At 39.4% G+C, this 72,089-nt stretch overlaps 3 protein-coding genes and 4 pseudogenes across 3 annotated transcripts in view; 4 read left to right on the plus strand and 3 right to left on the minus strand.

Annotated features, from left to right (window-relative positions):
- The window catches only part of DEFB127 (defensin beta 127), a 1,891-nt gene extending 1,760 nt beyond the window's left edge, over window positions 1-131 (plus strand). The window contains exon 2 of the mRNA XM_021689236.1: window positions 1-131. This exon is cut by the window's left edge and continues 123 nt beyond it. Coding sequence (XP_021544911.1) covers window positions 1-131 — 131 coding nt within the window.
- A 9,246-nt stretch (window positions 132-9,377) lies between these two features.
- Window positions 9,378-10,133, minus strand: LOC110579552 (annotated as a pseudogene).
- Window positions 10,134-15,143: 5,010 nt separating this feature from the next.
- Window positions 15,144-17,150, minus strand: DEFB128 (defensin beta 128). Its single transcript, XM_021689250.1, has 2 exons — window positions 17,102-17,150; window positions 15,144-15,379 (listed from the first exon to the last, which is right to left on the minus strand). Exons 1-2 carry the CDS (start codon window positions 17,148-17,150, stop codon window positions 15,144-15,146), a joined length of 285 nt encoding a protein of 94 aa, XP_021544925.1.
- Window positions 17,151-21,678: 4,528 nt separating this feature from the next.
- LOC110579569 lies at window positions 21,679-23,683 on the minus strand (annotated as a pseudogene).
- A 21,382-nt stretch (window positions 23,684-45,065) lies between these two features.
- Window positions 45,066-47,495, plus strand: DEFB129 (defensin beta 129). The gene is made up of 2 exons (XM_021689245.1): window positions 45,066-45,123; window positions 47,050-47,495. Exons 1-2 carry the CDS (start codon window positions 45,066-45,068, stop codon window positions 47,493-47,495), a joined length of 504 nt encoding a protein of 167 aa, XP_021544920.1.
- A 3,528-nt stretch (window positions 47,496-51,023) lies between these two features.
- Window positions 51,024-54,341, plus strand: LOC110579658 (annotated as a pseudogene).
- A 14,498-nt stretch (window positions 54,342-68,839) lies between these two features.
- On the plus strand, window positions 68,840-69,436 carry LOC110579656 (annotated as a pseudogene).
- The last annotated feature ends 2,653 nt before the right edge of the window (window positions 69,437-72,089 follow it).

The following is a 72,089-nucleotide window of genomic DNA, read 5'->3' on the forward strand; positions in this document are numbered from 1 at the left end:
TGGAATTGGAAGCACGTAGAAAAATTACAAAGCCACCTCCTCCAAAGCCAAGGACATATGCAATGACTTTCCCTCAAGATGAGGATATACCTATAGAAAATTATTCAAGACCCAAGGCAAATTCTACATAAATCAAGTATAATTTTCTTTTCCTTTATTTCTCACCCTATTCCAATAAAGTAAGATGAAGAGGTCCACATCTTCTCCCTTCTGATTCCTTGACCTCCAGAATGACCTTACAGCAGATTTTAATAAAGCTCATTTCCAGTTTTCTGACTCGTTTGTTCTTTAAGAGATTGAACATTCAATACACCAAATGATGAATTGATTAAGGACAACTCAGAACCCTCCCCTTGGAAAGGGGATATAATCAGCACACTAAAAATCTATAACATGGAAGACTGGAACAAGAAACTCAGGAAAGTTGTCATGTAATTCAGGAGAGGGAAAGTTGAAACCAAGTATTCTGGGAAAATCACGAGTGAGTTTAAGATTATAGTGGTGCCTTCTGAAATGTGTTAGGATTTCAACCAGTGAGTGTTTGTGAGAAGGCAATCTGCATGAACAGAATAAAATCAACAAATGGAAAGAAACTGTAATAAACAGGACATTTCAGGAGAATATACATGAACTTTTTCTGGTTGATGAATAGGGTTCCCAAAGATGAGCTATGGGGAAATCTAATTTCTTTAGTTTCTGTGTTAAAGCAGTGAGCTGGAAAGATAGAATTCCACTATTTTGGAGCTCACTATGTAAGGTAGAGGTAGAAATAAACATGTAACTCCAAGACAGAAGTTTTTAGTTGTTCCTTTGTTGTTCATGTTTTATATGTCACCACTAGTAATGGATCCTTTGGGTGACTGGGGCTCTTTGGAGTTTGGAGGAAATGTAAAGGACTTAGGAATTGGTTTCTTTTCTTCTTTTTTTTAAATTTTATTATGTTATGTTAATCACCATACATTACATCATTAGTTTTTGATGTAGTGTTCCATGATTCATTGTTTGCGTATAACACCCAGAGCTCCATTCAATACATGCCCTCTTTAATACCCATCATCAGGCTAACCCATCCCCCCACGCTCCTCCTCTCTAGAACCCTCAATTTGCTTCTGTCCATAGTTTCTCATGGTTCGTCTCCCCCTGCGATATCCCTCCCTTCATTTTTCCCTTCCTGCTATCTTCTTTGTTTTTTTTTTTAACATATAATGTATTATTTGCTTCAGAGGTACAGATCTGGGATTCAACAGTCTTGCACACTTCACAGTGTTCACCATAGCACATATCCTCCCCATTGTCTATCACCCAGCCACCCCATCCCTCCCACCCCCCACCACTCCAGCAACCCTCAGTTTGTTTCCTGAGATTAAGAAATCCTCATATCAGTGAGATCATATGATACATGTCTTTCTCTGACTGACTTATTTCGCTTAGCATGATACCCTCTAGTTCCATCCATGTCATTGCAAATGGCAAGATTTCGGGTTTTTTGATGGCTGCATAATATTCCATTTTATATATATACCACATCTTCTTTATCCATTCATCTGTTGATGGACATCTAGGCCCTTTCCATAGCTTGGCTATTGTGGACATTGCTGCTATAAACATTGGGGTGCACATACCCCTTCGGATCCCTACATTTGTATCTTTGGGGTAAATACCCAGGAGTGCAATTGCTGGGTCATAGGGTAGCTCTATTTTCAACTTTTTGAGGGAACCTCCATACTGTGTTCCAGAGTGGCTGCACCAGCTTGCATTCCCACCAACAGTGTAGGAGGGTTCCCTTTTCTCTGCATCCTCGCCAACATCTGTCATTTCCTGACTTGTTAATTTTAGCCATTCTGACTGGTGTGAGGTGGTATCTCACTGAGGTTTTGATTTGTATTTCCCTGATGCCAAGTGATGTTGAGCACTTTTTCATGTGTCTGTTGGCCGTTTGGAAGACATTGTTTATTTATATCTCTTCTCTTTTTTTCTTGGTAAGTCTATTTACTTGTTACTTTGATTAATCTTTAAAAAAACAAATTTTCTTTGTTAATTTTTAGTCTAGTTTCCATTTCTTTAATATCTTCATTAATGCTTTTATTTCCACTTGTTTTTCAAACAACTTTACATGCCATAAAAGTCACTGTTTTAGGTGTATAATGTCTTATTTCTACTTTTTTGGTTTTTTTTTTTTTAAAGATTTTATTTATTTATTTGAGAGAGAGAGAGAATGAGAGACAGAGAGCACGAGAGGGAAGAGGGCAGAGGGGGAAGCAGACCCCCCGCCGAGCAGGGAGCCCGATGTGGGACTCGATCCCGGGACTCCAGGATCATGACCTGAGCCGAAGGCAGTCGCTTAACCAACTGAGCCACCCAGGCGCCCTACTTTTTTGGTTTTAATATGCTCTTCTTTTTCTAATGTTAGGTGATGTTTATCTCACTGTTTATGTTTTTAGCCTTTCTTCATTTCAAATATGAGTATTTTAAAGCTATAAATTTCCTTCTATACACAGCTTTAGCAGTGTTCCACAAATTTTTGGCATATAGTACGTTCATTATTATGTTATGAACCTTCTCACTTTTCTTAGATAAGTACATAAATAGAATCTCGATGATATGAAGACAATGAAGACAAATGGGTACCATGTAATTTTCTCAATTATAGTTACATATATAGTAAGATTACTTTGATGATATATAAATCAAATCAAACAACACAACTTGAAAACAAGCAAAAATATCCTACACAGAAACTTTTACACTCTTGTCCCTCATAGTTTGTTCTCAATACTATCCTCTGTCTTGCCATGAGATTTTTTTATGGCTTTAAACTGACATTTACTTTTCATTTATATTGACCTCTGTTATGTTCTTCTAGTCCTGGCTCTCTTAGATCAGTAAATTTTTAAAAAATATTTTTGATTTACAAAAGTTTGCCAATTATCATCATCATTTATTAATTTATCATTAAATATCACCATCATTCCAAAAGTTAAATTGTATCATCAAGTAATACATACATATGACATAGTAGGGGAAAAGGACAGATTTTTAACTAAATTCATTCAGATTTCTTAAAATCTCATTGCATTATTACAGTTTTTCCCATTTTATTACAGACTGGCTCAAACTATATTATGAACTACATTGGGACCCACCAATCCACTTAAGAATTCAATTCTCTAGTTTTTAAATTCTTAAAATCAAAATGTATATAATTACTGGTACTCAGTGGGCAGTAGGTCACCTGGGATGTATCCATTCCATTCCATCATGCTTTATCTTCTACAACCGCTCTGAATTTAAATGTCCTTTCAGTTATTTTTTGTTCTGTAGTTAGGTGGGGAAGGTGTCTGCTTACTTGCTCCTTAATAATGTATATTGCATTCTTAATGGTTAGTGGTTTTGTCATTTTTTATCTGCTTGTGACAGATGGACTCGTGGTCTTTTCTTGAACTCTGATAATAGTGATATCCAATACCCCATCTAAAGACCATAAAGTCAAATACACTCAACAGTTTTTGAATCACATTCATATTGTTATGAGGTCCATACTCCCCTAATTGTTTAATATCCAAAATATATAAGGAAATCATACAACTCAATAGGAGAAATTCAAACAACCCAATTTTAAAATGTGCAAAATACTTGGATGCACATTTTTCCAAAGATATACAAATGGCCAACATGTACAAGAAAAGGTGCTAAACATCACTCATTATCAGGGAAATGCAAAGCAAAACTATAATGAGATCTCATTTCACTCCTCTAAGAACGGCTACCATCAAAAAGATAAGAGACATCAAGTGCTAGCAAGGATATGGTGAAAAGAACCCTTGTGTAACTGTTGGTGGAGAGGCAAATTGGCATAGCCACTATGGAAAACAGTGTGGAAGGCTACTATTATGGAAGGTTCCTCAAAAAATTAAAAATAGGGACAGATGGTAGCTACACTTGTGGTGAACATAGTATAATGTATAAACTTGTCAAATCACTAAGCTGTACATCTGAAATTAATGTAACATTGTGTGTCAACTATACTCAAAAAAAGTTAGGTGAATAAACCTAATAAAATATTATATATTATTATAAAAATAATAAAATAAAATTTAAATTAAAATAAGAACTACCATACGATCTAGCAATCCCACTTCTGGGTATACATCCAAAGGAAATTATAAAACTATCTTAAAAAGACATCTGCACTCCCACATTCATTGAAGCATTATTTACAATAGCCAAGACATGGAAACAACCTAAGTATCTGTCAATGGATGAATGAATAAAGAAAATGTGATATAAATATAAATATAGATACACACACAAACACAATGGAATATTATTCTGCCTTAAAAAATAAGGAAATCCTGCCTTTTACAACAAAACAGAGGCCTCGAGGGAATTATGCTAAGTGAAATAATTCACAGAAAAAGACAAATACCATATGATCTTATTTATATGTAGAAACTGAAAAAGCCAAACTCAGTTACACTCACAGTTACAGAGAGGGGATGGTAGTTGCCAGGAGCTGGAGGGAATGGGGAGATGCTGGGTACAAACTTTCAGTTATAAGATGAATAAGCTCAGGGTGCCTGGGTGGCTCAGTCAGTTAAGCATCTGCCGTAGGCTCAGGTCATGATCTCAGGGTCCTGGAATCGAGCCCTGCATCGGGCTCTCTGCTCAGTGGCAAGGCTACTTCTCCCTCTCCCTCTGTGATCTCTCTTGCTTTCACTCTCTCTCAAATAAATAAATAAAATCTTTTAAAAAATGAATAAGCTCTGGGGATGTAATGTAACATACACCATGGTGACTATAGTCAATAATACTGTGTTACATATTTGCAAATTGCTAAGAGAGTAGATCATAAATGTTCTCACCACAAAAAATAATAATTATTATTATGTGAGGTGATAGATGTGTTAACTAACCTTATTGTGGTAATCCTTTTGTAATATATATTTCATATATATTACATATCATATCATCACACTGTACACCTCAAGCTTACACAATGTTACCTGTCAATTCTATCTTAATAACACTGAGGAAAAAGACACACTTGGCAGTAGGAGGTACCTGAAGAGCATCTCAAAGAACCACACATGTACCCCGTGAACAAGCTAGGATTTGAACACCTGCCACACAAAAGACAATTATCTCACAGAGCAAGAGCATGGTGCAGTGTTGCCCAGTCACATAAAGAGAGTTGTACTCTCTGCCTCTCCTCTCCCCAGTGACAGTAATCCATGGAAGATGGAGTAGAATAGGGTAGGGGGAGTCCCTGGCATAGTTGATATCCAGAGTGGGTCACTTTTTCTTGCCATACAACAAAATCTGTCTATAATAATTGTGTAAAATTAGTAATAATTTCCTTAATTTATTTTTTAATTTTAAAATAAGACCTAAGGGGCGCCTGGGTGGCTCAGTTGGTTAAGCGACTGCCTTCGGCTCAGGTCATGATCCTGGAGTCCCGGGATCGAGTCCCGCATCGGGCTCCCTGCTCAGCAGGGAGTCTGCCTCTCCCTCTGACCCCTCATGCTCTCTCTCATTCTCTCTCTCAAATAAATAAATAAAATCTTTAAAAAAAAATAATAAAATAAAATAAGACCTAAAAGAAGAATAAACTTCAATTTTAAAGATACAATTCAAATCCAGAAAAATATTTCATATATGTATTGAAATTGGTACTAACAAAAATATTACAACTTGCATTCTCTTTCACTGTTTGGATAGTTAAACACAAATTTGATCACAGAGAGTGACAGAACTGAATTAACTAACTCTAGTGCTATTCCTTCACCTTTACAATCACTCTGGTATCATTGTTGATTTCAAAGCCACTATTTAAACACAGAAATACATAGTACTTGAGGGTTTGGAAACATGAATGGGACCTGAAGCAAGCTGAATCATGATGAACTGATTTTTAAAATAAATACATGTATCTGAATCCACATACATCGATGCAGACTGTAAAACTTGGAATTCTTCATTTAACCTCCCTGTAGAATACAATGTATATTAAAGCATAAATAATAAAAAAGTGCCAATTTGGTGTGCACATATTATTGTTAAAACATATACGTTATTTAGAGAACAGTCTGAGGACTGACATTACCAGACATATAGATTTACTATAGAGCTACAGTAATCAAGACAGTGTGGTATTGTTAAAAAAAATAGACAAGTAGATCAATGGAACAGAATGGAGAGCCCAGAAACAGACCTACATAAATATAGTCAACTGATCTTTGACAAAGGAGGGAAATCAATTCAATGGAGAAAAGATAGTTTCTTCAACAAATAGTGCTGGAACAACTGGACATCCACACGCAAAGAAAGAAAAATGAAGAAACAGAGCTTGTGGATAGATAGCAGGACAAAGGATGATGTTGGAGACATGGGCAGAGACCAACAGACTAATAGGGCAGAGGCTAATAGATCCATTTTAATCTTTAACTGAAGAGGAATAGGAAGCCATTAAGTATTTTAAGCAGGGAATGATGTGGTCAGGTCTGCACTTTTTTAATAGCTCTGTACTGAGTACATAAAATGCACTGAAACTGGGAGTAGACAGGGAGAGAATAGATAAAAGGTATTACAATGGGCCAGGAGAGAGAGGTGGTTTGGACCAAAGTCAAGACAGCAAAGATGGCAAAGTGGATAGATTTGAGAGGTATTTAGTAGCTACAATTTATAGTAGTTGATTATTCATTGGACATGGTGGTAATGTCATTTCCTGAAGGATAATAGGTGTCCTTGTGTTGTCTCATTATCACAACAGCTGCCGATTTAAACCCCTTAAATGAATTCTGGAAGCCATGGATTGAACCAGTGGTATCGTCTTAACAATTATGGCACATAGAGTTGATAAGTGAAGCTCAGTGAGATCCTGACAATACACCAAGCTGACAGCAGGATCCTACATTCAATGTATACAGTAAGTGTTGAAATAATATACAAATCTTCCTCTATTTAAGTGACTATAGATGGTGCTGATCCTGCTTCCTTCAATACAGTCACCCAAGTCACCTATAGTCAACTGACCTTGTTACAATTGCATGCCCCAATTCACTCTCTCCCTCACTTAAGCCCACTCTTAGAGGGAAAGGAGACTTCTCTCCTGTCTTCTCTATGCCTGGGAATCAGGGTTGAGATGGCTCTGAACCTGAGACATTGCCGAAAAAATATAGATTATTTTCCTTGAACTGTAACCCAAGAGCAGCGTCTCCCTTGTTTCTTTGAAAAGCAAGCACTGTAGGTTTTAGTGCAGGGTCTCCTCACAATACACCTGTACCCTTTCTAGTGGCATCTCTAAGGCTAGGCCAATTACTCGGATTCTGTCCCTGAAAATCTACTCTAGCTCCAGCCACATTTAAGGAAGAGGTTCTCTGCTGAATCTCAAAACTGGTGCAATGGACAACTGTCAGATAATTGGCTTCTCAACACTGGTATTTTTTTTTAAGATTTTATTTATTTATTTGACAGAGAGAGAGACAGTGAGAGAGGGAACACAAGCAAGGGGAGTGGAAGAGGGAGAAGCAGGCTTCCCGCCAAGCAGGGAGCCCGATGTGGGGCTCGATCCCAGGACCCTGGGATCATGACCCAAGCTGAAGGCAGACGCTTAATTGACTGAGCCACCCAGGCGCCCCTCAACACTTTTTCAACACGATTCTTATTTTTGGTTGTAGGAATGAGTCTGGACAATCCAAAGTTGCTCCCAGGATGCAGGAATGTGACCTGGGCTATTTATTATCAATAATGGTGCTATGAACATTCATGTACAAGTCTTTGGAAGTATGTTTTCATTTCTCTTGCATATATACCTAGAAGTGCAACTGTCAGATCAAACTATAGTAAATCTATGTTTAACATTTGAGGAATTGCCAGACTGTTTTCCAATATAGCTGCACCATTTTTATATCCCCACTAGCAGGGTATGAGGGTTCCAAGTTCTCTACATCCAAGCTAAAACTTGTTATTATCTGCCCTTCTGATTATGGCTATCCTAATGAGGATGAAATGGTATTATCATTATGGTTTTGACTTGCATTTATCTGATGACTAGTGATGTTGCATGTTTTTCTCATGTGTTTACAGGTCATTTGTATATCTTCTTTGGAGAAATGTCTATCAGATTTTTTTTTTTTTTTTTTTTTTTTTTGCTTTTCATGTAGTATACATATTTTATTAGTTTGTACTAAAACATTCTCATATTATAAAAGTAATTTAGTGGAAGAATCTTTCTTTTGAGTCTTAAATCATCTAAAATAACACAAACAGAACCAAATGTTTTTTAAATCTTCATTTGGATAACAAAAAAAGACATATTAAACAACGAAAAAATTTTCCTTTCTTACAAGTGACACTGAAGGGGACCTAATTCAGTTTTCTTATTAAAAACCTCCAAAGACAAAAGCAACTTACAATCTAATTAAAATGAATATTACTCAGCCATCAGAAAGGATGAATACTTACCATTTACATCTACATGGGTGGAACTGGAGGGCATTATGCTGAGCTATATAAGTCAATCAGAAAAAGACAATTATCATATGGTTTCACTCCTATGTGGAATATAAGAAACAGCACAGAAGATCATAGGGGAAGGGAGGGAAAACTTAATGGGAAGTTATCAGTGAGGGAGAAAAACCATAAGAGACTCTTAACTATAGGAAACAAACTGAGGGTTGCTGGAGGGGAGGTGGGGGAGGTGGGGTAACTGGGTGATGGGAATTAAGGAGGGCACATGATATGATGAACACTGGGTGTTATACACAACTGATAAATTATTGAACTCTATAGCTGAAACTAAAAAAATAAAAAGTTAAAAAATAATAAAAATTTTTAAAAAATAAAATGAATAAACAGTTTGTTTCCGAAACTACTGGTCTCCAGCACCATTTTCTATTTTCTGTTGTTTCAGTGCAGGTTCTTTTTTGTTTCTTCTCTTGCTCATTTTCCTCATCCAGCTGCACCATTTTCATCCCCTTTATAATCACGATCACATTTCATTTTCTTGCCCTGAAACTGAACTTTTCCTTTACCCATCCTAGGCAGTTTCATTTCCCTTTCTTTTTCCTTTAAATCTGAGACCTTTAGACTTCCTTTTGTTTAGGGATTCTTGTTGATTTAGGACTTTTTTCAATGCTTCTTTAGTACTTCCCAGGTCACTTTTTTTTTTTAAGATTTTATTTATTTACTTGACAGAGAGAGAGGGAGCACAAGCAGGCAGAGGGAATGGGAGAAGCAGGCTCCCCATTGAGGAGAGAGCCCAACATGGGGCTTGATCCCAGGACCCCAGGATCATGACCTGAGCCTAAGGCAGACACAACCAACTGAGCCACCCAGGCACCCCTCCCTCTTCCTCTTTTGTTTCTGTTTCTTCTCCTTCCAAAGTAGTCTTCCTTGAAAATTATTATCAGGTCCCTGTCTTCTGGCCAGAAGTCTCAACAAACTTCTTAGATTCAATACTATCAAACACAGCACATACTGATCCCTTAAATATTCTGTGCAATGTTCGTTCCATCTGAATATCTAGTATTTGACCTTTATCTCTTACCACTCTTTTATGTCATCAAGCATTGTATCAGTTGAGAAGATTTTAATATAAACAGATCTTTTTTTAAAAAAACGATTATTTATTTATTTATTTGACAGAAAGAATGAGAGAGAGGGCATGAGAGGGGGGAGAGTCAGAGGGAAAAGCAGACTCCTTGCCAAGCAGGGAGCCCGATGTGGGACTCGATCCCAGGATTCCAGGATCATGACCTGAGCCGAAGGCAGTCAATTAACCAACTGAGCCACCCAGGTACCCCAGATCTTTTTTTTTTTACATCATTTTTATACTCATCAGTTACTTCAGGGTGAGGTTTGCTTGGAGATCTTCTGATTTTAGTTTTAGCTTCATTTATGTCCATGAGTCTTGCCTTTGATTTGCTCAATGCTTCTGCTATTACATTAAAGTTAGATAGATAGATGAATTTTATCATTATCTTTAAAGGTAACCAACCCTTATCCAGTTTGATCTGTGCCTTTAAAGTTTTATCATGTGGCAAATTGAAGTCACCAAAATCATACTCAATTTGATGACAGTTTGGCCTCCATGGAGAGCAGCCATTTTTTTCATTATCACCATTTTCATCCATTGTGGCTCTCTTTAAGGTCCCAGTCCACAGAGCCACAATCACTAACAGTGACAGCACACTGCAATGTATTGACTTCCCAGCACTACCAGCTGGCCTAATATGCATAAAGGTAAGGGCTATTTTCTGTCCATTTTTTAATTGGGTTTTCTTTTTATTATTGAGTTGCAATAGTTCTTTATATATTCTAGATACAAGTCCCTTATTACATATATGATTTGCAAAAATTTTCTCCCATTCTGTGGATTACCTTTACACTTTCTTCATGATGTCCTTTGAAGCCCCAAAGTTTTTAATTTGGGTAATGTCTAATATTCACTATATACTTTTTAACTTTTTAAAATAAAAATAGGCTTTGTACAAACTCTGGGGGGATATTCCGTCTGTCTGCAAGTCATTAGTTGCATGTTACTTAAAATAGGCTTTTTCAGGGAGGGAGGGAGCTTTCCCATCATGGCATGCTTGCCATGCCACTATTCTTAACCAAAGAATACAGATACATTGCTAAATTTATATTTTACTACTTTAAACTAGTTAACTATATTTTACTTTCACTATACATTGTAATTTCTTTTAATTTGTAGAAGTTACAAATAATTGCCTTCCAACTTTTACCAGGTTGAAAGACAGGAAAAAAGAATGCTGAAAGATAGCTATCCTATCATTTCTGTGCTTCCATTTTGCCATAAGATAGGGATTTCAGATGTGCCTAAGTCTTACGTGACCTGATTCTTGGACTCGGGAAATATTATTTAATGGCATCTAGGCTTTTTATATTTATCTGACATGCACTATTTGGGAGGGGTTATTTAATAATAATATCTGAATTATTACCCTCTATAATTATTTTCCACTAGTTTGATTGTGTTTTCTAATAATATTTATTGGCCATTTTTAAAAAGTTTGAAAAGTACCAAACTGGGGTAATGAGTATCTACATATTCCCAAGGGCCACTGAGTAATCGAAGCTAACTTAGAACTTACCTGTGAATACAAAATATCATCATAAAGTTGCTTTGAACATGACTTCTCTTAAGTACTTGGGTATCTCTAAAACTAGTTGTTGAAGTGGATCAGAATTGCTGTCACTGTCATTATCCTAGTCTTTACTAATTAAGTATTACTAATGAACAAACCCTCTATTTGTACCTCTGTGCCTGAAAACTTGCCCTACATATAGGTCATAGGAAACATACACCCACTCAAGCCCACTTTAGAAAAGGAGGACCTATTATAAGAAATGTTAGTAATTACATGAGGCCTAAGGGACTAGAACCAGTAACTAGAAATCTCTCTCCCTCTCTCCCTCTCTCTCTCTCCCTCCCTCTCGCCTTCCCTCACTCACTCCTTCTCTCTTTCCCTCCATCTTTTCCTATTCATCAGTTTACCAGGATCCAATTTGGATATCCAAAGAAGTTAAATCTCTACATACACATTTGTCATCCACCCTGGTCCAATTACTTGTAGCCAAAATAATGTTTCTGGCCTTCTACTCTCTTGCTGGGGCCCATTGAAATAGGTTCCCTGAGAAAGGCTGAGCAAATTTTCTAAGAAGGTGTGAATTTTGGATATGAAATGACTAATATCTCCAGCACCTTTCATGATCATTATCAAAGACCCCCAAAGAGATGGGTGGTCCCAACTGTTGGGACTTAGTAGAAAAATGTATCTGAAACATTCTGGCAATTTAAAAATGTTCTATGAATAAGATTTTGGAGAATGTTCTAAAACAGATCCAAGAAAAATAAAGTACCAATAATACTGCCTGTGCCAGAGAAGTGCATAATAAAAATACAGGATTTCAATTTAATTTTGTATATAAAAATAAGGTGGACAAAAAAACATGTGCCTAACAATACTGACCACATACACTCTTCTATGAGTATGAAGGGGATACAAAAAGGATAACAGGAAAAGTCAAAGCAAAGATTAGGTCCACCCATTCAAAGCAGAATTCAAGGTTTAATTTGTCTGTTCATTATACCTCTCTCTCCTGACTCAGGCAACATTTCACTGGTTGATCTCATACTAACTAAGCCAAAATGGATTCTTGTTTCTAATTTATCAATGGACTCACATAGAGTAGAGGACACATACAGATTAAAGACAATGGGCAAGACCCATCTTCATATCATAGTGACAAAATGGACATTCCTTAAAAATGCCTCTGGTGACCCATAGTGATGGAAGCCTGAAAAAGAGGAGCTTATGAAGTGTTGCAATAAAGAAAGGGCTTTCTTACATGGGCCTCTTGAAAAACCTCTCTGAGAATTAGATTGAAATAGTCATACATTAGTTTCCATTGTGAAATTGTCAACAAAATAATTTCTAATTCTACAATTTAGTCTGGTCCTTGTTTCCTATACACATCTCCAGGATTCTCAAAAGCCACAACTACTAAAAGGAAGGTCTTTATAGGCTCTTAAAATGTTAACATATCCATTTAAATATGTGTCTCCCTGTCCTCCCAGTGAAATGAGATGGTGAGCTGCATGTGGAGGAATAAGGCCCATTGATTTCTTTATCTTGGATGACCAAATGGTAGCTCCACAAGTTATTTATGACCAATACCTTAACCAGGTTAAGCAACATCAATGGATGGTACCACAAGATGTTCTGTTCTGTTCATCTGGAGAGCATCATTATTTACTAAGATTTTATCTAGCTCATAAGGAGCTTCTTAAATATGTCTCATTTATGAGGCTTTAAATTTCACAATATTTTTATTTATTTTCAGTTTTATTGAGGTATAATTGACTTACAAATTGTAAGATATTTAAAGGGTACATCATGGTGTTTTCTACTGGGTATTTACGCCAAAGACACAGATGTAGTGAAGAGAAGGGCCATATGCACCCCAGTGTTCATAGCAGCAATGTCTGCAATAGCCAAACTGTGGAAAGAGCTGAGATGCCCTTCAACAGATGAATGGATAAAGAAGATGTGGTCCATATATACAATGGAATATTACTCAGCCATCAGAAAGGATGAACACCCAACTTTTACATCAACATGGATGGGATTGGAGGAGATTATGCTAAGTGAAATAAGTCAAGCAGAGAAAGTCAATTATCATATGGTTTCACTTATTTGTGGAACATAAGGAATAGCATGGAGGACATTAGGAGAAAGAAGGAAAAAAATGAAGGGGGGGAAATCAGAGGGAGAGATGAACCATGAGAGACTATGGACTCCAAGAAACAAGGGTTTTAGAGGGGAGAGGGGATGGGGGGATGGGTTAGCCCGATGATGGGTATTAAGGAGGGCACATATTGCATGGAGCACTGGGTGTTATACAAAAACAATGAATCATGGAACATTACATAAAAAACTAATGATGTACTGTATGGTGACTAACATAACATAATAAAATTTAAAAAAATAAAGGGTACATCATGGTGTTTTAATAGATGCGTATGTCATGAAAGGACTCCCTCCCCATCTAGTTAATTAACACACCCATCACCTCCCATATTTACTTGGTGGTTTTTGGTTTTGTTTGTTTTTGTGTGTGTGTGTGTGAGAACATTTAAGTTTTACAGTCTTAGCACATTTTAATTACACAATACAGTGTTCTCAGCTATGATCACTGCATTTCACATTAGATACTCAGACTTCATTCACCTTGTAACTGAAAGCTTGTAAATTTCATGCTATTAACAAACAATTGAATATGTAATGTTTTCAAAGATTCTAAGGGTAATATTGTCTAAAACTTGTGTCAACCGAGTGGTCTAATTGCTACTAAAAAGGAAATGGAGCATACACATTAAATAAACTTCAAATGATGTACAGATATCCCCTGCTTTTTTAAAGTTTGCACTTACACCACTTCAGTTTTACAAAAGACCTACACTAGTACCTGTTTCCATGAACTGCAAGAAATCTGAAGAAGATACTATCTTTTGCATAAAAAAGGCAAAAAGCAAAAATGGCACTCAGTGTTTGTTTTGCAGCAAACCATTACAGAGGCCGTGGGTACCCTGAGCAGTGAGAGTGACCTCACCAAGCTCCTTCCCCGGGACATACACTCAGCATCCCAGCACCAAACCATCATAGCTTTGAACTGCGTCTGTGAGCATCTGTGCTTTATCTTGATTTATTTTTTGCATCCCTTAGCAAGATGTGTCCTAAAGTATCAGAAAAGCCTAAGAGAGGTTATTTTTTGGGTCTGGAACACTCAAAAATTTTTCCATATAAGTTCATGGTAATTGCTCCTTCACATTACATCATTCTGGCCTATGAAAGTTCTCGTAGGATCACTCTACTTTTGGATAGCAGGGGAAACCTGTATTGGAATTATCACTAGCTGTCATCACTGCCCATTAGACCTGGCCAATAACTGTTATGAAAATGTTCCAATATCTTGCCTTCTTTTAATGAACTCTTGGTTGTTAGCAAAACCCTTATTCATCCTACACACACAAAGTTGGGACATTTAGATCTGCTTAGACACAAGAAACTTCATTTAAAAGAAGGGCACCTGGGTGGCTCAGTCAGTTAAACATCTGCCTTTGGCTCAGGTCATGATCCCAGGGTCCTGGGATGGAGCCTCATGTTGGGCTCCCTGCTCAGCGGGGAGTCTGCTTCTCCCGTGCTCCCTCTGCTGGTCCCCCTGCTTTTGCTCTTCTCTTTCTCTGTCAAATAAATAAATAAATAAATAAATAAATAAATAGTAAATATCTTTTAAAAGAGGAGTAATACTTGAAATGCTATGAAATTGCATAGAAAATGGAGGAGCTAACTTCCACTTCTACCAACATTTTCATTTCATCTCTGTATCACCCATCTTATTAGTATATGCCTGGAACATTATAACTATTCATTTATGGTTAAAGTGTTTAAAAAAATGAGTGAATACATTAATAAATAAATCCAGAGAAAAGCATAAAATTTTATTATGTGGAGAATCAAGTTCACAGAAGAAGTAGGTAACTCTTTTGTTCCAGGCCGTCGAAGGAGGTGGCACTTCTGATTTAGGAAGAGTGGAGACCAGTGAAGCAAGTGCTTGATTTACAGTTGCACCGTGAGAAGTGTGGTGGTGGGTAAAATGACATAGTCTGTCTTCCCATCAGGCTGTGGTAAAGAGTGAGGTGACTCTGGGGCTTTCTTGTGTTTTTTGTTTTCGTCTTCATTAACACAACATAATTTCCCATTTAGACATGCCATTTCATATATTTCCCCCATTCCGCATTTCTTCCGGCAGTAGCCTGTTATAGTACTAAAGCATTTTCTGGGTCGCGCTGTATCTGTGCCCAGGAAACAACATTGAATGCAGATTAGTTTCTGAGGCAGAGTAGAAGTATTATGTGGTTCCCACAAGCTTTGGCCTCCTGTGCTTCCAAAATGAACCTTACAGTGATAAGAGAAAACTAAGAGCCTCCTCCTTGAAAATCATCCCAAATTAAGAACATCAAAACCCCATGCTCCTAGCCAATACCCAACTGGCTCTGATAACATTAGAACTTACATGACAAAAAAGAAGAGAGATCAATTCATGGTTATCAACTGGAGCTATGTCCCACTCCTGGACTCTGGCAAATCTGACCTGTCTTCCATGCTCCAAAGTCAGTACTCCCTCAGCCTTACCCCAGTTCAGTGTCCCCAGAGAGTACCAACTTACCACCATGGCACTATTCAGAGCCAAGTTAACTTTTAAAAGAGTACCACAGACAGGACTTTTTAAGTTAAGAGAGAAATTGGGTTTCCTCACTGACATGAACAGTAGAAATCTCCCTTTGCCAAGGCCAAGACTTCATGGGTCTCAGCAATAAATGCTGCTGAGAACTTCCCTTATTCAGCTTCTGTGTCTTCATGCCCATGATCCTCCTGGCTCCAATCTCAATCTCTCTCTCTTCCTCTCTCTCTCTCTCCATCCTCCTTTTTATCTCAGATAAATGTGTTACCCAGGGATCAAATTCAATTCCATGTGTACCCATCTCCCTAGAGATCCAACTGTCACTAAATCACCTGTTTCCAATTCTTTATCTGTCCCTGTACACAAATTTGAACAAGCTCATGGAACAAAGAGGGAAAACAAAGACATTTCCTCACATGAAAATTCAATCATTATGAAATCGGGTCATTATACTCAATTGACAGATGAGAAAACTGAGATTCAAAGGGAATAATTAGGGGTGCCTGGGTGGGTCACTTGGTTGAGCATCCAACTCTTGGTTTCGGCTCAGGTTGTGATCTCAGGGTCCTGGGATTGAGCCCCCCATTGGGCTCCATACTCAGCGGGAAGTCTGCTTGAGGATTTTCTGCCTCTCCCTCTCCTCCTCTCCCCACTCTTTCTCTCTCTAAAATAAATAAATAAATCTAAAAAAAAAAAACCAAAGGGAATAATTAGCTCCATTCATACAACTAATCAGTGATCAAGATATATTTTAACCTCAATCTACATGATTCCAAAGCTTGTGCTCTTCTCATTACTGTCGTAAAGGCTGAAAATGAGTTTGAATGAAAAAAGAGATGGTAGGGTTCCTGAGTGAAAACCATGTTCAACATTATAAAGATAATTCTAGATGATGGGTTCATGCCTATCTTTGGAGAGGACTGCTGAGAGTACAGCCCTGATGTCTTCTTCTTTTTTTTTTTTTTTTAAAGATTTTATTTATTTATTTGAGAGAGAGATAGAATGAGAGACAGAGAGCACGAGAGGCAAGAGGGCAGAGGGGGAAGCAGACGCCCCGCTGAGCAGGGAGCCCGACGCAGGACTGGATCCCGGGACTCCAGGATCATGACCTGAGCCGAAGGCAGTCGCTTAACCAACTGAGCCACCCAGGCGCCCCAGCCCTGATGTCTTCTTACCTCTTAACTCCCCAAATGCTTTCTTCTAAGACACAGGCTTAAGGAGAGTGGGTACTTTTGATGATATTGGCAAGATATCAACAATCTCAAAGGCCCTAACCCCACTCCTACAGACAGTAATATCTCCTAGGATTTTATGGTATATTTGGACAAGTTACCTGTTGGTACCTCAAACTGCAGAATAATGAGAACCAGAAACAGCTTCATGTTTACAGACTTCCCAAGAGAAATAGGCAGCACAATTTCTTTGTCCAGTGATCTCTGTCACAGAGTTTTTCAAGATGAGACAAGCGCTTTTGGTGCTATCAGCATTCTGAGCTCTCATTTTAACCCACATCGATGGACAGGAAATCCAAGTCCACCCCACCTTCATTCCGTATATGGAATTCACAATCACAGAATGTTCCACTGCATCACACCTACTCTTCTTTACTCAGGATAAGAGCTCCCAGAGAGCAGGAACATTGATTCCTCCACCTGGGCCATCAGCCCAATTGGATCAAGGCTGGTTGGTCATATGTTCTTGTTTGTATGAGTCACTCCAAGTTTATTCCTCTCGTTCCAATATCCCATCCAGCTAATGCCACCGTTTACTCACAAAAGTTATCCATTTGGAAGATTAATTAAATCATGAACTAATCAAGACAGACACATATGGGATCGAGTCCCACATCGGGCTCCCTGCTCAGCGGGGGGTCTGCTTCTCCCTTTGACCCTCTCCCCTCTCATGCTGTTTCTCTCTCGCCCGCTCTCTAAAAAATAAATAAAATCTTTAAAAAAAAAAAAAAAAAAAGACAGACACATATGCACATCCAATAATAATTACATTTTTTAATGTATGAAACTTCCAGAAAGTCATCTGGGAGTAAGATTGCATTTAGCTTTGGCTAGATAAATTGATATTTTTTCAGAGTCTCCCATAAGGTCTTCCCCAGTACAGCTTAAAAGATCAAATCTCTTTAGTACAGTGTTCAACTCATTAGGAAATGGTCCCTGCTCACCTCTCCTAGGCATTTTACAGAACCACTTATGGTTCTGCCAAATTAGTGTGGTACCTCAACCCAACTTGTTACTTCCATAATCTGTTTCTTTGCACAAATTTATATCATGCTCTCCCATCCTGTCCATCGAATTGGCCCTAATGAGCTCCTAATTTTACTTCAAAACTAAGTTCAATCATCTCCACATCTACAAAGTTTCCCTTGACCCAACTAAATAGAGCTGCAAACTCCCTTCTTTGTGTCAACATTGTATCTTGTCCATATTTTTCTTGGCAGTCACAATATGTCATGTTCTAATTATTTGTTCATCTGTAATAATCTACGTGCCCCTCAAGGGCAGGCCACTGGCTTCATTCAAGTTGGAGTTCTTAATGTACAACACAAAACTCATACTATATCCTCAGTATGTAATTACAGAAAGAATGATTGCAAAGTACCAAAAAAATTATTGCGACATAAAATAGCCCAAGACAGTAATAAAGTTAATTAAGACATTTTGTAAAGAATTTTGTTTACCATGTTTTATAATTTCTGGACACCAGAACTTTGAACTTACAATAATTAGGACCTACCCAAATATCTTTCTGTGACAGTACCTGAAAGAAATTTGGAATATGTGAAGGCTGAATAAATATCTGTTGATGATGATTAAATTTGTATCACAACATAGGTTCAGGTTAGGGCTAGGGTTAGGAATGAGTATTGTGTATAGCTTATTATGTTAACCAGTAACCAGAGTGAATTAAATTTGTCAATGAGGAGGAAGTATCAAATGCTACTGATATGTCAAAATGCAGAATGAGAATTGACCAATGGCCCCACTAGATTTGCACTAGCCCCACCAGTATCTCATTTGGCCTCAGCTCCATGACCTCTTACATGTGCCTACTAGATGACAAATGCATTTTGTATACATTACTTACTTGAAGCATTACAAGAACATTATGAAGTACAAACCTAATACCTCTCTCCTTCAAATTGGAAAACTACAATTTAGGGAACTGGTGATGTGTCCAATGTCACACAGCTAGTAAGGAATGAGCTAGGATCAACCCAGGTCTACATGAACCTAAAAGTAAAGGCCTTAGCCATTGTGCTAACCTGCCTCTCCAGTTGCCTCCTTCGGGTCAGTCTTTGGGAAACAAAGACAAAATATTCAAATACAAGATGAAGATGTTGCTTTGTTCACAAAATTTATTGTCATGCACTTGGCTGGACATCCTCCTCCCATCCACCTCCTTATATCCACTCAGCACTCAGAGAGCTGCCTCTATTGAGAGAATTCATATTTCTGATTTCCACAGATGACATTGTTACAAGTAATATTACTTGCTTGCTTTAATGGATTCCTAAATCTGTTTGTCAACTCCTTAATATCAGAGGGACTTCCTGCGATCTTTGTGGGGCACAAGAAGTACACAGTCTCCTCATTTTCAAAGCCCTTTGTGACTAAGTAATAGATTTCCCCTTGAATAGGCTGAGATGAATAATTAAATGCTGCATTTTAGTCATGGTCATTAAAAAAAAAATCACCCATCAACATTTGTTACTGCACCTCCCACTGTGACCCATAGTTGTACAAATTGCTTTTAATACCTTACTTATAAATGAACTTTATATGTGTTTAATTTCTTAGAAATATTCTCTGAATTCTACTTAAGATGTTATCTTCCTAAACTCTGGAATAGGGTGAATCTAAGCAAGAAATAGAATTACTAATTCCCTCTTAAAAAGGCTGGAGTTGAGCAAGATTCTTTTGTTGTTCTTTGTTTAAGGATGTGAGGAAGTTGAATTAACATTTAATGCTAGAAAAATCAGAAAGACACATAAACAAAAAGGTGAAAGTAGACCACCCATAATCTTCCCTCTGTTAACATTCTGGTGTTTAGCCTTCTAAATACTTCACTCCAAAAGTAATTTGACAACTGTATAAGAGGTAAGATGAAACAAAGTAAGCTTGCTTGCTTTTCAGTCACTGAGTTTAAAATAAAGTCTGCTAGTCAACACTCCCTAAGCACACACATACTAATACACATACAAAGTCTACATTCACCCCTCCAATTCAAGAAACAGGCCTATTGGCAAAACAGGCATGACCCACTACAGAGGAACCACATTCAGCTGCCTTTACTAATCTACCATTATGCTTAAATATAGGTCACCAGATAGTTTCAGGAAAATAAACAATATAAGAGAAGAACTTAAATGAACAATAAGGATAAATAACCTCAAAGGAAATAAAGCTAATAATGAGGACAGAAGAGAATTATTAAAAATCATAAAATTTGGGGCGCCTGGGTGGCTCAGCCGTTGGGCGTCTGCCTTCGGCTCAGGTCATGATCCCAGGGTCCTGGGGTCGAGCCCCGCATCGGGCTCCCTGCTCAGCAGGAGGCCTGCTTCTCCCTCTCCCACTCCCCCTGCTTGTGTTCCCTCTCTCTCGCTGTGTCTCTCTCTGTCAAATAAATAAATAAAATCTTTAAAAAATAAAAAAATTTAAAATAAATAAATAAATAAAAATCATAAAATTTGACTACATAAAATGTACATCTTAATAACAAAATGCATGCAGGAGAAGGTTCAAACCAGTATAAGATTAAAAGATAATCAGAGTAGAATAAAATTTGTAAATGCATTATATACCATAAGAGGATTAATATCCATAATATATAAAGAATGTTTACAATTCAATAACAAAATGACAAATGACCTAGTAGAAAATAGGCAAACAATATCATAGAAACACAACATGTATGCATCTCTTGCAGAACGTTGATATAAATTTAGAAATATAATATTCATTTTAAGAGAATCTGCTTTTAATCCATAAATTGTCTCACAAAATAAATTTATTTGGGTAAGATTGTGGGACCCAGTTAGGGTTGCAATTTGCTATGTATTACTGTTCCTTCTCATTCCACTGTACTCTTGAGACCTAAGTATACTAGGAATGTGTCATATTTTTTTTAAAGATTTTATTTATTTATTTGACAGAGAGAGACAGTGGGAGAGGGAACACAAGCAGGGGGAGCGGGAGAGGGAGAAGCAGGCTCCCGCTGAGCAAGGAGCCCGATATGGGGCTCAATCCCAAGACCCTGGGATCATGACCTGAGCCTAAGGCAGACACTTAACAACTCAGCCACCCAGGTGCCCCCGAAATGTGTCATATTTTATGAAATGCACATTTGGACCTTTTAGGTGTGTGTGTTTGGACAATAATTATAAAACATTACACAAAAAGCATATAAATGTCTCACATGATAATTAATATTGGCTCATAAATTGTATTTGCTTAAATCCTAAAGATGTAAGTGCTTTAAGTAGCTTTAAATATGCCATTTAATATGGTGAGCACTGTGAATTGTGTAAGACTGATGAATCACAGAACTATACCCTTGAAACAAATAATACATCACATGTTAATAAAAAAATTTTTTAAATATATATGTCATTTAACTATTTTTCTCCTTTTTTCCCCAGAACTACTAAAAGATTAAAGTGTTTGAAATAAATGATGTCATAGTTTTATCTCCTTGCTGCAGTGTGTTTCAGATCATTTTATAAAATCAAAATGAATCTGAAGTTTTATTTGTTTTGGTTTTGTTTTTGTTTGAGCTATGCAGAGTTTTGTTAGGGGTGGAGATAAAACTTTAAGGGTGAACATCCAGTACAAATAAGAACATCTATTATTTGGGGCTTGATGTCTTATACCTAAATTTCACAGTGCTTTAAGATTCTCAGGAGGGCACCCACATATTCCCATGTGTATCTGGTGCTTTGGTATAAGGAATGTTCCAAATCCACGGCCGATCTTTACTTCCATACAGTTCTGGAGGCAGGTCATATGGCACAGGAAAGGCGGCCACTGGCTCCTTGCTCCCTGAGAAGAATTTCTCTTTTACTATGAAGCTGTCCAGGCCAAATGCTGACGGCAGGAAAAGGGACCCCAAACTCATAGGAATGGATCATCAGCTGGGTGCCGTTCTTCTCTAATGCTCCCCAGGTGGCCTTGACAGATTTGTGCTCGTGACAAGGAACCAAGCAATTTAACTGAACTCTGGAGAAGGTCTCATATATGTTTTAATATGTGGCATAGCATTGCTGCAGCCCGATGTGTCAGCCGACCATTTGTGAAAACAGAAATGAAGCCAATTCTGTTTTTCAGCTGTCTGGGTGCTATAGGGAAGACAGCCCCCAGCTGGATATTCTTGTAAGCTGGTTCACACATTTTCCACAGAAGGACAGATCAGGTGAAGAGGAACGGCATTTTCCCTGGGGTCCTGCTTTCTTTCCCCAGCATCACCAAGCTTTCTTTAAACTCAGAACACGGGGTGCCTGGGTGGCTCAGTCATTAAGCGTCTGCCTTCAGCTCAGGTCATGATCCCAGGGTCCTACGATCGAGCCCTGCATCGGGCTCACTGCTCAGCAGGAAGCCTGCTTCTCCCTTTCCCACTCCCCCTGCTTGTGTTCCCTCTCTCGCTGTGTCTCTGTCAAATAAATAAATAAAATCTTTTTAAAAAAATAAAAAATAAACTCAGAATACAACCATTTCGAGTCATCAGCTCCCATAGACCCAATGCTTGAAAACTGACCTACTATCCGGCCAAGACTCTCCTTTAGGTATGGATGAGGCATTCTCTTTCAGAAGGTTTCTAAGCCTAAAATGTCCCCAATTATCTTTTTGACTTCCTTGAAAGTGTCCTGGGGTTGATCCAATAAGATAAACATTGGTTTCAGAGAAATCATGCTTATGGATGATATCTATCCACTCCTTGAGTGAAGGAGCATTATAAGCCATCAAGTAGCTGATGAGATCAGCTTTAAAATGTGTTGTTGATTCTCCAAATCTGTGGGTTCCATGGATAATCCATAGGTATAAGGGGCTCAACCGTATTCCCTGAGTTTTCTGGTGCCAGTCAGCATGGATGAGGTTGGAGGTGTGTGTGACAATCCGGAGGCCTTCTTCTTACAGTAGTAACATCATTTTCCTGGCAGAGGGAAATGTTTTCATAAGGCTTGGCCTGGGCATGTAAGTGAGCCTTCAAGTCTCATTTATCTCCATGCACAAGCAGAATTGGTTTCTGAACTCCGGTGGATACTGTTTTATGAGCCAGTCTACGTCAAAGCAGTAGTTAAACTGAGCTGAAGATACAAGTATCCCAAATAGAGGAGACAGAATATCCTTGATGTGGAGGGCTCCAGAGTTATACTTTGACTTAATTCCCGAGACTCTAGTGAGGTAAAATTGGAAGGGGTTCCCTTTTCCCAACATGTCCTAAATGTCTTGGCCTTCCCCTGAGGTTTCTTACTCCTCTTCCTCCTCTTTTAGTCCCTGGTGGGCAGGAGGGACATGATTTCCAGTACTTTGGGCAGCACTGTCTTTGGGAGAAGAGATGCCACTCTCCTCTTTGACCACCATGTTCTTAGCCTGCTTCTGCTGTGTTCCTGGTTGCAACTCATCATTGCTGCTAGAGAGACACCAACCTAAGTCTTCCTGGGAACCACTCTTCTGTCTTTTGGGAGGTGAAACTTGTGAATCTGTGTTGCTGAACTTCACAGGTGTTAATTTTCTTCTATGGGCAGCTTTCCTAGCCTCAGAACGGTGTATCTTAGTTCATTTGCTGCTCCCTGCCCAGCATGCAGGAGGGAAGAAGTAGATAGCTTGTCTAGTTTTGGCTTTTCCTCCTCACGTTCATCACTACTGGACACTGTCCACTTCCCATAATCACCGTCCTGAGACATACTTCTGAAATTTCCAGAGCCAGTCTGTTTTTGTTATTTTTTGATAGTTAAATAATACCATGAAAGGTGAATCTAAAATAGAAGAGATATCACCTATGGCTTTGATGCAGCATTCCACAGCATGCCAAAATAAGAATTTTCTCCGGGGGGGGGGGGGGGGGGGGTGTATGTGTGTGTGTGTGTGTGTGTAGGGCTACCCATGTCTGCCTGATTTTCCGGTCTTTTGTTGATGAAAACTCTCAGGTCAGAGGAACACAAGATAAAAGAAAAAGATCATATGTTAGTAATGAGAAATAAATGGCAATTGATAATTACGGAATCTGTTTTCAGCAGATTGGCCTTAGAAATGGTCAAAACAGGTCTCTAGTAATAATTAAGGATTGAAAAACTTAAAGTGATTTTTTTTAAAGTTAAGTTCAAAGAGTGTTAGATGGCTCAGATTGACTCTGTTTCTGGTATGACTCCAAGAGAACATCACATGCAGGTCCATGATGATTAAGCTGTGCCTAGGGCTGGATGGTCCAAATATCCTTTTATTTGGAACTCTAGTTAAAAATAAACATGAAGAAACTCAATCTGTCAATCAACCGACATGCCAGATGCTTTCATGTTTCATTTTCTATATATCTAAGCCCAAGTTGATCTCAGCTAAATATTTCTCTTCTCCTCCCTCAATAATAGAAAACTGACGATAGGGCGCGCCTGGGTGGCTCAGTTGGTTAAGCGATTGCCTTCGGCTCAGGTCATGATCCTGGAGTCCCGGGATCAAGTTCCGCATCGGGCTCCCTGCTCAGCAGGGGGTCTGCTTCTCCCTCTGCCCTCTTCCCTCTCGTGCTTTCTGTCTCTCATTCTCTCTCTCTCAAATAAATAAATAAAATCTTAAAAAAAAAAGAAAAGAAAACTGACGATAGTGAAAACAACACATTATATAGATTTTCCTCAACTTATGATGAAGTTACATCCTGGTAAACCCATTGTAAGCTGAAAATATCATAAATCAAAAATGCATTTAACACACCTAACCTACTAAAACATCATAGCTTAGCCTAGCTTACCTTAAACATGCTCAGAACACTTATATGAACCTGCAGTTGGGCAAATCATCTAACCCAAAGCCTATTTTATAATAAAGCATGGATAGCTCATGTAGTTTACTGAATATTGTACTGAAAGTGAAAAACAGAATGGTTGTAAGTGTATCAGTTGTTTCCCCTCACGGTCACGTGGCTGACTGGGAGCTGCAGCTCACTGCCACTACCCAGTATTAAGATAGAGTATCTAACCACATATCGCTAGCCTGGGTAAAGATCACAATTCAAGGGGCGCCTGGGTAGCTCAGTCAGTTAAGTGGCCAACTCTTGATTTCCGCTCAGGTCATGTTCTCAGGGTTATGAGATCAATCTTAGGGTTGTGAGATCAAGCCCCACGTTTGACTCCAGACTGGCTATGGAGCCTGCATTAAGATTCTTTCTCTCCCTTTTCCTCTGCCCCTCCCTGTCCCCAAAAGATCACGATTTACTATCAAAGTATGATTTCTACTGAACATGTATCACTTTTGTACCATCATAAAGTCAAAAAATCCTGAGACAAAACATTGTAAGTCAGGAACCATCTGTATGTAAATTTTGAGTTCTAAAGGTGGAAAAAACAAATTGCATTAATAATACTTATGGTAGGAAGAGTAATGGTCCCCTAAAGATGTCCACATTCTAATTCTCAGAAGCTATGAATATATATTACCTGGAAGTGAGAATCACAGCTGTAGATAGAATTAAGGTTGCTAATCAGCTGACCTTAAAATAAGGAGATTATTTTGGATTATCTGGGTGGGTCTCATGTGATAACAAGGATCATTTAAATGTGGAAGGAGAGGTAGGAGTCAGTGTCAAAGAAAGATATGACAATGCTACATAGCTAGCTTTGAAGATGGAAGAAGAGGCCATGACCAAAGAATTCAATCCTCTAGAAGCTGGAAAAGACCAGGAAAGATTTTCCCTTAGAAAGAAACTCCAAAGGGAACATCTTGCTTTTAGCCCAATGAGACCCATTTCAGACTAACTTCAGAACTTTAAGATGGTAAAGCTGTGTTGGTTTAAGCCACTAAATTTTTTGTAATTTGTAATAGCAGCAACAGGAAACTAAGACAACATTCAATCTCATGTCATCACCTCAGACTCCCTCCAGTGATCTAGAACAATTTCATGACTCAGCCAAGTGACTGGAATAAAGTATGTACTGTCAGAAAGGACATACTTTGCCAGCAAGCTTCCAAACTGTGAACTGAGACTTGATTCACACAGGACAATAGCCCAGAGAGATCTGAGGTATCCCTAGGCCAACTTACGGCCAGTTACAGAGTAAAGCTTGTATTCCTAGAAGGAATTTATATACACCTTCAGATGTCCAGAAAAAATGAGAAAAAGATTTTTTTCTATCAAAATAATTTTAGTATAAAAATGTCATTTTGAAAACTCATCTATTGAGAGAAAACTATGTATGTAGGTAGTGGGTCAACAAAATATCTACTTCATCTAGAGTTACTCCTGATTATTTTAGGTTTAAAACAATAGTTACAGATAATTATAAAATTTTTGGAGCAATAAAATTGATACACCTCAGAGAGCACATAAAAACTTTCAGGTTAGTCAAAACTGTGTTCTTAATCCATTCCCTTCATATCAGCCCAAGAGGCAACAGAAGATGTTAGGCATATTTTTCCCAGTTGAAATACTCCATTCAATATTCCTGCAGCCCCTGCAAAACCCATGGCAGTCACGCTTCCTTTCCCCTTTCTTCCATCATAACCCCTTGAATGCCTACCCCATTTTCACTGTCAAATTCAGATAGTTTGCACTTACGATGAGCTCTGAGTAATATATAGAATTGTTGAATTGCTATATTATACACCTGAAATTAATATATAACACTTAACATTTATAAACTCTACAGGAATAAAAATTAAAAACTTATTAAATAAATAAATAAAATAAAAATAAAAAATTCAGGTGGTTTGGATTTCAAGTATCACCTAGTGGCCAAAGAAACTCCTCTCACTAGCTGACCAAACATTCCAAATTCCAAAACTTTAAGATAGCTCCCCAGAAATGATGAACAATGTGCTTTTATAATTGTTCTGCATGATCCATGGACATCTAGAGACTTTAAAACATTAACAAAATAATTTTCTTTTTTTGTTGTTTATTTTATTGTATTTAAATTCAATTAATTAATATATAGTGTATTATTAGTTTCAGAGGTAGAGTTCGGTGATTCATCAGTTGTATATGACACCCAGTGCTCATTGCATCACATGCCTTCCTTAATGCCCATCACCCAGTTACCCCATTCCCTCACCCCCCTCCCCTCCAGCAACCCTAAATTTATTTTCTATATTAAGAGTCTCTTATGGTTTCTCTCCCTCTCTGATTGTCTTATTTTAATTTTCCCTCCCTTCCTCTATGATCCTCTGCTTTGTTTCTTAAAATAATTTTCTAATATCAGGGAAAACTTTTAAAAATTCAAAAGGAATTAAGATTCTTTCTCTCCCTTTTCCTCTGTCCCTCCCTGTCCCCAAAAGATCACAGTTTAATATCAAAGTATAGTTTCTACTGAACATGTATCACTTTTGCACCATCATAAAGTCAAAAAATAGTTTTTACCTGTGTAGGCAACTCTCAACAAATTTATGTACACAGTATCTTCTGAAATTAAAAATCATATAAAAGGAGAGGCAAGTTGTCCCAACCACACCACTAGCGTACCCACATCAAGCAAAAACTATGTTAAGAAAAAGCTCTAGGGGCGCCTCTGTGGCTCAGTCGGTTAAGCATCCAACTCTTGATTTTGGCTCAGGTCATGATCTCAGGGTGGTAAGATCAAGCCCTGCATCGGGCTCCGCCCTCAGCAGGGAGTCTGCTTCTCTCCTCTCCCTCTCTCTGCCCCGCCCCCAACCCTAGCTCACACACCCTCTCTCTCTCTCAAATAAGTAAATAAATCTTTAAAAAAAAAAAAAAGAAAAAGCTCTAAATTAAATGGTCCTGGAGTAAGTCTTTTTTTAAATCAGCTTTATTATACAAGATACATATTTTTAGTTAAAGCTAGATACTCTGATTCACAAACATGTCACTGCCTTTAATATTGCTTTCTCAGATACGGGGTCAGGTCTCACCATGAGAGACGATGGACTCTGAAAAACAAACTGAGGGTTCTAGAGGGGAGGGGGGGGGATGGGTTAGCCTGGTGATGGGTATTAAAGAGGGCACATATTGAATGGAGCATTGGGTATTACACGCAAACAATGAATCATGGAACACTACATCAAAAACTAATGATGTAATGTATGGTGACTAACATAATAAAATTTAAAAAATAATAAAGAGACTTGTTTTGGAAGTTACAATTAAGCAGAGACTTGAGAGATAAGTAGGAGTTTGCTCATGAGAGGAGCTGGAAAGGACAGTATTAACGGAAAATAGAAAGGCATTCCTAAGATCCCTCCTTCCTACTTTACACACAGTGTTCTGAATATTCTCTCTACTCAAAGCTCTTCCATTTTCTCCAGCCCCACTGTCACTCCTATGAATGCACTCAGATTCAGTCTCTACCTTGCAACCAAATGCACTTTTGCTGTTGAAGTAAGCAAGATGGTGGAATAGAAGGCCCCTGGATCAAGTCCTCCTGACAGAAATACAAATGAGCAAGTGTCCACAGACAAGATGCCTTTGTGAAAATCCCAGAACTTGGGAGTGAGGCTGAAGCACATCCTTTGAAGCACAAAAAACAAGAAAATCTACTCTAGAAAGGTAAGAAGAGCAGGTTCACTTTGACCATAGCACCCCTCCCCCAGGCCAACAGAGTGCCACACCAAGAGTGATTTTCTGGGCCCACGATTTCTCCAGTGGAGAAAAGAGGACCAGAAGCAGACATTCAGCCTCCCCAGCATTTCTGGGTCACTCCCGGGAAGCCCACTTCTATCTTGGAGAACAAAGGGACAACTGACAGACCTAGACCACAGGAAGGCAGCTGGAACAAAGAAGGGTGGGGCTCACAATGACCAGCAAGTGGATCTTAGCATTGCAACCATATCCCAGCCAGTGGCCTTGCCCAAAGAGAGAGGCCAGCCAGTGGCTCCTCCCACCTGTGAACCCAAGTCAACAGCCCCTCTGGCCAGAGAACACAGTCAGCATTTCTGCCTGGCCTCAGCCAGTGGTCCAACCCAGCCATAGAGCACAGACTATGGCCCGGCTTAATCATCGTACACAGTCAGGGACCCTGCCCAACCACAGAGAACAGCCAGTGACTCCACTGGACCAGAGAGCCAAGCCAACACCTCCAACCAACCACAGTGCACAACCTGCAGCCCTGCCCAATTGCAGGCCACAGCCAGTAGCCCCACCAAACAATGAAGCACAGCCTGCAGCTTCACTTAAACATAAAATCCAGCTAGAAGCACCACTTCACCAGGGAGTACAAATTGCAACCCTATCCAATCAGGGGTGATTGCAGGAACTAGCCAGTGGCCCTGCGCAGTTATTGAGTCCAGCCAGCGGCAGAAGGAGCGCAGCCTGCATTCCCACCCACCCGGTGAGCCCAGTAACTGGCCCTGCCTGACCACAGATCCCAACAGGCAACTGTGCTCAACTACAGAACCCAGCCAGTGGATGCGAGCCCAGCCAGCAGCATTACCAAAGCTCACAGCATAAGCAGAAGCTCCCTCCAAACAGAAACCCTATGGCAAACCCCACCTGCCAGTGAAAGGTATGAGCTAACCCATCAAGAAACCTGGGCTAAACTGAGTCATGAAGGTCTTTCCATCCAAAGTGAACCTGTATAGACTAGAAGAGGTGACTCCTTCCTCAAATGCATAGACACCAATACAAGGATACAAGGATCACAAAGAATCAGGGAAACCTGACACCACCCATGAAAACTAGTAAGATTCCAATGACCGATCCTTAAAAATAGAGATACGTGAATTGACTGACAAAGAATTCAGAATAATCCTCTTACAGAAGTTCAGTGAAGTACAAGAAAACACAGATAGACAACTAAACAAAATTAGGAAAACAATATTTAAACAAAATAAGTTCAAAAAAAAGAAAAAGAAATCACTTTAAAAAAAATTCCTAGGGGCACCTGAGTGTCTCAGATGATTAAGAGTCCAGCTCTCGATTTTGGCTCAGGTCACGATCTCAGGGTTGTGAGATCGAACGCAGCATTCATTAGGAATGCTTAAGATTCTCTCTCTTCCTCTCCCTTTGCCCCTCCCCCCCCAAAAAAAACCTAGAGCAGAAGTTTTCATGACTGACTGACCAAAGGCACAATCCATGATGAAGTCATTGATAGGGTAAACTTAATTAAAATTAAAAACTTCTGCCCTCGCAAAAGACAATGTCAGGAACATGAGAAGACAAGCCACAGACTGGGGAAAAATATTTTCAAAAGACACATCTGATAAAGGACTGTTATCCAAAATATACAAAAAATTCTTAAAACTCAATAATAAAAAAATAAACAACTCAAGTAAAAAAAAAAAAATGGGCTAAAGACCTTAGCAGACACTTCAACAAAGAAGATACACAGATGGCAAATAAGCATGTGAAAAGATGTTACACATCATATGTCGTCAGGGAAATTCCAGTTAAAACAACAGTGAGATATCATTACACATCTATTAGAATGGCCAAAATCCAAACACTGACAACACTAAATACTGGTGAAGATGTGTAACAGGAACCCTCATACATTGCTGGTGGGGATGCAAACCGGCACAGCCACTTTGAAAGACAGCTTGGTGATTTCTCACAAAACTAATGATTCAGCAATTGTGCTCCCTCAGTACAGGTATCCCCCACTTCCCAAAAGTTCACGTTATACCACTTCACTTGGACAAAAGACCTCCATTAGTACTGTTTTCACTAACCAAAAGAAAGCTTAAGAGGATTCTTGCTTTTACAAAAAAAGGGAAAAATTGGGGCGCCTGGGTGGCTCAGTTGGTTAAGCGACTGCCTTCGGCTCAGGTCATGATCCTGGAGTCCCAGGATCAAGTCCCGCATGGGGCTCCCTGCTCGGCGGGGAGTCTGCTTCTCCCTCTGACCCTACCCCTCTCATGCTCTCTCTCTCTATCTCATTCTCTCTCTCAAATAAATAAATAAAATATTTTAAAAAAACAAAAACAAAAAGGCAAAAAATGAAAATAACGTTCAGTGTTTGTTTTGCAGCAAGCTGTTATAGAGGCAGCGTGCCCTGAGTAACGACAGTGACACCGCCAAGCCCCTGCCCCCAGATCTACACTCAGCATCTCAGCATCAAGCTGCCAGGGCTTTAAACTGGATCAGTGAGCATCTGTGCTTATCTCAATTTAATTTGTGCATTCATTGACAAGATGTGTCTAAAGGTGTCGGAAAAGCCAAAAGAAAGGTTACTTTCAGTTCTGGGAACATCCTCAAATTTTTCAATATAAATTAATGATAACTATCTCTTCACTTTACACCATTTCATCTCACAAAAGATTTCATAGGAATGCTCCACTTTTGGATAGTGGGGGAAACCTGTATTTACCTAAAGGAATTGAAAACTTATGCCCACACAAAAACCTGCATACAGAAGTTTAAAGCAGCTTTATTCATAATTGCCAAAATGTGGAAACAACCAAGACATACTTCAGAAGGTAAAGGGATAACAACTGTGATACATCTTGACAATGGAATATTATTCAGTGCCAAAAAGAAATGGGCTATTAACCCATCAGCAGACATGGAAGAAACTTAAATGCGTATGACTAAGTGAAAGAAGCCAATTTCAGAAAGACACAAACTGTATGATTACAACTGTATGACATTTGTTAAAAGGAAAAACTATGGAGACAGAAAGATTAGTGTTGTCAGGGATTGGGGTGGGGGGATGGATGAGTAGGTGGAGCACAGGAAGTATTTAAGGTAGTGAAATTATTCTGTGATACTAGAATGATGAAGCTATGTCAATACATTTGCCTAAAGCCATAGAAAATACAACACCAAGAGTGAACCATAATGTAAACTGTGGATTTTAGTGATTATTATATGCTAATCATATTAAGTAAACCACTCTGCTGGAGTTTGTTGATAATGGTGGAGGCTATGCATGTGCAGGGGCAGGGAGTATATGACAGATCTCTGTATCTTCCTTGCAACAATTGCAACAATTTTGCAATGAAACTAAAATTTCATTTAAAAAATAAAGTCCTGGGATGCCTGGGTGGTTCAATCAGTTAAGCGTCCAACTCTTGATTTCGGCTCAGGTCATGATCTCTGGGTCATGAAATCAAACCCCACATCAGGCTCCATGCTCAGCACTAGTCTGCTTGAGATTCTTTCTCCCTCTCCCACTGCCCCTTCTGCTTGTGCTCTCTCTCTCTCAAATAAATGAATGAATGAATGAATAAATAAATAAATAAATCTTTAAAAAAAAAAGAGGGCAGGGCACCTGGGTGGCTCAGTTGTTAAACGTCTGCCTTCGGGTCAGGTCATGATCCCAGGGTCCTGGGATCGAGCTCTGCATTGAGCTCCCTGCTCGGCAGGGGGCTTGCTTCTCCCTCTCCCATTCCCCCTGCTTGTGTTCCCACTCTCGCTGTGTCTCTCTCTGTCAAATAAATAAATAAAATCTTAAAAAAAAAAGGGGGGGGGAGGAAAAGATGGCAGAGGAGTAGGGGACCCTATTCCAACTGGTCCCTGGAATTAAGCTGGATATCTACCAGACCACTCTGAACACCCACGAAATCAGCCTGATGTGTAAGAAGACAGATCTGGATCTCAACAAACAGAATATCACAGGCAGTTGGTTTCAAGGTACAAAGTAGGGAACCGTGATTCAGCGGGCAAATAACAGAGGATAAATGGCAGCTGGAGGGAGCATGGCCGTGGGGATCCTGCACCGCCTGTGAGCGACAGACTCCCGCGCTGGGGACTGGGCACAGACTTGCAAACCGGTAGCGGCGGGGAAAGGACTTTAGGGCAGCCCCCCAGATGGAAACCAGAGCAGCAGGGCTGCATGTGCGAACTGGGGGCAGCTGGCGGTTTTAGAAGCACAAAGGGCAAAGACCTGCCCTGACCTGGAGGCGAGGACTGGGAGCGCTACGGAGGGGCGCACAACCCAGGACACTGCACTTTATAGCAGCACAGACAGAAAGGGACAGAGGTGGACTGGAGAGCTCACTGAAGGACAGACTGCGATCTCTCTGCTCTGAAGTAGAGGGTTGGAAACAGTCTCTTCTGCTCTGACTCTCAGAAGAGACGCAGAAAACCACCAGAGAACAAAAGCCCCAAAAAACCGGTTCCCACTGAGCCCATTCCCCGCCACAGGGGGCAGGGCAACTCTGCCCAAACAGGGTTGCCTGAGTAACAACACAGCAGGCTCCTCCCCCAGAAGACAGTCTGGGAGAACAAGAGGCCAGCAACCCTAAGGTCCCAAGAAAACAGGTGCATCTTGCTTGGGTTCTGGTCAATAATTTGGACTCTGTACATTCCTTCAACCACCCTCAACAGAACAACTAGGAGGAGGAACCCCCAAAATAGGAAAAACTCAGGGATTATGACTTATGCCACAGATGTACAAATGGATTCAGATACAACCAAGGTGTTGGAGACGGAATTCAGGCTAGCAATTGTGAAGACAATGGCTAGAATGGAGAAATCAATTAATGGTAACATAGAGTCTCTAAGGGCAGAAATGAAAGCTGAATTGGCAGAATTTAAAAATGCTATCAATGAGATCCAAGCTAATCTAGATAATCTAACAGCCAGGGTAAGTGAGGCAGAAGAACGAATTAGTGACCTGGAAGACCATTTAATAGATAAAAAGGGAAAAGACGAGGCCAGGGAAAAACAACTCAGAATCCATGAAAATAGAAGCAGAGAAATAAGTGACACCATGAAGGGTTCCAATGTCAGAATTATTGGAATCCCGGAGGGGGTGGAGAGACAGAGAGGACTAGGAGATCTATTTGAGCAAATCATAGCTGAGAACTTCCCTAATCTGGGGAATGAAACAAACATTCGAGTCCTAGAGGCAGAGAGGACCCCTCCCAAGATCAAGGAAAACAGGCCAACACCCCGGCATGTAATAGTAAAACTTGCAAATCTTAGAACCAAGGAAACCATCTTAAGGGCAGTTAGGGGGAGGGGAAGAGATTCCTTACGTACAGAGGGAGGAACATCGGAATAACGTCAGACCTATCCACAGAGACCTGACAATCCAGAAAGGCCTGGCAAGACATATTCAGGGTACTAAACGAGAAGAACATGCAGCCAAGAATACTTTATCCGGCAAGGCTGTCATTTAGAATGGATGGAAAGATGCAGAGCTTCCACGACCGGCAGAAACTGAAAGAATATGTGATCACTAAGCCGGCCCTGCAAGAAACATTAAGGGGGGGTTCTATAAAAGGAGAAAGACCCCAACAGTGATATACAACAGAAATTTACAGGGACAATCTATAAAAACAAGGTCTTCACAGGCAACATGATGACAATTAATTCATATCTTTCAATAATCACTCTCAACGTGAATGGCCTAAATGCTCCCATAAAACGGCACAGGGTTGCAGACTGGATAAAAAGACAGGACCCATCCATATGCTGTCTACGAGAGACTCATTTTGAACCTAAAGATACATCCAGACTGAAAATGAAGGGATGGAGATCCATCTTCCATGCCAGCGGACCTCAAAAGAAAGCTGGGGTAGCAATTCTTATATCAGACAAATTAGATTTTAAACTAAAGACTGTAGTTAGAGACACTGCTTCTCCCTCTCCACTCCCCCTGCTTGTGTTCCCTCTCTCACTGTGTCTCTCTCTGTCAAATAAATAAATAAAATCTTAAAAAAAAAAATGGATGTCTATTATCAATAAAACAAAGTTAACAAGTGTTGGCAAGGATATGCAAAAATTTGGAACCCTTGTACACTGTTACGGAGAATGTAAATTGGTTTAGCCACTATGGAAAACAGTATGGAGGTTCCTCAAAAAATTAAAAATATAACTACCGTAACGATCCACCAATCCTATTCCTGGTTATATATCCAAAGGAAATGGAATCACTATCTCAAAGAGATATCTGCATTCATTTTCACTGCAGTATTATTCACAATAGTCAATGCATGGAGTAATCTAAATGTCCATTGATGAATGAATGGATAAGAAAATGTGGTATTTATATGTAATAAAATATTATTCGCCCTTAATAAAAAAGGAAATCCTGCCATTTGTGACAAAATGGGTGATTCTGGAGGATATTACGTTAAGTGAAATAAGCCAGACACAGAAGAACAGATGCTACATGATCTTACTTAAATAAGGAATCTACATTAACCAAACACACAAAGCAGAGAGTAGAATGGTGGTCACCAGGGACTGGAGGGAAGATGAAATGGAGAAATTTTGGTCAAAGAGTACAAAGTTTCAGTTATACAAACATGAATAAGTACTGTACAGCACAGTGCCCACAGTTAAGAATACAGCATTGTATACTTAAAAATTTGCTAAAACAGTGTATCTTATGTTTAGTGTTCTTACCACAAAATAAGTTAAAAAACAGATTTTAAGGGTTCCTGGCTGGCTCAGCTGGAGGACTGTGTGACTCTTGATCTCAGGGCCGTTAGTTCAAGCCCCATGTTGGGTGTAGAGATTACATAAATAAATAAAACTTTTAAAAAAATTTAAATTAATTAAAAATAATAAAAAATAGATTTTAAATGATAAAATATTAAATGTTCAAATGTAAAAAAATAAATTTTAAATGTCAGAAGATTTTAAATAGATTCTAAATGACTTTTGGAGGCCATACATGTTTATGAGCATATGGTGTTGATTGTGGTGATGGTTTCATAGGTGTATACCTATCTCCAAACTCATCAAATTGCATACATTAAGTATATACATCTTTTTGTATGCCAAAGTGGTTTAAAAAAAAAGAAAGCCATTTTTAGATAAAGGAAAACTAGCAGACCTGCTCTAAAAAAATGCTGAAGAAATTTCTTCCCAAGAAAGGGGGTAGGGGAGGAAGGGTGGAACAGAGGGAAATGGAACTTCAACAATGAAGGAAGAGCAACAGAAATGGTAAATATTCTGGTAAATATAACAGACTAGTCTTTCTTCTTAAGAGCTATAAAATATGTATAGCAACTGAGAGCAATGATTATAACATGTCTCATGGGGTTTTTATTATATGTAAATGTAATACATATGACAACATAAAGAGGATAGTGTAAAGGGACTTACATAGTGGTAAGAATACTACATTCCACTCGAAATAATAAAATAATCATTCTATGTAGATTATGAAAAGGTAAGATTATATATTTTAATCCCTAGAGAAATCACCATAAAACTATATGGTCAAAAAAAAAAAAACTAATAAAAAAATTTTAAAGCGATACTAGAAACATATTTAAATAATCCAAAAGAAGGCAGAAAAGGTGGGGCACCTGGGTGGCTCAGTCATTAAGAGTCTGTCTTTGGCTCAGGTCATGATCCCAGTGTCCTGGGATCAAGCCCAGCATCGGGCTTCCTGCTCAGCGGGAAGCCTGCTTCTCCCTCTCCCACTCCCCCTGCTTGAGTTCCCTCTCTCACTGTCTCTCTCTGTCAAATAAATAAATAAAATCTTTAAAAAAAAAAAAAAAAAGAAGGCAGAAAAGGTGAAATAGGGAGATAAAAAGAGAACAAACAGAAAACAAATAGTAAAACAGTAGACCAAAATCCAAACATATTGATAATCATAGTACATGTAAATGATTTAAATACACAAATTAAAAACTGGATGGATTTTTTTTTTTTCACTAGACAATTAGTGACCCATAGAAGATCGAGGGCTTATTTTAATATTTTTTAATTGTCATAAAACAGACATAACATAAAATTTACCATCTTAACCATTTCTAAGTGTATAATTCAACAGTGTTACATACATTCACATTTTGTGCAACCAACTTCCAGAATTCTTTTCATCTTGCAAATCTGAAACTCCTTACCCATTAAACAATAACTCCTCATTTTCACCTCCCCTCATCTTCTGGAAACCACACTTCTACTTTCTGTATCTATGAATTTGACACCTCTAGGTACCTCATATAAGAGGACTCATACAGTATTTATCTTTATTGTGACTGGCTTATCATATAGTATAATGTCCTCAAGGTTCATTCATATTACAGCACATTTCAGAATGTCCTTCATTTTAAAATATGCATACTATTCCATAGTATGTATATATCACATTTTGTTTATCCTTTCATCTCTTGGTGACTTGTGTTGCTTCCACCTTTTGATTATCATGAATAACATTATTATAAACATGAGTGTATACATACATCTTCTAAACCCTGCTATCAATTATTTGGGGCATATACCCAGAAGTGGAATTGCTGGATCATATGGTAGTTCTATTTTAATTTTTTGAGGACTTGTCATACTATATTACCCTTAGCAACTGCACCATTCTACAGTCCCATCAACAGTACACAAGAGTTCCAGTTTCTCCACATCCTCACCAACTCTTGTTATTTTCCGGGATTTTTGATAGTAGTCACCCAATGGGTGTGAAGTGGTATCTCATTGTGGTTTTGATTTGCATTTCCCTAATGATGAATGATGTGTTGAGCATAAATGGATTTTTAAACTATATGTTATTTATAAATACATACATATATTTTATATGGAAATATAAATATAGTCTCAAAATATAGTCTCAAAATAAATATAGTCTCAAAATAAATATAGTCTCAAAATAAAAGAAGAAAAGATAGACCATGCAAACACCAGTAAAAACAAAACTGGAGTTACTATATTAATATCCAACAAAGTTGACTTCAGATCATGGAATAATACCAGGAGAAAAGGCTGATTTATAAAACAATAATATTGATGTCTTGGGTTAAAAATTATATAACTAAAAATATAAATATATAACTAAAATACACAATATCTATTGTGAATAAGCCAGGAGAGATGGAGTTATAATGCTCTAAATCTTTATAAGGAGGAGAAAGATACTAATTAACTTTAGATTTTGATAGGTGAGCATGTATAATAAAATTTCTAAGTTAACAAGTAAATATAGTGTGTGTCTTCCAAACAAGGGATGGGAAAAAATTTAAAGTAAAAAACATTTAATCAATCAAAAGAAAAGCAAGAAGGTTCCAAATAAAGATGGCAATGTAGGAGGATCCTGAACTTACCTCCTTTCACAGTCACACTGAATCTACAGCTACATACAAAACAATTTCCGCAGGGACGGGGGCCTAGCTGAACAACTCCTACACATTGGACAAATGGACCTACACACTGAAGTAGGTAGGAGAAGTTTAGACACAATCTCACTATAAATCCCAACCCAGCACGGCAGGCATCTATTTTAACACACATCCAGGGGACTACTGAAATACTCTCCAAAGCCTGGGGCTGGTGGGTGCCATATTTGTGCTCTCCCTCTGCCTCACTTCAGCTCACCAGTATCTTCCAGAAAGGAGCTTGTACAGCATCTAGCCCCCCAGTGTTTGCTGCTGCTGCCCAGGGGACACCTCTAGACTGCCTGCCTCTTGGGCGCCTGGATGGCTCAGTTGGTTAAGCGACTGCTCAGGTCATGATCCTGGAATCCCAGGATCGAGTCCCACATCAGGCTCCCTGCTCAGCAGGGAGTCTGCTTCTCCCTCTGACCCTCCCCCCTCTCATGCTGTCTCTCTCATTCTCTCTCTCTCACATAAATAAATAAAATCTTTAAAAAGAAAAAATAGACTGCCTGCCTCTGGTTGTCAGCAGAGTTTACACTTACAGGTCCCACAGGACAATAACAGAAAGATTTCTTAACCCACTACCAACACCAAGGCAGAGCAGAGAGGCAACAGACTGAGGTGCCCAGTCTCTGTGAAAGGGGTCTATTAGCTTATCTTCAGAGCTGCAGCTGAAAAGCAGGCTTCTAATTAAACACACATCTAAGAACCAACTGTAATCCTCTCCAGAGACCTCAGAGAAAGGCGCTTACTTTGTTCTCTCCCTCTGCAGCTACAGAATACCACGCCTGCCCAGAGGGGAGTTTATACACACGTACTGTGCCCTGGTTTTTACATCTGGTGCCCCAGTTTTTGTGGCTGCCACCCAGGGGGAAATTCTTGATTGCCTGGCTTTGATGACCAGCAGGGCTTGTATTCATGGGCACCATGGGATTGTAACAAATGGAGAGACCATTCTTGGCTAGCTACCAAGCCCACAGGGCACAGTGCAGAGACAGCAGACTGAAACACATGCCCAGTCTTTCTGTGGAAAGAAGCTTATTTCTTATCTTGGAGCTTCTGGTTTGGCAAACATCTAGGGGCCTACTGAGGTGCTCTCTGGGAGCAGAGGCTGGTGGCCTCAATCTTTTCACTTTCCCTCTGCCTCACTCTGGCTCACAAGTATCTCCAAGGGAGAGGCTTGTGTACTCACAGGGCACCCAGATTTTTGCAGCTGCCACACAGGGGACATCTCTCATCACCTGGCTCTGGTAGTCAGTGGGGCTTGTGCTCACAGGGCCCGCAGGACTGTTACAAAGGAAGAAAGAATTCTTAGCCAGTTACACCCTCTCTCCTGCAGGGCACAGCACAGTGACAGCAAACTGAAATGCATCCCTGGTCTTTCTGTGAAAGAGGCCTGTTAGCTTCCTTCCCAGTTGTGGCCTGACAGATAGGCTTCAAATTAAACACACATCTGGGGGGCAACTGCAATCCTCTCCAGAGACCAGGGAGGTGCCATCTTCATGCTCTCCCTCTGACCTGCCCTAGGTCACCAGTGTCTCCAAGAAAGGAGCTTGTGTATACATCTGTGCCCCAGCTTTTATGTCTGCCACCCAGAGGACACATCCCTTGAAAGCCTGGCTCTGGTGACCAGTGATGCTTGTGTTCACAGGTTCAGTGGGATGGGAGCAAAAAAAAGAAATAGCTCTCAAATGGCTATTACCCCAGAGTTCAGTGCAGAGGGAGCAGACAGGAATGCCCATCTCCCAGTTTTCTCCTGGAAAAAGTATATTCACATATTTTAAAAGTTGCTGCTTGGGAGTCAGGCTTCCAATCAGCCTGAACCTAAGTGCTGACTGAGCTCCTTCCCTTTGGAATACTGACAGGTCTTGTCACACCTCAACTACTGGTACCAAAAATAAAATAGATTGCTTGGACAATCACGATTTGAGAGACAACCAATGCCAGGGTAAGGTTGAACAATAGGATTCATCTCTTACATGAGGCAAATCCTTCAAGACTGGGAGAGTTGTCTGTTTCATCTAATGCATAGAAACCAACACACAGAGTCAAGGAAAATGAAGAAACAGAGGAATATGTTCCAAACAAAGGAATAGAATAAAACTTCAGAAAAGGAACTTAATGAAACAGAGGTAAGTGATTTACCAGATAATGAGTTCAAAATAATGGTCATAAAGTTGCTCACCAAGCTCAGTAGAAGAATGGATGAACAAAGTGAGAATTTCACCAAAGAAATAGAAAATATTAAAAATTACAGAGTAAAGTCACAGAGCTTAAGAATATAATAACAGAGTTGAAAAATACAATAGAGGGTTTGACAGCAGACTAGATGCAATGGAAGAAAGGATCAGTGACTACAAAGGACAGTGGAAACTCACCCAATCACAACAGCAAAAAGAAAAAAGAATGAAAAATACAGAAGAAAGCTTAAGGGATTTGTGGAATAATATCAAGTGGACCAACATTCACATTACAGGGGTCCCAAAAGGAGAAGAGAAAGAAAAAAGGGCAGAAAATTTATCTGAAGAAATAATGAATGAATATTTCCCTAACCCTGGGAAGAAAACAGACATCCAGATCCAGGCAGCCCAGCGAGTTCCAAAAAATATGAACCCAAAGAGACCCACACCAGGCACATTACAATTAAAGTTTCAAAATTTAAAGACAAGAAGAGAATCTTAAAAACAGAAGAAGAAAAATAACTTGTTACCTACAAGGACTCACCATAAGACAATGAGCAGATTTTTTAAACAGAAACTATGCAAGCCAGAGTAAAGTGGCACAATATATGTAAAGCACTGAAAGAAAAACTGCCAACCAAAACTACTCTACCTGGCAAAATTGTCCTTCAGATGTGGGATGGAAATATAGAGTTTTCTAGATAAGCAACATCTAAAGGAATTCATCACAAGTAGACCAGCCTTAACTGGTCTTATATCTGACAAGAAATGTTAAGGGGACTTCTTTAAGCTGAAATGAAAGGGGACTAATTAGTAACAGGAAAACACGAAAGTACAGATTTCACTGGTAAAAGTAAGTACATAGTAAAATTCAGAACACTCTAATGTTGTAAAGGTGATGGGTTAATTACTTATAAAGCTAGTATGAAGGTTAAAAAAACAAAAGTGGTAAAATAACATAACCATAATAATTTGTTAATGGATACACAAAATAAAAAATATAAATTGTGACATCAAAAAGACAAAATGGGGGAGGGGAGAGAAATTGGAGAGTCTCAGAATGCATTTGAATTTAAACTGTTATCAATTTAAATTAGACTGTTATCTGTTGTTTTATGTAAGCTTTCATGGTAACCACAAACCAAAAACCTACAATAGATACACAAAAGACTGAGAGAAAGGAATCTAAGCATACCACTACAGAAAATCATCAAATCACAAAGGAAGAGAGCAAGAAGAAAGGAACCAAAGAGTAACAAAACATCCAGAAAACAATTAACATAATGGCTCTAAGTGCATGCCTACTGATAATTACTTTAAACATAAACGGACTAAAATTCTCCAATCTAAAGATATAACGCGTCTGAATGGATGAAACAATAAGACCCATCTAAATGCTGCCTACGATAGCCTCAATTCAGATATAAGTACACATACTGATTGAAAATGAAAGGATGAAAAAAAAATACCCCATACTAATGGAAACCAAAGGAAAACTGGGATAGCTATACTTACATATCGAACAAAATACACTTTAAGGCAAAGACTAATAAGAGGCAAAGAAAGTAATTATATAATGGTGGAGTGATCCAACAATAGGATATAACATTTCTAAATGTCTATGCAACATAGCAGCACCTAACAGATAAAGCAAATATTAACAGACTTAAAGGAGAAATTGCAATTGCAATACAATAATAGGAGACTTTAATAGCCCACTTTCATCAATGAATAGATAATCTATATTAAAGATCAATAAGGAAGCATTGGGCTTAAACCAGACATTAGACCAGACAGACTTAACAGACACATACTGAATATTTCATCCAAAAGCAACAGAATACACATTCTTCTCAAACATACATAGAACATTCTCCAGGACAGATCATATGTTAGGCCAATAAGTCTTAGTAAACTTAAGAAGATTGAAAACATATCAAACATCTTTTCTTTTTTTTTAAAGATTTTATTTATTTATTTATTTATTTATTTTTATTTGAGAGAGACAGTGCGAGAATGTGAGCAGGGAGAAAAGGAGAGGGAGAGAGAGAAAGAAGCCGACACTCCTCAAGAGTGCGGAGCCTGACACGGGCCTGATCTCACACCCTGAGATCATGACCTGAGCTGAAATCAAGAGTCGGACACTTAACGAACGGAGCCATCCAGGCACCCCTCAAACCTTTTCTGACCATAACTGTATAGAAACTAGAAATTAATTACATGAAGAAAACTGGAAAATTCACATATATGTGTAGATTAAGCAACATGCTACTGAAAAACCAATGGGTCAAAGAAGAAATAAAAAGAGAAATCAAAAAAATACCTTGAGACAAATGAAAATGGGAATACAACATATCAAAACATATGGGGGTGGGGTGGGAGGGATGGGGTGACTGGGTGATAGACACTGGGGAGGGTTTGTGCTCTAGTAAGCGCTGTGAATTGTGCAAGACTGTTGAATCTCAGATCTATACCTCTGAAACAAATAATGCAATATATGTTAAGAAAAAAAAAAAAAGAAGAAGAAGAAGAAGATAGCAGGAGGGGAAGAATGAAGGGGGGGAATCGGAGGGGTAGACGAACCATGAGAGATGATGGACTCTGAAAAACAAACTGAGGGTTCTAGAGGGGAGGGGGGTGGGAGGATGGGTTAGCCTGGTGGTGGGTATTGAGGAGGGCACGTTCTGCATGGAGCACTGGGTGTTATGTACAAACAATGAATCATGGAACACTACAGCTAAAACTAATGAGGTAATGTATGGGGATTAACATAACAATAAAAAATAATAATAATTTAAAAAAAAAAAAACATATGGGATGCAGCAAAGCAGTCCTAAGAGGAAAAATCATAATGATACAGGCCTGTCTTAAGAAACAAGAAAAGTCTCAAATAACCTAAGTTTACACCTTAGGGAACCAGAAAAATTAATCCCAAAGTTAGTAGAAAAGGAAATAACAAAGATCGGAATAGAAATAAATGAAATAAGAATAAAAAGACAATAGAAAAGATCAATGAGGGGCTCCTGGGTGGCTCAGTTGGTTAAGCAACTGCCTTTGGCTCAGGTCATGATCCCAGGGTCCCGGGATCGAGCCCCACATCGGGCTCCCTGCTCTGCAGGGAGCCTGCTTCTCCCTCTCCCTCTTTAAATCTTTAAAAGAAAAAAAAAGAGCTTGTTTTTTTGAAAAGATAATTTGTTTATGGACAAATCTTCTCACCAAGAAAAAAAGAGATTCAAATAAAATCAGAAATGAAAGAGATTTGTAACTGATACCACAGAAACTGGATTTGACACCAAAAGCAAAGGCAACAAAAGCAAAAATAAATAAATTGGACTACATTAAACTAAAAAGCTTCTGCACAGCAAAGGAAACCATCAACAAAAGGAAAAGGCAATCTACCAAATGGGAGAAAATATTTGAAAATCATGTATCAGATAAGGAGTTAATATCCAAAATATACAAAGAACTCCTACAACTCAACAACAACCAATCTGATTAACAAATGGGTAGAGAATCTGAATAGATATTTTTCCAAAGAAGACATACAAAGGGCCAGGAGGTTCATTAAAAGGTGCTCAATATCACTAATCATCAAGGAGATGCAAATCAAAATCACCATGAAATATCACCTCACACCTGTTAGAATGGCTATTATCAAAAAGACAAGAAATAACAAGTGTTGGTGAGGATATGGAAAAAACAAGATCCTTGTATACTTTTGGTGGGAATGCTAATTGATGCAACCACTATGGAAAACAATATGGAGATTCTTCAAAAAATTACAAATAGATCTATCATATGATCCAGCAATTCCACTTCTGGGTATTTTTCTGAAAGAAACAAAAACATTAACTCAAAAACATACGTGCATCCCCAAGTTCATTACACCATTATTTATAATAGCAAGACATGAAAGCAACGTTTAGTGTCCATTGATGAATGAAGGATAAAGAAAATGTAATATATATAATGGAATATTATTTGGCCATAAGAAAGAAAACAGTGCCAATTGCAACAGAATGGATGGACCTTGAGGGCATATGCTAAATGAATTAAGTCAGACAAGAGAAAGACAAATACCATATGATCTCACATAAATGTAGCATCAAAAAAAAAGATGAACTCATAGATACAGAGAACAGATTGATGGTTGCCAAGGTACAGAGGAGGAGCAAGGGGCAAAATGGGTAAAGATCATCAAATGGTACAAATGTCCAGTTACAAAATCATTAAGTCCCAGGGGTGTAATACGCTGCATCATAACTATAGTTAACAATGCTGTATTGTATATTTGAAAGTTGCTAGAGAGTAAGTCTTAAAAGTGTGGTGATGGATGTTAACTAGACTTACTATCAATCATTTCAGAACTTATACAAATATCAAATCATTATGTTGTACACTTGAAACAAGTATGTTATATGTCAATTATATCTCAATAAAAAAGAAGTTAAAGTTATGCCAGGAGCTGCCTCCAACAAACTCATGCAACATGCATGTACTCAGCTCTAATGTTGACCCAGTGCCCCTACTAAACAGTGGAGACACCAGTACAAAAAAGACAGAAACAATCCTCTGAGACTTGATGGCTATAGCAATTTCCATGCTTCTGACTCTCCCATGTTAAGTGCCTTAGGCATAATTAGCTGACAGATAGAAAAACAAATATATTACTCTTGCCATGCTCACATATTAAGAAGGGATGGAAAGGGCTTGCACCTCCTTTCATATCTTATATGTCTTATGTTTCTCCCAGGATCAAGAGCAGGGAATGTGTTGCACAGAAGTGTTCAGGAAAGGCTGTTCTCAGAATCAGTGAAAACACAACTGCTACGAGCTTTGGCTGCACTTCACTGCTCATGGCCTAAGGCCATGAAGAGGCCAATAAAGGCTGGAGCTCAAGAACACCAACCCAGATCCAAGGCTTCCTCTCTGGCACCCAGCCATGAAGCTCCTTTTTCCTATCTTTGCCAGCCTCATGCTACAGTACCAGGTGAACACAGGTAATGTGGAATCCTGCATTTAGAAGGGGTCGGTGTGAGGAAGCAGGGATTTGGCTGTCTATGACAATGGGACCCCAAGTAATGCTGAAAGAGGAGATCCCCAAACAGGTGGCTTAAGAGTTTACCTATTGCCTCAGTCATGCACCATCCCCCATGCATCCCCATAGGCCCCAACCCTAGACTCTGTCTGATGGGGATACACAGGGAGCTACAGAGAAAGCAGGATGTTTTCTGTATACTCAGAAACTATCCAACATATAAAGGCTACCTTCCTGCCCTCTACATCACTATCATCTGGGACTCAGCCAAGTCTACCTCATTTCTGCTCTATTTCTAATTTAAACCATCTTTTGAAGTAAATGTTCATATTAGTTTATACCTTGGTATAATAAGTAGGAAGTCCTTACCCTTGCGCTCAAAAAATGTCCTCTAAAGATCCAGTAAATAGGTCTATGTTCTCCATTTCAACTTTTTCAGATTTTTAGTTTCATCCCTTTTCTCAGGCTTTGTCTTCTTGGAAACCCCCAAATCACTCATCAGGGCATCTGGGAATACATCTTGGCAAAAGGCTGAACCAGAGGATTGGCCATTGTTTTTTGGAAAGAATAGAGAAACATGAAAATTTGTTTCAGAATAAAAGAATCACCCTGATATTTAGAATTACTGGCAATGGGTCAGAGAAGGGAAAGTGAAGGAGTCAAGATATTTCTAATGTTTGTTTGGGTTTTTTTTTAAGATTTTATTTATTTATTCGACAGATAGAGAGAGAGCACAAGTAGGCAGAGCAGCAGGCAGAGGGAGAGGGAGAAGCAGGCTGAGCAGGGAGCCGGACGTGGGGCTCGATCCCAGGACCCCAGGATCATGACCCGAGCCAAAGGCAGCCACTTAACCGACTGAGCCACCCAGGCGCCCCAAGATATTTCTAATGTTTTTATCTTGGAACCTTAAGAGAAGAGCAGTAACATAAGCAAGTATGGCTGTGTCGTCTTGGGTAAAGTCACTTAGTCACTTTGAGCCCCAAATTCCACATGAGTATAGCAGGTTAATCAATGTAGCTGCTTGAAATATAAGAATTTTACTGTTTTGTCTCTGGAGAGAAATGATGTTGAAATGTATGTGAATATTAGGTGCTACATAAGCTTCTTGTTATTTATGGAAAATCAGTTGAATTGTTAAGATTACAGAATGAGGGAGAACTTTCTTGATTCAGAAAAAAGGGTGAGACCCTGGGATAAAAAAAAATTCAGCAGATGAAGATGAAGTACTAAACTGAGCAGAGAATTTAGAGCTATAGATAACCATGTGGGAGTTACCTTGACAGAGATGAGGTTAAGGCTGTGATGATGGATAAAGCCTCTGAGGGACAGAATGTTCAGAGAGACTACAAATGATAGAACACCATGCCCCAGGAACCACAAGTCAAGTGGTTGTCAAGGAGGGTGAGGTCATGGACCACTGGGTTTGGCAATAAGTCAGCACTCCTGAAAGTCCTACTGAACTCTTTTGAAAGTCTTTCTTGGATTAGTTTTATGAAAGATTTTGCTCTTGTTGGTATTTCCTAGGATCATGAAGGAAGATAGTGATGCTCTGTGTCTAAGATGTCTAAGTGTCTAAGTTGGAGGTCTAAAATCCTATCCTGAAGCAAAAAAAAAAAAAAAAAAAAGTGTTCCCTTTTCTCCTTCGTCTATGTGCCCCTAGATTTTTAAAGTTACTCAATGAGGGGGACTAGAGAGATTTATTTTGGAGTTCAGGGGTATACAGCGACTTTACTGGCCTGCCAGGTGCTTCCATCAATATCCCTAAACAGTGCACTTAAAACTTAGCATTAATAAACAACCTCTTATTCTATGCTTCACCCTCCAGCAGTCTTAACATCATATCTAGCTAGTAACCTTAGCCCAGTGGTTTTCTTTTTTCTTTGTGCAGAGTACTTTGGCTTAAGAAGATGTTTAATGGGTTTTGGAAGATGCAAAGACCACTGTGCCATGGATGAAAAAGAGATACAGAAATGCAAGAAGAAGAAATGTTGCATTGGACCAAAAGTGGTTCAAATGATAAAAAACTACATGCAAAATGAAATATCCCACACACTTGGAGAGGACTCCCAAGAACACCTACAAACTACCAAGAATTCTGATGCTGAGATACAAACAAAAAATCAGATTTTATCTCTTCTCCCCCATATCAAAAGCATCAGCCCTTTTACCAACATCAACACCCTCATCATCCCAAATGCCACCAATGTAAACTCTGCCATCACCAACCCTGTGTTCTCAGGAAAGATTTCATATACTGCTATTTCTACCAAGAGAGACACCAAAGAAAGCAGAGACTCAGCTGCTGACTCCCCACCACCATCACCACCGCCATAGACACTACCAACGACGTGACTGGAGCTGGAGGAAGCAGATGAGCAGGGATGTGGGCCTTTCCCTTAAAACACCAAGTTCCTCTCTTCTTTGCTAGCTGTAAAATGAAACATAGGACTGTTTCCTCTGTCATCAGTCATTCAATAAATACTGTTTAAGCACCTATAGTTTACATAATGTTATCATTCTCACAGAAACCTCACAGAGGAGGTAGAGCTGGAGAGGAATGGAATTTTAGTTTGCACGCCCAAGAAAAAGCAAGCACCAGGAATGGTGACTGTAGCACTGAATTTGGCTCACGGAGAGCTCAGATTAAGCTCTGTAACAAGGATTTATGATTCTCATATGATGTGCCTTCCTTGAGGTAACAGGACAAAAAACAGCAAGAGACACTCTTTTCTTTTTTCACAGATTTTGTGGAAAAGGCCCAAATACCAAAAACAGAATGGGGGGGGGGGGCAAGTCTACCTTCCCCACAGAAGAACATAACCCAGTTCATGGAACCATTTAAGATAAAAATATGGGGGAATAGAGGAAGGGAGGAGCGGTAAGGGAGAAGCATAGGACTTCTACCTCTGGTCCAAAGCATTTCCCAAGGGACAATAGGCAATAGGCAGAGTGGTGTTTCCAACAGATACAGAATGCAGACCACAAATGCAAATCATATAAGTCATTGAATTTTCTAATAGCTACATTCAGAAAAGTAAAACTAGATGAAATGAATATTGATAATATATTTTATTTGATGCAGTAAATCTAAGATATTATCATTTCAACATATAATCAATATAAAAATTATTTGAGATGTTTTGCATTCTATTTTTGCACTAAGTCTTTGAAATCTCACATGTATATTACCATTCCAGCACATTTCAATTCATACTGGCCACATTTCAAGTGCTCAATTGTCCCATGTAGCTAGTGGCTACCACATTGGATAGCAACAGGTTAGAGAGTTTTGAGGGCACAAGCAGCTACTGAAATGTTAGGCGAAGGAGACGATGCTAATCAAAAGGCAGCCATGTTTCTAAGGGCATATGACCATCTGTTAATCATTCACAAAATAGAGATGTAAACATGACATTACATCCCAGAATCTACCTTCTTCTATCCCAGGTCACACTTCTTTTATTGCCCAAATTACAATGGCACAGACCCCTATTCCAGTTTTTGAGTATGTTCCTCTCTACTACCTAGCACCTCCTTCAATTTAAAGACCACCTTTCCCTAACCTACTGATTCTTTACTACAGTGTCACCCTAAACAAGGCAAAGATTTTCCCACAATCTTTTTTTTTTTTTTAAAGATTTTATTTATTTGAGAGAGAGAGAATGAGAGACAGAGAGCATGAGAGGGAGGAGGGTCAGAGGGAAAAGCAGACTCCCCACCGAGCAGGGAGCCCGATGCGGGACTCGATCCCGGGACTCCAGGATCATGACCTGAGCCGAAGGCAGTCGCTTAACCAACTGAGCCACCCAGGCGCCCCTTTCCCACAATCTTTTTAAAATTTGTTCCTGCAGATATTTCTCCAAAGAAGACATACAAATGGCCAACAGACACATGAAAAAGTGCTCAACATCACTCGGCATCAGGAAAATACAAATCAAAACCATTCGATGAGATATCACCTCACACTAGTCAGAATGGCTAAAATTAACAAGTTAGGAAACGACAGATGTTGGCGAGGATGCTGAGAAAGGGGAACCCTCCTACACTGTTGGTGGGAATGCAAGCTGGTGCAGCCACTCTGGAAAATAGTATGGAGGTTCCTCAAAAAGTTGAAAATAGAGCTACCCTATGACCCAGGAATTGCACTCCTGGGTATTTACCCCAAAGATACAAATGTAGGGATCCGAAGGGGCACCTGCACCGCAATGTTTATAGTAGCAATGTCCACAATAGCCAAACTATGGAAAGAGCCCAGATATGTCCACCAACAGATGAATGGATAAAGAAGATGTTACACACACACATACACACACACACACACAATGGAATATTACTCGGCCATCAAAAAGAATGAAATCTTGCCATTGGGAATGACATGGATGGAACTAGAGGGTATTACACTAAGGGAAGTCAGTCAGAGAAAGACAAATACCATATGATTTCACTCATATGTGGAATTTAAGAAACAAAACAGATGAACATAGAGGAAGGGAAGGAAAAATAAAGTAAGATGGAAACAGAGAGGGAGACAAACCATAAGCGACTCTTAACTCTAGGAAACAAACTGAGGGTTGCTGGAGGGGAGGTGGGTGGGGGAAAGGGGTAACTGGGTGATGGGCATTAAGGAGGGCACTTGATGGAATGAGCACTGGGTGTTATATGCAACTGATAAATCTCTAAATTCTACCTTTAAAACTAATAATACAGTATATGTTAATTAAATTGAACTTAAATAAAAAATTTTTAAAAATTGGGGCGCCTGGGTGGCTCAGTCGTTAGGCATCTGCCTTCGGCTCAGGTCATGATCCCAGGGTCCTGGGATCGAGCCCCACATCGGGCTCCCTGCTTGGCGGGAAGCCTGCTTCTCCCTCTCCCACTCCTCTTGCTTGTGTTCCCTCTCTCGCTGTCTCTCTCTCTCTCTGTCAAATAAATAAATAAAATCTTAAAATATTTTTTTTGAAATAAATAAAAAATAAAAATAAAGTATGTTTCTGGAAGTTTTTGTACAACACGAAAGAGTTGCCATACAAAGAATAACTTCAACTCCTGCTAAACATGTGTCCCCTGAAGAACCCCAAGTATCTTACGGGCATGAGATTCCCTCTCTGCTATGCTATTTGCCAAACTCTTGAATGTCCAGCTTACCTTCCCACAGTTGGAGTGCCCTCTTCATTGTCTACCCCCCAAAAGAAGAGAAATTTCTTTCTCATATAAATTAAGTAAGGCCTTCTTTTGAGTCCTATCATAGAACTCACCCGTCTTCTCGGGATGAATAATACCAGGGAATATCCTTCTCCATCTACAAGCCAAGAAGGAAGTCACAGCAGAAATCAAACCTGCCAATACCATAATCTTAAACTCCAGCCTCCAGAACTGTGAGAAAATACATTTCTGTTGTTGAAGCCACCCAGTCTGTGGTATTTTGTTATAGCAGCCCAAGCAGATTGATACAGTCCATAAATGAGACGATACCCTTTTCCTCCTCCTTTCTGAGCTCTAGGTAAAAAGACATAGGAACCACACACAGGTGCCTCTGAGAATACCCTGAGCCTTTGTTCTGGGTTTGTCAGTCACTGACTCTGGGCAAGGCTGAACAACCTACTAGGATTTTTATACTCAAACCCAAGAGATCAGTTTATAAAAATTGTGGTCAGATGTGACTGTTTATTGTTAATTATGAGAATAAAACTCACAGAATGCAGGGTGGAAGGCAAAAAGCTTGGAATGATTACTTAATTGTTGTCAAATAATTTGGATTTTTGCACATACACTGGGCTTGAGTTTACTAATAAATCAAAAATTGCTATGGAGGGGAGGGAAGTATATCTGTGTTCAGTGTCCTATGTACACACTTAGCAAGCCATGAGTCTGACTTCCAATTCCAGCACACTTGTTGAGTGGATCACAGCAGTTACCATTGCTGCTGGAACAGCTACAACTGGTTATGTAGCTTACAAAAGATTTTGTGTTAAAGATCCCTGCAGCAGGATGTCCACTATCACCACTGCTATTCAACATAGTATCAGAAGTCCTAGCCACAGCAATCAGACAACAGAAAGAAATAAAGGTATCCAAATTGACAAAGAAGAAGTCAAACTCTCACTGTTTGCAGATGATATGATACTTTATGTGGAAAACCCAAAAGACTCCACCCCCAAACTGCGAGAACTCATACAGGAATTCAGTAAAGTGGCAGGATATAAAATCAATGCACAGAAATCAGTGGCACTCCTATACACCAACAACAAGACAGAAGAAAGAGAAATTAAGGAGTCGATCCCATTTACAATTGCATCCCAAACCGTAAGATACCTAGGAATAACTCTAATCAAAGAAGCAAAGAATCTGTACTCAGAAAACTATAAAATACTCCTGAAAGAAATGAGAAGGACACAAAGAAATGGAAAAACATTCCATGCTCATGGATTGGAAGAACAAATATTGTGAAGATGTCAATGCTACCTAGAGCAATCTACACATTCAATGCAATCCCCATCAAAATACCATCCACTTTTTTCAAAGAAATGGAACAAATAATACTAAAATTTGTATGGAACCAGAAAAGACCTTGAATAGGCAGAGGAACGTTGAAAAAGAAAAGCAAAGCTGGTGGCATCACAATTCCAGACTTCCAGCTCTATTACAAAGCTGTCATCATCAAGACAGTATGGTACTGGCACAAAAACAGACACATAGATCAAAGGAACAGAATAGAAAGCCCAGAAATGGACCCTCAACTCTATGGTCAACTAATCTTCGACAAAGCAGGAAAGAATGTCCAATGGAAAAAAGACAGTCTCTTCAACAAATGGTGTTGGGAAAATTGGACAGCCACATGCAGAAGAATGAAACTGGACCGTTTCCTTATACCACACACAAAAATAGACTCCAAATGGGTGAAAGACCTCAATGTGAGACAGGAGTCCATCAAAATCCTAAAGGAGAACACAGGCAGCAACTTCTTCGACCTCAACTGTAGCAACTTCTTCCTAGAAACATCGCCAAAGGCAAGGGAAGCAAGGGCAAAAATGAACTATTGGGACCTCATCAAGATAAAAGGCTTTTGCACAGCAAAAGAGACAGTCAACAAAACCAAAAGACAACCGACAGAATGGGAGAAGATATTTGCAAATGACATATCAGATAAAGGGCTAGTATCCAAAATCTATAAAGAACTTCTTAAACTCAACACCCAAAGAACAAATGATCCAATCAAGATATGGGCAGAAGACATGAACAGATATTTTTCCAAAGACATCCAAACGGCCAACAGACACATGAAAAAGTGCTCAATATCGCTCGGCATCAGGGAAATCCAAATCAAAACCTCAATGAGATATCACCTCACACCAGTCAGAATGGCTAAAATTAACAAGTCAGGAAATGACAGATGCTGGCGGGGATGCGGAGAAAGGGGAACCCTCCTACACTATTGGTGGGAATGCAAGCTGGTGCAGCCACTCTGGAAAACAGTATGGAGGTTCTTCAAAAAGTTGAAAATAGAGCTACCATATGATCCAGCAATTGCACTACTGGGTATTTACCCCAAAGATACAAATGTAGGGACCCAAAGGTGTACATGCACCCTGATGTTTATAGCAGCAATGTCCACAATAGCCAAACTGTGGAAAGAGCCAAGACGTCCATGGACAGATGAATGGATAAAGAAGATGTGGTGTATATATACAATGGAATATTATGCAGCCATCAAAAAGAATGAAATCTTGCCATTTGCAACGACGTGGATGGAACTGGAGGGTATCATGCTGAGCAAAATAAGTCAGTCAGAGAAAGACATGTATCCTATGACCTCACTGATACGAGGAATTCTTAATCTCAGGAAACAAACAGGGTTGCTAGAGTGGTGGGGGGTGGGAGGGATGGGGTGGCTGGGTGATAGACAATGGGGAGGATATGTGCTATGGTGAACACTGTGAATTGTGCAAGACTGTTGAATCCCAGATCTGTACCTCTGAAGCAAATAATACATTATATGTTTAAAAAAAAAAAGAAGAAAATAGCAGGAGGGGAAGAATGAAGGGGGGAAATCGGAGGGGGAGACGAACCATGAGAGATGATGGACTCTGAAAAACAAACTGAGGGTTCTAGAGGGGAGGGGGGTGGGAGGATGGGTTAGCCTGGTGATGGGTATTAAAGAGGGCACGTACTGAATGGAGCACTGGATGTTATATGCAAACAATGAATCATGGAACACTATATCAAAAACTAATGATGTAATGTATGGTGATTAACATAACATAATAAAAAAAAAAAAGAAACTTAAAAAAGATCCCTGCAGCAAATCTATGGTAAGTTTTCACATCCAGAAAGAAAGCCCCAAGATAGTATGCTTTTGATATGGAGGATTTGGGCGATAAAGCCGTACACTGCCATTACTAAAGTTCTGAAAAGTTTCTGTGATGGGGCTCACACAAAACAGAACAGAGACTGGAGACAACATGAGACCTTTAATCGTTGGGAAAAAAGAAACTTTTTGGTGTTGCAAACGGACTTGTCATGTTACCTGACTGCTTAATTAACATGACCACCACTACTGTCTAAGTCAACTTCCCTGTATTCTTTGCAAACTGCAAGTTTCACAGCACAGCATTTGCCTTATGTAAAACATTATGGTTTTAAAATTTATTTGCTTTTTAAAAAAATAAGGAAAAAAGTAAAAACCAACCTCAGGCTTATGGGTTATCTTGATCTTATAAGGATCTATTTCTTTAAATTTAAAATAATGACATTAGAATATAGTTGTATGTTGAACTTCACATATTAAATTATTCTCAAAATCATGTATATGCAGATTGTATTTGTGAGACTCAAAGAAAAATTACCACTCTGTCATATTAATTGGTTAACCTAGAATGTAAATTGGCTATGATTCAGCTACATTAATTTCTTAATACAATCTAGGAAAACATTTGTTAATGACCTTGATTTTCTTCTTTCTTTTAAGCTCTTATTTAAATTCCAGTTAGTTAACATACAGCGTAATATTAATTTCAGGTATACCTTGATTTTCTTCTTGACAGTGGTAATGACACTGAGCAAATACAAGGTTACTGGGAAGCACTCAAATCATCCTTTACAAACGAGATGCAGTCACTGTCTGTTGAACTCAGAGAAGATGCTAATGGCGTTTCTGGTCTCAAGGGAGATATAGGGGTCTAATTTCAACAGGGTGATTTCAACCTTTGCTCTGGACCCACCCTTCCCCACCTCCAGAAAAAAAGTATATTTATCCCAGAGTAAGCTCTCTTGGACACTGAGTGTCAGAGGAAATCTTTGCTCCCAGAGCACATCTCCCCACCCCCCTCCCTTTCCCTACCCACACCCTCCATCCCAACCCCCGTCCCCACCCTCAGCCAGGGCAGATTATTTCCTCTTGCTCCCCTGCCCTGCTCTCTCACCCAGATGATCTGGGAGTCTGCAAGCCTACAACCACTTAACTATTAACCAACCCTTCTTGAATGCTGACTGATTGGCAAAGGAATATGTAAAGAAAATCAGCTACTGGTTCCATTATAGAATGAATAGTTGCTGTTTTCTGAGTCTAGCTCTCTCCTTGTGTCCCAAACCAAATCATCTTCTGACTCCATCAATCACACTACCTCCTCCCCCTGACCACAAGCTGGGTGCTCAAACCCATGCCTCACCTATATTTTTTTTAATTGAAATTGGCCTGGCCAAAGTGAATGGTGTAACATGTAGCTCCAGTTGGACCAATCAGAATTCTTTCCCAGGATATTTCCATTTGGCATGATACTTTATGTGGAAAATCCAAAAGACTCCACCCACAAATTACTAGAACTCATACAGCAATTCAGTAATGTGGCAGGATACAAAATCAATGCACAGAAATCAGTTGCTTTCTTATACACTAACAATGCAACTGTAGAAAGAGAAATTAGAGAAACGATTCCATTTACAATAGCACCAAAAACCGTAAGATACCTCGGAATAAACCTAACCAAAGAGGGAAAGGATCTATATTCCTGGAACTACAGAACACTCATGAAAGAAATTGAAGGAGACACAAAAAATTGGAAAAACATTCCATGCTCATGGATCGGAAGAATAAACATTGTTAAAATGTCTATGCTACCCAGAACAATCTATACCTTCAACGCCATCCCGATCAAAATTCCAATGACATTTTTCAAAGTGCTGGAACAAACAATTCTAAAATTTGTATGGAATCAGAAAAGACCCCGAATCGCCAAGGAAATGTTGAAAAAGAAAAACAAAGCTGGGGGCATCACTCCATGTTGATGGAGAACTAGGTATTTGCTTGATGTCAAAGTTTTACCCCACAGATTATTAGCCAGTGACAGAGGGGGGAGATGTAACATTAGAAGGTAGAGATGAAGCAGCATCACCTTAATCCAGTGTCCAGACTTACCATGATTAATACTGGCACATTCTGAAAATGTGTGACGCCTAATGGCGTGTGATACAAAACACACAGCAACACCACGAAATATTACTGTCAAAAATGTTTAACCTAAACTGAATGAACTCTTTACATTTAACTGCAGGTTTATAGAAAATTCAGAGAACAGAAGAACAAATTAAACAACCTCACAAGAAAATAATCAGATGAATTAAGAATCAAGTTTGCTACAAGAAAACTGCCTCAGCTCTTGAAAAGACAATGATGGGGCGGGGTGGGGGGGGACTACTCTAGATTAAAAAGGAATGAAGAGCCATAACAATGAAATACAATGCATTGTCCTTAATTGGATCTTGGTTTGAAAAGGGAACAAAAATTGTAAAAGACAATTGGGAACAATTAGGGACAACTGAATATGTTGTCAGGAATGCTATGTCCCCCACTAGCCTCTGGGGCTCTCATCTGTCCATGCTTCCTCTGCAGATCTTTCCCTACCCACACCCTCCATCTCAACCCCCGTCCCCACCCTCAGCCAGGGCAGATTATTTCCTCTTGCTCCCCTGCCCTGCTCTCTCACCCAGATGATCTGGGAGTCTGCAAGCCTACAACCACTTAACTATTAACCAACCCTTCTTGAATGCTGACTGATTGGCAGCCCTTCTGCTTGGCTTGTCCTTCTCCTGCTACCTCATAAAAAAGGATTCCTGATTTGCATCCTATGGCTGCAGCTTCACCTTAGAGCATTACTGTTATTGCCCTAGTCATGGCCTTGATGCCATTCCTCCAGCCAAGGTGCCAGGCTCTCAAACACACAACCCTTGGAGTCAGATTGACATGGGCGTGAATTTTATTTCTGCTACTTACTCATAGTAAGACATCTCCTGAGAAACTTGAACTCCCACTACCTCCAATTCTTTACCTGCAAAATGGGGAGAATATTCCTCGCCTGGAATAATTGCTAAAAGTACTAAATGATATCACTTATGTAACACCCCTGAACACTCTGTAGCCCAGTTATACTCAATAGAAATGGGTTCTTTTCCTTCCATGTCATAAATCGGGGCAGTCCTGTGTTCATGTTACATTTCTGGTCTTTCATTCATTCATTTGAAAACTATTTAATGAGGACCTAGTATGTATGGGGTAAGTGTTAAATTCTTGGGGCTCCAAAGTGAGCAAGATAAATAGGGCTTTGTTCTGATGGGAATTACATTCTAATGGCAGAAGACAGACATAAAAAATAAATTAATAGGGGTACCTGACTGGCTCAATTGGTAGGCATGCAACTCTTGATCTCAAGGTTGTGAGTTCAAGCCCCACACTGAGTGTAGAGATTACCTAAAAATAAAATCTTCAAAAAAATTAATATATTATGATGTAAAACAAGCATGTCTTTTAATTGGTCCCATGTCTTCGGTTTACTGCCGACCCAAGGTCACATGGGCTGTTATAAGATAATGTATGACACCATGTAAGGTAGTGCTTAGCATTTCCTTCCATCCCTGGGTCTCTGAACCCTCGCTCACTTGGGCATGAATTTATTTTGCATGGGAGAACTGTTCTCTTCCATCCATTCTCAGTTCCTGGTTTGTTAACTGGTCCTCCAGTGGAGTGTATCTGACCCTCCAGCAATGGCCATCCTGACCATACCAATTTGCATGAGGAAGAAGTAGCCTGGGGCCCCTTGCCAGATTCATACAGCTTCCCTCTTTCCCTCATGGCTGAGTGTGCCCTACCTTACGCCAAGATGGGCTAACAGTCAACATGGGAAAAACACCATTTCTACCCTTCAGGAACCCTCAGTCCAAGGATGGAAGAAACTGTCTCTTGAGAAGTATCCAAGGTGCTATGAAGGACCACATCACATGGAGTTCACAGCTGACTGCTCCAGATACCAAAAGAAATCAACACCTCCATCAACCATGGATCTCCTGAGCTGTAAAGAGAAATACATGCTGAAGTGAGAATCTAAATGCATGAGTCCAGCCTCTCTGAGCACTGTTCCATCACAAAACTTGCTCTCCTAATCTAGCCTACCCATCTGGACATGACCACAGGAGCTCAGTTAAGGTAAGAAAAACATCTGAGTAAGAAAAAACAAAGCATGGGAGAGGGGAAAGGACCCAAACCATGGAGTCCCTTGGGATCTAACTATCCATGGAAAGAACAGGGCCCAAGAGTAATTTGTTATAATCAGAAATGTTTCTTTTCAGGACAGCTCCATGGGCCTAAAGCCAAAACTGTGTCTGATGAAGCACCCAAAGGTGTCATTGGCCCTCCAAAGTCAGCATCACCTGTAGCACCCTGCACTGTCCCCACGGGTCTCACCAGACTCCACTTGACTTTCCAGTAACAACATTTTCCAGTAAGTAGTTTTCTTCTCTGCAGATGAGCCCTCGAAGTAAACTCCTGTTCTGGGAGGGGTACAGCTTTGACTTTGTTTAGCTTTATGTTGTTGGGTTTTTTTTGTTTTGTTTTGTTTTGTTTTAAGATTTTTTTTTTATTTATTTATTTGACAGAGAGAGAGACAGAAAGACAGGGAACACAAGCAGGGGGAGTGAGAGAGGGAGAAGCAGGCCTCCCGTGGAGCAGATGCGGGGCTCGATCCCAGGACCCTGGGATCATGACCTGAGCCAAAGGCAGACGCTTAATGACTGAGCCACCCAGGCGCCCCACTTTATGTTGTTTTAATATGGGAAGAGGGAGAGTAATTTGTTCAGGGTTCTTAAAGGACTTCTGAGCTCTGAAAGGGCTGCCTGTTGGCAGAGACTTAGGTTTGTCATACAGATCAGTGGTCTGTGACATCATCAACTTTGGGACTTCTCAAACTGGAGTGATTACCCATCAGTCTTTCTCTCTCTAGATAACTTATATATGTCCACATGGGTGATTTTTAATGATCTGAGAAAGGCCGAAGAAATAAAGAGAAAGGACAGGGCAAGACACATTTTAGGGGACAAATTACATTAGGAATGATTTTGCGGGGGAACATGTACACTGTGTGGTTTTAGTTTGCTGACCAAGTGATCTTTATGAGATTAAGGGGGCTACATTCTATTCCTACTTCCTGGCTAAGAGTGTTTTGATGACTGTCATTTTAAAATAAGTTTTGTTTTTAGGGGCACCTGGGTGGCTCATTCAGTTAAGTGTCTGCCTTTGGCTCAGGTCATGATCCCAGGCTCCTGGGATCAAGCCCCATGTCAGGCTCCCTGCTCAGCCTTCCACTCCACCTGCTTGTGCTCTCTCTGTCAAATAAATCAATTTTTTAAAAATCTTTAAACAATAAGTTTTGTTTTTATTTATTTTTTTGTTTAACTAGACTCCATGCCCAACATGGGACCCAACATAGGGCCCAACATGGGGCTCGAACTCACAACCCCAAGATCAAGAGTCACATGTTCTACCAACTGAGCCAGCCATGTGCCCCTATAATAAGTTTTGAAATCAGCAAGTGAAAGCCCTGCCACTCTGTTCTTGTTTCAAAATTGTTATTGGGGTGCCTGGGTGGCTCAGATGGTTAAGCATCTGCCTTCAGCTCAGGTCATGATCCCAGGGTCCTGGGATCGAGCCCCGCATCAGGCTCCCTGCTCCTCGGGAAGCCTGCTTCTCCCCCTCCCTCTGCCACTCCCCTTGCTTGTGTTCCCTCTCTCGCTGTGTCTCTGTCAGATAAATAAATAAAATCTTTAAAAAAAAAAAGTTATTATTTTTTGTCTTATTATATAAGTGCTAATATCAGCTTGTCAGTTTCTGAAAAAAAAAAATCCTGCTCAAATTTTGATAGGGATTGTGTTGACTCTATAGTCAACAGAGCATACAAAGAGATGCTCAAATTCACTCGTAATCAAAGAAAAGCAAATCAAACTAACAATGGCATTGGTAAAATTAGATAATGGCACATGTTGGAGAAGATGGAGGGACATAGGAACCCTCTAATACTACTTGGAGAAGTATGGACAGTTCATGTTTCTGAGAACAATCTACTACTTAAGTTAAATTCATTATACACTTATGACTCAAGAATCCGACTCTTCAGTATGTCCCAAAGATGTTCTTGCCCAAGTCCTAAGAGGGCATGTACTATGTTGTTAGTTACAGCATTATCGGTATTGGTAATCCCAATACTAATCTAAGGCAATCTGGATAGCCATTCTGGAGTAGTGGATCAATAAAATTATATGGATGCATGCTTTAGAATACAACACATAAGTTAGGAGCAACAGATTCAATATACACACAGCTATGTAGGTGGACATTAACTATTATAGTCCTCAGTGAAAAAAAATAAGAAAAAGATGTATAATACCATTTATGTAAACTAAAAATACATGCAGAGGATAATGCATTTAAAAGAACAAGTAAAAGATAATCATTAAATTCATTCAAGCAAATAGGGTATACAATGAAAGAGAAATGAATGGATAAAACAAGAGCTGGGCCTTTCATAGACCAATGATTATGTGTCATGAATGGAGGAGAGTGTTAATTCCATAGCTGAGATCCAAAACAATGGTGGGGGGTGAAAGGAATAGATAATAAGGGACAAAGTAGTTTGCACTACAGCCTAGACCAATTAAAAAGCTTTTGCCGGGCGCCTGGGTGGCTCAGTTGGTTAAGCGACTGCCTTCGGCTCAGGTCATGATCCTGGAGTCCCGGGATTGAGTCCCGCATCGGGCTCCCTGCTCAGCAGGGAGTCTGCTTCTCCCTCTAACCCTACCCCCTCTTGCGCTCTCTCTCTCACTCTCTCTCTCTCTCAAATAGATAAATTAAAAAAATCTTAAAAAAAAAAAAAAAAAAAAAAAAAAAAGTTTTAAAAAGCTTTTGCCCACTCTTGGCCACAGTAAAATCTTCAAGGCACAAGCCAGAGAACATTCTTTTTTTTTAATAGTATATTAAATACTTTATTTAAATTAAGAAATAAAACATTTGTTCCACTGTTTCAATAAAATTTCAAATTACTTACAAATAATAATTCCTTGCGTACCATATTTCAAGTATTGCAAAGGTGTCATGAAGACATATTTTTCAAAATGAATAGACTATATTCTAAAATGTGGTATATAAATCGAGACATAATACATATTATAATAATGAATTTAAATAATCTAAGGATAAAAATCATTTTAAATAGAGCAATTTACCTCTGTAATGGAAGTTACAACACATATGCCATCTTGACATGTACTCAATGGATTACATCTAGAAAAATCACTCTTTGTGAATACGATTTATCCTGGAGTACAATTCACATAAAAACACTCTCTTTAAAACATGCCCTGTTTTAGAAAAAAAATAAATATGGGCTAAGTACTTTTAAAACTGCAAGTTTCTTTTAATTAAATTCATCTAATTTAATTTATTTCTCCTAATTTACCTAATTACATCATTAACAAGGTTTCATTCATGAGCTTGGCCTTAACCTTAAAAAATAAATTTCTTTACATTTCACACTTAAAAGAATTTAGAATTCTTAGAAGAATTTAGCCTTCAATTTAAAAGACATATTTTTTACAAGTCCGATTATAACAATTCTGCTTCTTTCCTGCAATGCTTTTATTAGATAAAAGCTATTAAAATTTTGACCTCAGAAAACCCACTTAGATCAATGCTTTTAATGAGAACATTCTCAATATACTTCAAAAATTCAGAGGCTCAGCTAACATGTAAGTGTACAGGAGGCAAACTGTCTTTCTCTTTGGAACCGACTATGGAGCTACAGCGACTCTGCTGAAGTGGAAGTCTCCGTTATTTTTATGGAGTTTTGCTGCATTTCCTGGCCTATATGTAGCAGGCAACTAAGCTACCAACTCCTTTCTCTTCACCAAGTCCAATCAGCACACTGCAGACCTGTGTTAACATCCTCTGAGCTGATAAGATTATCAAGCTTCCTGTGTATCTAAGGGAGAAAAAATAAGACAAGATGATGAGAGGGTACTGCAGTCTCTACCAGGTGAAAACAAACTGCTTAAGAATTACATGACAGGGCGCCTGGGTGGCTCAGTCTGTGAGGCGTCTGCCTTCGGCTCAGGTCATGATCCCAGGGTCCTGGGATCGAGCCCCACGTTGGGCTCCCTGCTCAGCGGGAGCCTGCTTCTCCCTCTCCCTCTGCCGTTCCCCCTGCTTATGCTCTCTCTCTCTCTGTCAAATAAATAAATAAAATCTTAAAAAAAAAAAAAAGAATTACATGACAAGTAGTCATTAATACTGTCAGTTGCTTTCTCTCTTGAGTTAAGTCTGGGCAAAGAAAGAAAACAGAACTCTGTGCTTCCTACTGTCTGTCCTCCCATCTTGAATTTCAGCTTTGAGCACAATCCTAGAAACAAACACATAATCATGGTGAAAGTACCATTTGATGCTAATGGTAAGATCACTTTGGCTCTAGAGATTCTACGGATATATGACAAAGAATCCCTTATAACTCCGGATTCCTCATATCCAGAGTATCACTTGATGCATTCTAACTCTTGGAGAATCTGAGAATTAAAAATCAATCCTGGTGAACAAGATCAATAAATGAAAGTTCAATTCAAAAGCAACCCAATGAATTAATAAGTGCTCTATCATAATACCACAGGGTACTAAGGGAAAGATAGAAACCTAGAAGATCTATAGAAAAGCAATACTAATAATGAGAATATTTAAGAGTTCTGGAACATTTTTAAAGTGCCAGATACAGGACTGAGAACCTTGAAAGTATTATCTCCTTTATCCTAACAAAAACCCTATACACACTATATAAATAATACATCTGAGGTTTCAGTTAAACTGCTGAAGGTCACAGATAAGTAGCAGAACCAGGACTTGAATCCATGTCTGTCTAACAACAGAGCCCCTACACTTAGTTGCCATGCTACCCTGACTCCCAGTGGCAACAGCTCTGGAGCATGTGCCCGATGCCAGTTAGAGTACGGCATCTATATGGATAACCTCATCTGATACTTTTAGCAATAGCTTGGAAGAAGTTATAGAGGACTTGAGCATAAAGAGGAGGAAGAGCAAATATGCCTATCCTAAAGGACTTAATAAACCCCCAAAACTTGGACAATTCCTGCATTTGTCAAATTTAAGACTTGGTTAGTTCACACTTGGATTATTGCCTTCCCTTCTGGCTACCCTACTGTAAAAGGAATTTAGGAGAAATGGCATTAGAGCACAGAATAGGAACCATGATAATGAAAATACTTAAAACTGCTGTTAAGAAAAACACACACACTTTGTAAGTCACTAATTCAGTGGTAATACTATATGCTTCTATTTTAAGAGATGGGAAGGAAAGGGTCAACAACAGTCCTACAGTCAACCCTCTCCCTTTATCAGGGATGCTCCTGGAAGGAAAGAAAAAAACAAAGTTGACTCTATCCAATCCCCTTATAAACATGCCAGCAGACCTGGCGAACTCACTAATGGTATTCACTAGCAGCATAGTCTTTATCTAACAGAATACATCTGCTCTGAAAACATCTAGAATTGTTTCTAGTAAACAAACCTGGAATCTATAATTTACAAAGGCATGGCTCCTTGAAAAATGTCATGTGTTTATCGTGTTAAGTAATTTTCAGAGAATAAAATGGAAATGTCTCTCAATGAAACATCCCCCTTTGTGTGATATGCTCACACGCATCACTTAGACAACTCAGAGATCTTTTACATTAAACCCAATCCACAGCTCATTCTAATGAAACACATAGGAGCTGGGAAGTGGGTGGACACCCCGAACTTGTGCATGTTTTCCCTGTGCTTCATAATTACTTATATCCTTGAAATTGTCACTAAAGCTTAACACGGGAAAGATCTTTGATTCCTGTGAATCTGATTTTAATCCAATCAATCTTTTGTTAATCAGGAAAGAACACAAATATTGCTGTGTAAGTATATTCATCTCAAAATTTTTCAAAAAACCTACTCTGGAAAACAATATGGAAGTTCCTTGAAAAACAAAAATAGAAGTACCATACAATCCAGTAATTCTACTGCTGGGTATTTACCCAAAGAAAACACAAACACTAGTTCCAAAAGATATATGGACCCCTACGTTTACTACAGCATTATTTACAGTAGCCAAGATATGGAAGCAACCTAAATGTTCATCGACAGATGAAGATAAAGGAGATGTGATATATATACACAATGGAATATGACTCAGCCATAAAAAAGAATGAAATCTTGCCATTTGCAACTGGATGGACATAGAGCATGTAATACCAAGTGAAATATACAGAGGAAGACAAATACCATATGATTTCACTTACATGTGGAATCTATAAAACAAGCCAAACAACAATAGTAGAAACAGACTCATAAATATAGAGAACAAACTGGTGGTTGCCAGGGGGCAGGATGGTGGAGGGGATAGGCAATAAAGGTAAAGTGGATTAAGAGATACAAACTTCCGGGCGCCTGGGTGGCTCAGTCGGTTAAGCGACTGCCTTCGGCTCAGGTCATGATCCTGGAGTCCCTGGATCGAGTCCCGCATCGGGCTCCCTGCTCAGCGGGGAGTCTGCTTCTCCCTCTGACCCTCCTCCCTCTCGTGCTCTCTGTCTCTCATTCTCTCTCTCGCAAATAAATAAATAAAATCTTAAAAAAAAAAAAAGAGATACAAACTTCCAGCTATGCACTGAGCTTTTTGTAATACATATAATTGTTGAATCACTGTGTTGTACACCTGAAACGAATATATTATGTCAACTACAATTTAAAAACTTGAAAAATTAAAATAAAATAAAATAAAGGACTAAGAAAAAAAAGGTTTTCAAAGAAGATGTGCTCCCTACATGGAAGTAGTTTGATTTTTTTTAAGTTTTTTTTTTATTTATTTGAGAGATCTCTACACCCAACATGGAGCTTGAACTCAAAACCCTGAGATCAAAAAAAAAAACAAAAAACAAAAAACAACCCTGAGATCAAGAGTTGCATGCTCTACTGACTGAAACAGCCAGGTGCCCCAAATTGACTTTTTTTTTTTTTAAAGATTTTATTTATTTATTTGACAGAGAGAGATAGCGAGAGAGGGAACACAAGCAGGGAGATTATGAGAGGGAGAAGCAGGCTTCCTGCTTAGCAGGGAGCCCGATGCGGGGCTCGATCCCAGGACCCTGGGATCATGACCTGAGCCGAAGGCAGACGCTTAACGACTGAGCCACCCAGGCGCCTCCCAAATTGACTTTTTCTAATTATGAAGTTACATAGAGTAATTTTATAACATTCATATGAAACATAAAATTGTGAAAAATAAAATTAAAAATCACAAGTAATCCTTCCCAAAGATAAAGACCCTTAAAATTTGGGGTATATATTCTTCCAGATTATTTTTTTATGTTTTAAACACATATATGTATATGTATAAATATATATAACAAAGACTAGCTCATACTATCCCATAATTTTCCTTTCTCGGTTAATATATCATTAACAACTTTTTATCTCAAAAGTCCTCGATTATTATCACTGTTTAAATCTGCATGGAATTCTAATGTGTTATGTATCATAAATTAGCAAATTCTCTACTGATGGACATTTAGATTCTCACACCCTCATTATGAGCAATGCTAAGAAGGAAATGTAGTATTTAGACATCTTTGTGAACTTATCCATTTATTCCATGTGTATTAATTCTGGGTCAAAGGGTATCATAGTTTCATTTTGTTTAACTTTGTTTTAGACACTGAATATATATTACAAATTGCTCTCCAAAATATATTGCATTAATTTAAACTCACAGAGTACACAGTTGTCCCCATTTTGCCTCACCCTTACCAAGAGTAGCTAGAAAGTGTATTTTTATTTTTTTATTTTTTTAAAGATTTTATTTATTTATTTGACAGAGAGAGAGAGACTGAGTGCTAGTCTTCCAGATATTCTGTAAGAACTCAGTAAATGTATGCAGTAGCCAATAGTCTGGCCTAATCCATTTGCTGTGATGGCTGAGATTTCTGCTTTATTTTACTTTATTACTTGCTCACTGCCCAACTTTTTATCTCATCTCAAGTTGTATAAAGGATAGAGCTCCAGCCAAGTGACACAGGTACCTCTGTCCACCCACTCCACTGCACTGTCCCCAGACATGTCCCCATCCTTCAGGCATGAAGTTCTTGCCTCTGGCTTTTGCTGCTCTCCTATTCCTGGCTTCATTGACTTTAAGTAACCTGGAATTCTCCTTATCGAGAAGAGAGTGATGGAGGGGAAGGGAGATGAAACAAAAGCATTAGATACCTCTATTTTTATTTTTATTTAATTTATTTATTTATTTATTTAAAAGATTTTATTTATTTATTTGACAGAGAGAGACACAGCGAGAGAGAGAACACAAGCAGGGGGAGTGGGAGAGGGAGAAGCAGGCTCCCCGCAGAGCAGGGAGCCCGATGTGGGACTCGATCCCAGGACCCTGGGATCATGACCTGAGCCGAAGGCAGTCGCTCAACCGACTGAGCCACCCAGGCGCCCAGATACCTCTATTTTTAAAACAAAAGAAAAAATTTAAGTGGACATCTACCTACAGGAGTAGGAGGAAATAAAGCAGAGAAGACAGGTTTCTTTTTTAAAAAGCTAGACTTCTCTGAATATACCCTATTTGGAAGATTTAACTTCGGAATCACTTAAACATTTCACCTAATATAAAAAATCAACATCTTGGGGCACCTGGGTGTCTCAGCCGGTTAAGCGTCTGCCTTTGGCTCAGGTCATGATCCTGGAGTGCCGGGATCAAGTCCCGCATGGGGCTCCCTGCTCAGCGGGGAGTCTGCTTCTCCCTCTGCCCCTCCCCCCTCTCATGCTCTGTGTCTCACTCTTTCTCTCTCAAATAAATAAATAAATTTTTTTAAAAAAAATCAACACCTTGGGGCGCCTGGGTGGCCCAGTCATTAAGCGTCTGCCTTCGGCTCAGCCCTGAGACCCCACATCGGGCTGCCTGCTCCACGGGAAGCCTGCTTCTCCCTCTCCCCCTCCCCCTGCTTGTGTTCCCTCTCTCACTATCTCTCTCTCTCTGTTGAAAAATAAATAAAATCTTTAAAAAAAAAAAAATCAACACCTTAAAAGTAAAATTAAAAGGCAAAGAAATCAAATTAACCCATGTGTTGAACTGGCAGCATGACCACAAACAGAAGAACTATTTGGGGGCACCTGCACCTGTGTGGCTTAGTCAATTGAGCATCTGACTCTTTTTTTTTTTTTTTTAAGATTTTATTTATTTATTTGACAGAGAGAGACACAGCGAGAGAGGAAACACAAGCAGGGGGAGTGGGAGAGGGAGAAGCAGGCTCCCCGCAGAGCAGGGAGCCCGATGCGGAACTCGATCCCAGGACCCTGGGATCACGACCTGAGCCGAAGGCAGTCGCCTAACCGACTGAGCCACCCAGGCGCCCTGAGCATCTGACTCTTGATTTCAGCTCAGGTCATGAGCTCAGGGTTGTGAGATGGAGCCCCATGTCCAGCTCCGCATCAGGCTTAGTGCCAGGTGTGGAGCCTGCTCAAGATTCTCTCTCTTGGGCTCCAGGGTGGCTCAGTCGTTAAACATCTGCCTTCAGCTCAAGTCATGATCCCGGGGTCCTGGGATCGAGCCCCGCATTGGGCTCCCTGCTCAGCGGGAAGCCTGCTTCTCCATCTCCCGCTCCCCCTGCTTGTGTTCCCTCTCTCTCTCTCGCTGTGTCTTTCTCTATCAAGTAAATAAATAAAATCTTAAAAAAAAAAAAGATTCTCTCTCTCTCTCTCAAAAAAGAATGAGAACTATTTGAAGGGATGGGAAATAATCATTCTCATTTTTGTAAATGGAGAAACTGGAAAAATAAAATACATGTTCATCAAATGGTACTGTTTTTGGCTAACTCACTGTATATTCATATGTGTAAAGTGATGTAAAATTAGAAAAGAATTGTGGAGATCCACATTTTTAGGTGTGAAAAGAGCTCTTGGACATATAAAATTTTTGAAAGGAAGCTAAAGAACCCTAAGTAGAGAATGATACAATTATTTTTTATAATTTGCTCAATATCACCGAGTAAATTTGGCTTTTTGTTCTTTTGGTGTACAGTTCTATGAATTTTGATATGTTTAGATTCATGCAACCACCACCACAAACAGAACATACAATAGCTTCATTGCCTAAAAAATTCCCCTTCTTATTCAAACTTTCATCCCACCACAACCCTTAGCAACCACTGATCTACTTTCCATCACTATGGTTTTGCTTTTCCTAGAATGGCACCTAAATAAAATGTTTTGTGACTAGCTTCTCTCACTCAGCATGTCTTTGAGATTTATCCAATTTTCTGTGTACATCAATAACCCATTCCTCTTTACTGCTGAACAGTATTGCATTCTAGAGATATAGTGCAGATTTTTTCTCCTTTCACTCATTGAGGACATTTGGGGTTTTCCTAGGCTATCACAAATAAAGTTGCTATGAACATTTGTTTACAGATTTTTGTGTGATCCTAGGTTTTCATTTCACTAGGGCAAATGCCCAGGTGTAGGATTGCTAGGTCCAATGGATGGTAAGTGCATGTTTAACTTTAAAAGAAACTGACAAGCCATCTTCCAAAGTGACTGTGCCATTGTGCATTCCCACCAGCAATGCAGGAGATCCCAATTTCTCCACATCCTCACCAGCAATTAGTGTTGTTGAGAATTTTTATTTTGGCAATTCTTATCAACGTGCAGTCATACACTTGTTTGAAAAAGTCATAGAATTAAAAGAAAGTATATTATATATTACTTATGTGATTAAAACAAAACACAAACACATAAAAGGAAGATAAAAATAAGCAGCCAATTTAAGAACCTACAGAAAGAACATCAAAATTAACTTTTTGAAATTAAAAGAAAGGCATATACATGATGAAAATGATTTGCCACACACCCAAGTCCTCCCTAAAGCAAACAGCAAGCAGGATAGCGTAAGGGCAAATAAAAATTAAAAATAAGAGCCTTGCCTCACTCGCCTCTGACGGCCTGCCTTGCCACACACACACCCGGCCACTCCCCCACAGAACTGCTTCGATTACCTGCAGTCCTTCGTCAAATTAGGCCAGTGTCCAGGGCACTGGCCCCTCATCTCACTCGGGCCTATGCTAAAGATGTAAAACTGGGTGCAGGTGCCCGAGCCTTAAAGTTTCAAAATGTAGACCTTTTAGCGGATGTGGTAGCCGTGACTATGAAGCCAAAGGGAAGAACAGTGATTATGAACAGAATTGGGGAAGTCCCAAAGTAACAAAAGATGATGTGACCCTCACAAAGTCCATTGACTTAAAAGATAAATATGAAAATATTGGCGCTAAACTTGTTCAAGATGTTGCCAATAACACAGATGAAGAGGCTGGGGCTGGCACCACGACTGCTACTGAATGAACGTCTGGCAAAACTCTCAGATGGAGTACCTGTGCTGAAGGTTGGTGGCACAAGTGACGTTGAAGTGAATGAAAAGAAAGGCAGCATTACAGATGCCCTCAAAGCTACATGAGCTGCTGCTGAAGAAGGCATTGCTCGGGGAGATGGTTGTGCCCCGCTTCAGTGCATTCCAGCCTTGGATTCAATGATTCCAGCTACTGCAGATCAAAAAATTGGTATTGAAATTACTAAGAGAACACTCAAAATTCCTGCGGTGACTGCTGCTAAGAATGCAGGTGTTGAAGGATCATTGATAAAGTTGAGAAAATTATGCAAAGTTCCTCAGAAGTTGGTTATGACACTATGCTTTAGAGATTTTCTGAATGTGGTGGAAAAAGGAGTCACTGGTGGTAAGAACTGCTTTCTTGGATGCTGCTGGAGTGGCCTCTCTGTCAACTACAGCAGAGGTGGGGGTGCCAGAGTTCTGAAAGAACACAAAGACCCAGGAATGGGCGGGATGGGTGGTATGGGAAGTGGTATGGGAGGTGGCATGTTCTGATTTCTAGAATAGTGCTTTACCATTATTAATAAGCTGTGAGAAGAAGCTCAAGACTGTGCTCCTCAATAATAACTTTGAAGAAGTCAGCTGAAGGAGATGACTGAAGACTGGCTGATGTTTAAGAAAATCACTACAACCGGGCGCCTGGGTGGCTCAGTTGGTTGAGCGACTGCCTTCGGCTCAGGTCATGATCCTGGAGTCCCAGGATCGAGTCCCGCATCGGGCTCCCTGCTCGGCAGGGAGTCTGCTTCTCCCTCTGACCCTCCCCTCTCTCATGTGCTCTCTCATTCTCTCTCTCTCAAATAAATAAATCTTTAAAAAAAAAAAAAGAAAATCACTACAACCATCACTTACTGGTTTCAGGTGACAACATACAACAGTTTACTACTGTCATTGTCCATGCCTACAGACAATTTATCTTATGTTTTTGAACAAAAAGACATTTACACAATCCTGATAACCGAGTGCAAGAGCCATGTACCAATGTACCGCTTTCAACTTAAATCACTGAGGCATTTGTACTACTCTTTTATTAAAGTCGGGATTTTAGGGGCTCCTGGTGGCTTAGTCAGGTAAGCATCTGCCTTCTGCTCAGGTCTTGACCTCCGGGTCCTGGGATGGAGCCCAGTGTGCCGCTCCCTCCTCAGTGGGGAGCCTGCTTCTCCCTCTCCCTCTGCCGCCCCTCCTGCTTATACTGTCTCTCTGTCTGCCAAATAAATAAGTAAAATCTTTAAAAATAAAAAAATTAAATTAAAAAAATAAAATAAAATCGGGATTTTAGTGCTTGCCATCACCGGATGAAAAGTTAAGGAGCAGCCTTTCTGTGGAAAGCAAGAATAATTGTGTACAAAGTAGAGAAGTATCCAAATATGTGACAACTTCTGTGTAATAAAAATCTGTGTAAAGTTAAAAAAAAAAAAATAGAGGGGCGCCTGGGTGGCTCAGTCGTTAAGCGTCTGCCTTTGGCTCAGGTCATGATCTCAGGGTCCTGGGATCGAGCCCCGCATCGGGCTCTCTGCTCCACGGGAAGCCTGCTTCTCCCTCTCCCACTCCCCGTGCTTGTGTTCCCTCTCTCGCTGTGTCTCTCTCTGTCAAATAAATAAATAAAATCTTTAAAAAAAAAAAAAAAAGAGCCTTAATTCTCCCTGTTAGAGACTTATTACACTTCCCCTCCCTTTCCTTAGAATATTTACTTTAGAAAACTTGTAAGTTCTTTCTCTTTAAAACATATGCAAATCTTTTTAAAATGTAAATAGACCTCTTGACCACTTTACAACCCAGGGAAGGTCTTTCCAAAGACCTGGGAGCCACCTCTTTGAAATGTAGTCATCAAGAAAGATGGCACACATCTCCCAGTTTCTGTGGATAGATAGGAGCCTAACTCAGTAGATTCCTAGGGTTCCTTGCTTCAAGATTCAAGGATATGAGAATTTTGTTTTTCCTTTAGATGAAACCAATCAGCAAAAAACAGATAGCCACTCCAATTATCAAATGAATCTAGGATGAGCTATGTGTAACAAATGCTACTTTGACATCCTCTTACTTGAGGGCTAGTGATCGTTTATCTTGAGAAAATGTCTCTAATGTTGTATCTGCTTGGCTACAGATATGGGTAAGACTTCGGTCTTTGCAATCTCTTAGCAGATTGTCTATGATGTGTATCATGTTCTGGTTTAATGCCTATTCAGTGACAAAACTGTTTTCTTTCTCTTCTACCTCTGTAGGGAGGTTTTATGGGTTGAGAAGAGATTTTGTTTTTAATTATATTCTCCCCAACAGTAGCAAATACAAACATACATGTGCATGTGCACACGCACCCACACACATACACACGTGCGTGCGTGTGCGTGCACAGATGGTATTAACAAAACTAAGTGAAAAAAAGAGAAAGAAGTGGAAGTGAAAAAAAATGAAAGTGGACTACAAGCACAACAATAAAAGTGCTAACATGTGCCTCAACAAGGAGAATATCTTGCCTTGAATGTAAGATTAAGCCAGTTGCTCTCAAAGTGTGGTCTCCAAAAAAGGAGTTTGTGCAGCCACTGTGGAAAACAATATGGAGGATGGAAGTTTTTCAAAAAATTATAGATGGAACTACCAAGGATCCAGCAATCCCACTTCTAGGTATTTAGTTGAAGGAAACAAAAACACTAATTTAAAAAGATATCTTGTTCACTGCAGCATTATTTACAATAGCCAGGATATGGGAACAACCTAAGTGTCCACTGGTGAATGAATGGATAGATGTGGTTTATATATGCAATGGAATATTATTCACCCATAAAAAAGAATGAAATCTTGCCACTTGCAACAGCATGGATTGAGGGCATTATGCTAAGTCAGAGAAAGACAAATGTAATATGATCTTACTTATATGTGGAATCTAAACCAAACAAAAGTCAAGCTCACAGAAATAGAGAACAGAATGTTGGTTGCCAGAGGTGAGAATGAGGGGTGGGCAAATGAATGAAGGGGATCAAATGGCACAAACTTCCAGCTATAAAATAAATAAGTTATGGGGATAGACTATACAACATAGCAACTATATTTAATAATACTGTATTGCATATTTGAAAGTTGCTAAGAGAGTAAATCTGAAGTTCTCGACACAAGAAAAAGGAAACTCTGTAATTACGTATGCTAATGGGTGTTA

The sequence above is a fragment of the Neomonachus schauinslandi genome, chromosome 10 (assembly GCF_002201575.2).
Source record: "Neomonachus schauinslandi chromosome 10, ASM220157v2, whole genome shotgun sequence".
NCBI lineage: Eukaryota > Metazoa > Chordata > Mammalia > Carnivora > Phocidae > Neomonachus > Neomonachus schauinslandi.

Excerpts from the sequence above, each read along its gene's own strand:
- DEFB129 (XM_021689245.1), top strand. The coding sequence starts at position 45,066 with ATGAAGCTCCTTTTTCCTATCTTTGCCAGCCTCATGCTACAGTACCAG. Across the intron at positions 45,124-47,049 it reads ACAGTACCAGGTGAACACAG|AGTACTTTGGCTTAAGAAGA; the intron begins GTAATGTGGAAT and ends TTCTTTGTGCAG.
- DEFB128 (XM_021689250.1), bottom strand. The coding sequence starts at position 17,150 with ATGAAGCTGTTTCTGGTTCTCATTATTCTGCAGTTTGAGGTACCAACA. Across the intron at positions 15,380-17,101 it reads GCAGTTTGAGGTACCAACAG|ATACAGCGCGACCCAGAAAA; the intron begins GTAACTTGTCCA and ends TCCTGGGCACAG.